General features: G+C 33.0%; 1 protein-coding gene and 1 long non-coding RNA gene across 2 annotated transcripts; one reads left to right on the forward strand and one right to left on the reverse strand.

Moving 5' to 3' along the window:
* Positions 1-32,623: 32,623 nt before the first annotated feature.
* LOC128237702 (calcitonin gene-related peptide type 1 receptor-like) lies at positions 32,624-48,424 on the forward strand. The gene is made up of 12 exons (XM_052953286.1): positions 32,624-33,007; positions 34,649-35,072; positions 36,002-36,099; positions 37,094-37,185; positions 39,239-39,392; positions 41,367-41,517; positions 41,933-41,993; positions 43,434-43,500; positions 43,937-44,019; positions 45,347-45,482; positions 46,314-46,355; positions 47,345-48,424. Exons 1-12 carry the CDS (start codon positions 32,963-32,965, stop codon positions 47,549-47,551), a joined length of 1,560 nt encoding a protein of 519 aa, XP_052809246.1. The 5' UTR covers positions 32,624-32,962; the 3' UTR covers positions 47,552-48,424.
* An 8,233-nt stretch (positions 48,425-56,657) lies between these two features.
* On the reverse strand, positions 56,658-59,503 carry LOC128228952 (uncharacterized). The gene is made up of 3 exons (XR_008260012.1): positions 59,433-59,503; positions 58,925-59,024; positions 56,658-56,704 (listed from the first exon to the last, which is right to left on the reverse strand). It is a non-coding gene; the product is annotated as an uncharacterized LOC128228952 (long non-coding RNA).
* Positions 59,504-66,467: the final 6,964 nt, after the last annotated feature.

Below are 66,467 nucleotides of genomic sequence, written 5' to 3' on the forward strand. Positions count from 1 at the left end.
GAACATACATGCATCATTTTACTTTTAGGACTAGATAATGGAAGCCTGCATGTGGACTGTATTCGTGCCCAGTACACAATTGCACCTCCCGCGTTTGATGAAGTAATTCCCTTGAAAACACCAAACTTGTATCGACACATCTCTGAACAGAACACATACTGAAAGGCAGAAATATGATATGCATGTACTTTGATCTCTTATCTTGAGATTTTTTATAGGCTTTGTTATAGTCGAACGTTTGTGATTGTTCGATAAAAATCGCTTTAGATTATCTTTGGGAAAAGCCGCCTCAAAGTGTAAAAATAATGGCACAATTGTTCGTAACGATTCGGTTAACTTTTATGTTTCTATTTTTGTAAAAAAATACAGATTATAAACGTATATAAGTTTAAAAGTATATGTGTTTGATATATAGAGGAAACATGCACTTCAGATTTGTTTAACAATCAAAAAGAGGAAGTCGGACGTGTTTGAATGCTTTAACATTCTCCTAAACCAATTAAATTAAACAGCTTTTGATAGATCAGTTTTCTTTGCACATTAGAAAACCAAACTGTATGTTTCTGTCAAGTAGATGAAAGGTAGCGGTAGCTTCCAAGGAGTAGCTCTGATGTAAAATAAAGAATTCACGATTTAAGATACATCAGTGGCAAAGATAGCATACAGTGCAAAATGTTTTGATACGAAATTCTCGAACGAGATTAAAAGAAAAAGTGAAACCACAGAAACAAGATTAAGTACGAAGTGAGTTTGTTTTTAAATGTATAAACTGTTTATAAGTTTTGCTTTTCAATTTCGTGCCATAAAATAACACAATCTTATGGCTAGGCCATCTGGTTTCAGTTCCAATAAAATGTGGGTTTGCCTTCTTCAAGCAAAGCATCAAAAAGGGAAGTTCCTTTTAATTTTACTCACTGCATTTTGTTTACGTTAAGCAAAATCGTTTGCTACTTAATTCTTTAATTAAATAGTACAAATTAAGTAAATCATATAATAACGTACATAAACGTTCTGTGAACATAAATATTCGGTTTGATATAGCAGTTACCAAAAACGATCATTTTTTTTAAATTTATGTTTACAGCGCTTAAGTTCATGAATAGTGGTAAAACATATGGATGTAATATAGCAAATAAAGGTATACTGCACTTTATGACATGTCTAGTGGTAATTCATAGGCATGCGACATGACAAATCAAATGTCAAATGGAAGGTAACAACTCTTTATTCCAAGTCGCAAGGTCACTTCAACAAGGCAACACTCTATTGCATGTCATATTAAAGGAGAAAAATTGGAACAAATTATTCCGATTGTAAATGAAATATAATTGTATAAAATACCTTGGGTTATGGCGCATTGACGCCAGATTATGCAATAATTATATTAGAGATGAATTGTGAGACAATTGGGAAACAAAATGAACATGTAATCGATGACCAGCATAGTGAGGTTCGCCCTGTGCGTGGATGCGTTGTATTTGTGAAAAAAGATGGACCCTGGATTCTCGTAAAAAGCGGAATGCTTCTTACGCAGAGCATTTATTACATTGCGGCGAATGACATGAAACGCATAATATGAATAGGCTATCAGGTTATGATAACAATGACAATCCATGAATTTGTAATATTAACGTTCATCGAATAACATTTAAAAATAAATCATACAACTTTAGTCAAAGAGCTATAATGATCCCTTTCTGTCTTTATGAAAGTCATTTAAGTGTACGTCAAGACGAATGTCTATCGCCGTTATTATTTTCATTGTATATTACCGATCTAGAGAAAGTATTATATCTAAAAGGGGCCAAAGGGGTCGACACAGGATTGTTAAAGGTCTTTGTACTCTTACATGCAGACAATTTTTGCTGCTTCAGCAGCAGAACTGCAAGTGAATATGAATATATTAAAATAATATTGTAACAAATGGAAACTTAAGGTTAATAAAAGCAAAACAAAGATACTGGTTTTGAGGAAAGGGGTACACTTCATAAAAATCTTCTTTTTTCTATCAGGGATCACTATTGGAGGTTGTAAACATGTTACATATTTAGATATAATCTTTAGCTCAGGGGGGTCACTTATGCTTTCTACTAAAACGTTATCTGGTCAAGCACATAAAGCAATGTTTTAATTAAGACTAATATAACACCTGAACATAAATTGGAACTTTTTGACAAACTTATTAGACCTATCCTATCATATGGTTCAGAAGTTTGGGGATTTTCAAAACGATTGGCAATTGAAAGGATATACACCCAATTCATGAAATATGTACTTTCGGTTAAAACAACAACACAAAATGACTTTGTATATGCAGAGACGGGCAGATTAGATACACTGTCGCAATGCATCATACATATTATTAAATACTGGTTTAAAGTTTTAAGTCTGCCGAATGATAAATATGTACGAACCATCTATAATGTTATGATTAATGATGTTGTAAAATATCCAAATAAAACAAACCGGGCAGTACATGTCACAAGGAGTTGGTGATATTTCAAGTTTTGTGTCATTTTGAAGCAAAGAATATGAGACGTTTATGTTCAAAATTTAAACATCACTGATTGTCAGAGTCCTCGAGAGACTTTATTTTATAAAAAAACATTTCTGATTTTGAATTAAAACCCTGTCTTATGTGTGTTTATGTACAGAAATTCAGAATTGTTTTAAGCCAGTTTAGATTATCGTCGCATCGGTTAAATATAGAAGTAGGGGAAATAATACAGTTTTGGAAAAAAACAACATTGCCTACATCGTAATGTCTTAGAAGACGAATTTCATTTTTTGGTTGAATGCAGCCTGTATACAAATATAATATCTAAATATATTCCTAGATATTATCGTACTAATCCAAATATCCTTAAAACAATAAAATTGCTCAATACAGATCATACTGATTTGTTAAAGTTTTTTTCTATTTTCTTGTATAAAGCATTTGCTCAGAGAAAGAATTTCATTACTTTACATGATACATGATTATTATATGGTTTATTACCAGCCGTAAAAGTTGTAAAATGATTTTTTCGTAATAATTCTTTTGATTAACATTATTTGCTACTATTTTTGCTACTGTAAAAAATCTCAACTTGTTAAAACATATATGAACCACCAAGCAAGTGTTAAATAATGGAAATTATCATTTACTATCATAGTCTACTTCATTGATGTATATATGTGTGATGTTATGTGTGGAAATAAACTTGTGTTCTGATCTGTTACGTTAAAACAATTAGCTCGCTGTTCATAAATGATTTATAATCATCGCCCTACAGAAGATGTATTGGCTGTAAGAGCGCATGAAACAGCTGTCTGATATCATTGACCTTATAAATGTTAGATTAAATCATGCTGGGAGATTATATTTAGTATATGAAATGAAAGACTTAGGGAATCAAAGCGGTTTCAATTTTTGAATTTTACCATTATATGAATAGGTTTTATGTAATACTGTAAAATAGGGTCACCTAAGTTTTGTTTTTGATATTATTATTATTATTATTATTATTAAAATTATTATTATTGTTATTAGTATTATTATTATTATTATTATTATTATTATTATTATTATTATTATTATCATTATTATCATTATTATTATTATTATTATTATTATTATTTACAAAATCAGCCTTAAATTAATGAGTTCATAACTTCTAGCTTCACCAAATCACAGAAAAAAAAGATTTATTTTCCATATGTTATTAGTTTTACAATAGGAATGTATTGTTATTAAATGTTCAGAAAAGAGACACAAAATTACAGATAAACAACGTCTGTTTATCATACTGCATTAAAGCGTACAAAATGGTTTGCTCCGAAGCAATAAATCAACCAAATTGTTTCCCATTTGTATGCAATTACAATAAATAAATGGATTCGCTGGGTGATTATGAATGGTTTTCAATCGTACCAGAATATAAACGCAGAGCAATAAACAAGTCCATGTCCTAAACACCAATATTTTTCTTACTTCCGATTCCATTGTGATACAGATCGCATATTTTGTAAACAAAATCATCTGGAATGTTTATTTATGCATACCGGACGTGTGTTTCCGGCCATGTGACCAGTGCTGAAAACCCCGTCTTACACCCCCATATAATATGAGTCACGCGCAACAACTCGTCACTTTGTTTTTCTTTTATTGTATGGTTTATGAAACTTAAAGTATGTCATTTTAATAAAGCGCCATCATATATATAAGCAAGACTTTTCATTCAAATTGAAAATAAATAATCCTAAAAACGCGATTTAAGAGGAACTATTTGACGTCAATGGTGACTTAAAATTATTGCGCTTTATGACCTACGTAAACAACGTCGCACGTGCCTTTTGGCGAAATGTTCAAGGTGCATTTCTTACGTCAATTTATTCCGCAAATTGATACTTTTAAATATGCCAGAAAACATATCAATCATTTTTCCGTGATCATTTTTTTGTGATAAAAAAACCCGACCCTCGGGCCCCGCCGGTAACACGGCAAGCCTTGTTACCGGATAACGCGCGTGCCATCAGGGCGGATTTCGCTATCCGTACCGGAAACACATGATATATATTTATTTTTCATTACGTTTAGTTTACGCTTAAAAGAAACACAATATAATTCAACGTCACAAACTCAAAGATCTGACCGAAGTTAGCACAATGTTACCGTAGTAAGCTATGTGTAAGATGTGAATTTTGACACAACATTTTGTAATTTTCCCAATTGTTGCGAATGTTGCACATATTGCAAATAAATGTCGTAAGTGTTGTGAGTTTCGCTTATGTCGTGATTGTGTGTAAATATAGCGAATGCATTGCATGTTATAAACGTCGCTGGTGCTGTGAAGGTCGCGAATGACATGAATGTCGTGAATAATGCATAATTACGCATGCAGTGAATGTATTAAAAGTCGCATATGTTGTGTTTATCTTTAATGTTATCGGGAAATATTGTGAAGGTTTGATGTCGTATTTGTTGGTGACTGCCGTGAATGTCGCGAACGTTGGGGGATACAAATGGAATGTCGCGAATGCTGCTCACACCTATTTTTGAATGTCGTATGCTCAGCTGCATATGCGGTAGAATCGGATGTATACACTCTACACCCGAGCTTTAATAGTCTAGCCCTGAAAACAAATCTGTCACATACCGTCCATCCTGACATCAGTAACAAAACTTCGCTAAATACAATTATGCCACCCTTTGTTGTGACGAATGCAAAAGCTGGCTTCTGTGTTGCAAAGTGTCACGCGAGTACTGTATTGAACAACTAAAGTCATGTGATTTTAACAACACGTGTTCACCCAAGTGGGATGGTTACGGTAGCTTAGACGCCAGTGGTGCTCCAGGTGTTACAAAACCAAATGTCCTGCCCGATCTTTTCGTTCCCAACAAGTGAGTAGGCAGAGATTCATGGTAAATATTGTACCAACCTTATTGTGCCTAATGATCAATAGCATAATACATATTAAACCACTATCATATCAATTTAGTTATAAATATATGGTTGAGGTTTTTGATAATTAAACAAGCAAAACACTTCGTTTTTTTACCTCAACCCACAATCAACTCAGATAACTTGAGTTATAATGAAATGGTTAAGTAAAAAATGGCTTTTATAATTATTATTTTTTAACTCAACCCGACTTAACTTTATGTTTCGCATAACATATTAAACATGTTTTTTAGCAAATGCAACGTATGCAAAGGCATGCATTTAGGTACATTAGTATTAAAAATAACAAAAACTATTATTGATAAATAAAAAACTCAGTTTCTTAGGATGTTTAAATAGTAGATACACTTTGACACGTTATTGAGGTATTCCAAAATGTTTGCTTTGTTGCTCGTATTTTGTAACCAATTTGGCTCTTTAGTCTTAATATGTTGGGCATATATCAAAAGTGGCATAAACGTAAAAAGGACTTACCCCCGTTTAACACCAGTCATTATTCGTTAATATACGAGTTACAACTAATAATTTAATGCTTAAATTACATACCTTATACATACATTTACTAGTCTCTTTTTAATAAGATAACTGATGATAAGATTTGTTTATTTTTCATTCATGTGAAACAGTTACATGATAGTCTTAACTGTTGGTGTTTTCCTCGAATAGATTTCCTTGGCTTAATGTCAAACCATTGACTTATTGTTGAGATTACATTTATAGTAACCGTATTGTTTCACGCCTGAGTAGTCGCTTTATATTATAGATTTGAAGATAAAGACAATTATTACACACTCAAAGACTTGATTGTTTTTATTCAGAAACGTGAAGTGTTTTCATATGCTGATTTGCAATGAACAATTTGCAAATATTTGAAATTGATAGATGAACATAACTGAATTGTCTAAATTGCAATTTAGTATAATTTGCCATACCACCGAATCTTACTTTTCGTTATCTGATACAATTAGTGATCGTCATATTGCATTTGTAATAATGACATTAAATTCACTAGGAATGTAACATTATTAACTTGATATAAACTATGTGTTTCCATTAAACCATCTGATGCATATTATAACTTATGTATGTTTACATATTTTATATACTTTTTTGTAAAGAAATGTTGACGGAAATATTAAAATATGAACTTTAGCAATTTATTTTCTGAAGAAAAAGTTTGAACCAAACCGAGATTATGTTTTCAACGTGAATATACATTATGCCTTCGAAGATTCTCTCTCATTAAGGTTTGAACCAAACCGAGATTATGTTTTTAACGTGAATATACATTATGCCTTCGAAGAATCTCTCTCATTAAACAATGCTATTAAAATGTAATGTAGTAATAGGCGTTAGATTGTTAACACGATTAAAGAGTTAGTACTGTACTGCATGAAGCATATAAGATGACGCAATATTACTTTATATTTATAATTTGGACTTTTTATTTCACACTACATAGGATATATTATTCCTTTTTAGGATCGGCACTCAAAAACCTCTCATTCTGACAGAAACAGGCTAAGACGTGGACCTTTTGGATTGGACTGGACAGACTTCACACTTTTTCTCAATGACCAGGTACATTAATTGTCTATCAAATACACACAGTCATATCATTTCGTCATCTTATAGCATACGGACTATTTTCTTAAATATCTTGGCAAAACACTAGAATCAATCAATCCCCGATTTCTTAAGAGGCGCATAGCTGATAAGTAAGACTACATTGACCAATCCCAATTTCGAGTAATTCATTGTAAAGAGAAAATATCAATAACCTCCAAGACCTCACATTTGCACCGAAGAGCAATACTTTTGTTTTTTTAAGGTTAACTTTTACTTTCCAAATTGTCCATAGAGTCACTGAAATCTGTAACAAATCTGGAATTCAGTATGTATTGGTTCCGGAATAATTGCATTGTCGGCATACAATACAATTAGATTTTAAAATAACTATTCAGATTATTGATCAGATATTCAGTGAAAAGTGTTCATCTGGACGAGTCCTACATTAAACGCAAAGGCTGCTGAAGAGTTTCCATTTAGTTGGAAAGTGTGTAAGAGTACATATTTCGTAAGACTCTAAAGATTTTCCAATTTTACTATTGGAAACAACTTGGAAAAATAACTCTAATTATAATCAGCTAAACTGTTAACGTTAAAAATCATAGAACCAACTTATTATTTTTGAACACTTTAATTATTCGGTAAAATAAATTTACTTTGTGGATAAAACATAATGTTAAAGTATAAACCAATAAAACTAAACTTAAAACAGTACAGTTTTCGCGTTAACTCTTTCTAATTGTGATATTTATACCCTTTATCTACAACATTTCAACGCCTGATAAGAGTTCGACGCCCTCGCCGATACCAGTCTGAGTATGTGTGCGGTAATTGACGTGTTGACATAAAACTTCTCAGTTACATAGTTTGAATAGTTTCTGTTTTTTTTTCTCTCAAAATAATGTCTTTTCGCAAGCGAATATTGATAAATGAATGAAATGAGAAGATGCTGCCACCGAGACTCTGATACTAACTATGCGATGGCATTCAGACATTAATTACACCGTTTTATGAAATATACTTAATTGTAAGAATCAAGAGTCTAGGGTCAACTGCGAATACTGAAGAATTACAAAACATAATCAACACAATGAGTGTTCAGTTTAATTGCTCATTACACATATAATTATTGTGGAGTAGATTGTTTGTAGCGCAACATTTGTTTAGTCCCTCGCAAGGTGTATGTTAGGTTTTGACATTTACTGTTCTAATCAGCGCTCTGTCTTAATGTTTGGCTGCTTATCCATGCACTTTTCACTGTTAAAGCTCCACATGCACAAAACACTGTAGCCAATTAAAAAAGTGTTGATTCATTACAAAACAGTATCTACTCATTTACTGGAATTCAGTTACTATTAAATCAAAAAAGATAGATTTTTAAGACTTCCCCGAAATGCTTAAGTCCAGTTAGAAAGTGAGACTTAAAATACATTCCGGAAACTGAACAATCTATGATAAGCACGTTAAGTTGCATGAAACTTAATTTTCTAAAGAAATGATGCTCTGAGTGTGGAGTACCATAGGGCCATATACGTAATGTGTCCCTTTCAAATTGCCTTTTTGTGTACAAATATAAAATGAATATAATTTTCTGCACTTTTGTTTTATTATGATGCAATGTAACAAAAGCTGAAAATTGAAAGTCAGTTTGAATAATGCGTGCTGTTACATAGTAACGTTAATGTGAAGTTTTGCAGTAAAAATGTGCACCATATGGTTATGGTTGCAAACCGAATTATTTTTCGGAGTTTTAACATTATCATCATGAAACATTTAGCATTGGTTTCCGAAACGCCACTTAATCAACATATGAAGAAAGCAAGGCATGTTTTATTTCTGAAATCGAGTAAGGCTTTAATTATTTTGTATGACGTGAAATGGCACGGATCTGAACGCGAGACCAACCGCCCTAGAGCCAGATTCGCGGTTATTATTAAGATGTATACACTCTGTCATATGCTTCGATAAAAGTGCAATACTGGCTAGTTTAAACTCACAGAGAATTTAGGCAGAAGTTTCTAATGGAAACTCTTAAACAATAGGCAAGAATACAAATGACAAACTCTTATTAAGAAGTGTAATGTGGTAGAGTCTTTAATAGCTGAATGGCAGAGAAAAGCTTTCAAGATTAATAAAAGGGAAATCAATTCGACAATTAAAATGGTGATAGAAAGCACCATGGAATATAGGAAAATAGATCATTGTGCTCTTGATTCTTGTTAACACACACCCGCCTTTAATAAAGATTCTTGTATCTTGCCTTTTCTACATTGAGGATCTCCTTACATTGGAATTTAAAGCAATTGCTCGTCCCTGGTTCTCCTTTGTAGAATAATGAGTACCATGTTAGCGATTTTGTTTTACAGAATGAAACAATGTTTCTGCAATGCATTTTGGGTGTTTGCACTTTTTAATCTACGTATCCGATATTGAAGTGAACGAATAAAAAACTATAGGGACGAGCCCAATGGTAAGGGATTCAAATATTAACCTTGTGTTGAAGCATGTAGTCAGGGACAAAACGACATTGAACGGGAGCCATCAACGAACGACGCAACGAACGTAAAATCCACCATGAGATGCCTTTTAACTTTAAAATGACATGTTTATGAAGGATTCTTTAGGTTTACATGACTAATTTAGACTAGATGATTAGTGATGATTTGTGTTAGAAACGTTGTTATCTAATGTAAGAAAGCATCATTCATGCGCGTCTTGATATTTGATTGTTATAATGAAAAACAATACTAGTTTGAAATCGAGAAAAATGTAAAATGATTGATTCGATGTGTTGTCGCAATCGATATATCTTTTTTTGCGATCTCTTTTATATCTTTGATCATACAATTTATTACTCTAATTATTGTTTTCATTCATTCGTTTGTGAAAATACTTCAACAATTTCATTGTTGTCTAACACATATAACAGTACAAATTGTATTGAAAACAGAAATAATTGATTTGTGTAACAGTTAATTTCTTTTGCGTTGCTATTTGGATTTGAAGCTAAAAAATATTATGTTTATATGTGTTCGTCAAGTCATAGTTTCGAGTATCTGCTACTGCAATAACTTTTACAATATCCAAAACAGAATATAACATAGCGTCCTCAAGGAAAAGGAAAGCGGCAGCTGTAATCACATTATATCTTAATAAATAATTTATTATATACGCAATACATGTGTTGTCTTGATCTAACCTGACCTCAGTTTTTCGAGTTTATCTGAAATTCTGATTCAACTGAGTACACTATTTAAATATTGGTCACAGTTTCTGGAACAATCTCAAGTATTTTTTCAGCTCCACAGTACATTATTTAACTCCAGGCCCAATTTCTTAAATATTCTCCAGTTATTACGCAGTTGAGTTTATTATTTAAATCTTGGCCCAAGTTTCGCGAACATTCTCAAGGTCTTACTCGTCGGAGTACACTTTTTAAATCCTAGTTCAGTTTCTCAAACATTATCAAGTTCTAAAACAGTTGAGTACATGATTTAAATCCTGGTCACGTTTCTCAAACATTATCAAGTTCTTACTCAGTTGAGTACATTATTTACATCCTGGTCTAGTTTCTCAAACATTCTCAATCTCTTACCTTAGTGGAATACATTATTTAAATCCTGACCCAGTTTCTCAAACATTCTCAAGTTCTTACTCGGTTGAGTACATACCTTAAATTATGGCTCAATTTCCCAAGTTCCTACTTGGTTGAGAACATTATTTAAATCTTGGCCCAGTTTCTCGGACATTTTCAAGTTCTTATTTGGTTGAGTACATTATTTAAAAAGTCTAAGTTTCTCGGATATTCTAATCAACCGAGTATACTGTTTAACTCCGGGGTCGTTTTCTGTTATGTTTTTATCCTTTTGGCTTGAATATATATTGATTTGCAATCTAACGCAGGTCAATAGAATAACTCGGAGTATTTAAGAATTTCGTTAGAAAATCTTGGTATGTATGCTGCAGAAAGAATCTCTTTTCCCAATACAATCCAACAATCTCCGAAATACAGCAGATCCCCTCTTTCTAACGTTCTCCAATGAGAAAAAATGCTGTGGAAAGACCAGTACTTAAACACTCTTTCTCTCATTTGAAAACATAGAAGTTGGTTAACAAGACGTGTGTCGTCATGACGATATGGATATACAAGAGACCCAATATATTAACGTCAGGCCAATCATGCGCTCTTCTTAAAGATGCACTCTTACTCCCAGATAAGATTAACCACAATTATCAATATTGTCTTAATATTCCAAAAAGGATGAATAAATGTCGAAAACAATGTTTTTTTTAAGAAGGATACCGAGTTGAAAGAAATGGGCATTCAACATGGTATTTCTACCTTATAATAGCCCACGGTTAATCTGTAAGCGTTCCCCAATAACTGGTTGTCCTGTTAGCACAGTGGTTAGCGCGCTCGCTTCTCAGCAAGGCGACCAGGGCTCTATTCCCGGCCTAGGTGCATGTGAGTTTGGTAAGTGGTCACCAAGCCGGACAAGAGGGTTTCTCCGGGCACTCCGGTTTCCTCCATAACACAAGACCGCACTCTCGCGCAACATCGTGCCAACGAAAGTGATTGATATAAGTTGAAATAGCTTGTTTCACAATCGTTGTAAAATTAAATTAGTTTGAACCAATCATTTAATAATTTTGCGCTTCCTGCTATTAAATACACGTTTACAATCTTGTTATCAGTAGTGAATATTTTCCATAAAATGAATGCATTATTAAGTAAGTAGTTAAAGGTTTATCAGTCAATATTGATATGTGTTATACATGTGTATGTATTGCTTTCGTATAAGAGTGTCACTTAAAGTTTTCCAAGCGGTGGTATACGCATATGTGATGACATTTCCCCCAAGCTTAAAGAACACAATAAAATCTAGGGCAAATGAAAGTCAGCAGGCAAATCCGAAAATTAAATGATTATGTGGATGACATCAGTTATTTACTGGTTCGAACTTTTCATTTGCTGTGGGAAGTAAGCAAAGTCCAGTGGGGCTCGGTCGCCCGAGTATGGGGGATGCTGTTATCGCTTGTATCCCAGAATATCGATGGCTGTATGACGTTCGCCCTGTTCTAGGGTTATCTTTTTGCCATTCGATGGACACTGGATTTCCATAAAGAGCGGGTAATACTTATGCAGAGCGTTCAGTAAATCGTGACGAATGACATAAGACGCATGTGATGATAAGGTTATTGTGTTATAATAATACAAAGCAATGCCAAGCTCTGAATTTGTAATTTTACGAAAATCAAAATTAACTTTTCTATGACATAAGTATCTATAAATACTGATAAATAAAACATTTTGATAATATGCTACGTTCACGATCTGGCCCTTTGTAACGGTGTGCACCAAGATGACTTCGCGTCTGTCGAAAAAGATTATGAATATCACCTTGTCAAGAGACTTCACAAAATGTATAAGAAAAACTACAGAAATAAGCTCAGTTGCCAAAAGTTTAAACATAATCTTCATTTAACGGCACAGGGTAAACGCCAAAAACAAAGAACAAACAAAATCACAAAATTAACAAAAAACATGGAACAACAGCACAAAACTCCACAAACAACACAGTGTATATATGCTATGTATAAAAAACTAGGTACGTTTACCAAGGATTGTTAGGTACCGCCATTGAACGGTCAGTAAAATGTAAATTAACTGGGGGTTTTAACCATTTTTCGTGCAAAAACCTCACGCAATCCTAGATAAAGTAAAAACCTAAAATGTAAATCTTGTCAAAGTATGCATTAACTTGAAGAAGCCAAATAATAAAACAAATAGTAATACTCTAATATGTAAACCCCAAGTCTTTCAATGATTAGTGATCCCAACTCTATCTGCAGACGAAGAAATACAATTCAGAGTACATAATGCAAAAAAATTGAAAGATACAATGCATTCAGAAAGATTGCCTTAAAAACAATAAAGGGTCATAATAAAAAAACATGATTGTTATAGAACTGGAAACAAATATAGCAAACAATATTCAAAGTAAGAGCGGCATGTATTAGCTAAACTTTTCTTCCAAATGATAACCTATGTAAAACATTTGAAAAAAGAGACGTCACGTGCCGGAGCATTCATAACCAGCTAAAGACGGTTTAAAGATAACTTGAATCTACAAAATCTTTATAAAATTATTATGTAAGGACGCTATATTCAATCTTTTAGATTGTATGAGGAATTCATCTCCCAAAACTAGAAGGCAAGTAGTCGTTGAAGTATTGCCATTATATCCACGCTTGAAATAAAATCCAAGCAAATTATTTAGTTTCTTTGCCCAACCAACTGCTGGAAACATTTTGAGTTTATGAATTTACTTTAAAATATCACATACAAATTGGGATGAGCAATAATAATAGCTATCAGCGATTTAAGACTACTATTGTACTTTGATATAATATTATAATGACCATTAACTAATTTTGAGAAAGTTTCCCGCAATTTATGATATATGAAACCATGTTCTAGAAGTTTTTGAGTCATAAGATTACTGCGAAAGCTAAAAGTTTGACATCTGTACATACTCTAGCGAGTCTAGTATGCCTTTTTTAGGTGGAGCTCCGGGCGTCTTCCAAACGTTTAACTGTCGCTTCAAAGTTATATAGCAAAGTTTCTAATGTGGTTATATTTCTATCCAACAGGGTCTGCTTCCACCCGCTTGAATCGGCACTTTTACCCGTCGCTCTTTTTTACTCATGTTATAATAATTTTGGGACCAATCAGCCACACACACGTGTGGCATTAATTTCGTCGGTAAGGATCCGAAGCACCGATCAGAAAATACATATGTTCTGAACTTCTATACGACTTCTTACGAACTTCTATTATGGACTTCTGACGCCGCGTTTTCTGCTTTTCCGTCTCCGTACTTAAACATCGCCAATGTCACTTGTAAATGTAAGTTTTTTAGACATTTTTAAAGCTCTCAGATTTTTTCAGTTGTTCAGTTGTCTGCCATAGGGTCATCCAAGTCTCGACACAAAATTGAATTACCGTTCGCAGCGATGCGTGGTCTTCTAATCTGGCCATTTTTTAGTTTTACGCAAATCACCTGGTCTGCACTTTAATTTAAATTTTCACTTATGACGTCATACTAATTGCAAATGACATTCACATGTTATTTAGCGGAAATCTTTGATATCCTGTTCAACTAAGTAATTCAATAATAAAATTAAAGTCGGAAAAAAACGTGCGCCGGTTAACAGTACTTTTTTAGGTTGTTTATTGATATTTATACTGCGTTAGTTATAGCTACATAAGCCATTACATATTCATAAATTTGATAACGGGTCAGGGTGGTCATTTACAAAAAAGACGCCTCAACGTCATGGCGACAACACATCAAATCGTCATTTACATACAGCCAGTAAAGTTCCTGCAATTATACCGGATATAATTTGATGTAGCAGACAACAACTTGTTTTCAACAGACGCATTTCTGAAATGAGATTGATGTTCTTATTTCTGAAAATAATACACATATAAATAAATACTAAATAATATGGATTAATAACACAGTTATAAAAGGCATACCTTCTACTATATTTTTTGTTACACCCGAGATATTGCAAGTTTAAAGTTTACACACATAGTAGCAGCTATGTTTCTGCTTCACTCACTGTTATACGTTCCCAGTCACAAAGTTTTCAATATCAAAACATTGCACACAACCCTTTTACATAACGTAGAAATAAATAAAGTTATTACAAATCAAGTTGTGATTGAACATTGAGTTGAAAATACTTGTTTTTTAAAGCAATGAAATAATAAGTTTATCTTTGAGGTGTTATCATTATAATGGTTAATATCCTGACATAGACATTTATACTAATATTTCACGCTATTGTTTTGCTTTATCTTTGCAAATCAACGAAATTTAATTTGCATGCAGCAAATATTGCATGCAATGAGTGTCATTATAAAGTACTACAGAATATTTATTGACAGAAATATCCGTAAAGGATAAAGGGGTAAAATATTGATGTAAACATGTAAACTATCTTAGTAAAATTACTATAATTGATTATCATGATTCTTTTTCTTGAACACAAACTTGCAAGCATTTGATATGAAACAACACAGTAAATTTAATTTTTAGCTCGTGCTCATTTTTTTAAGGAATATAATTAACATTTTAACGGATTAACCTTCTATAAACCTTATACCAACTATTGTACATGTACAGAAATTAAATTTAATACCGGTAGGTGGACGGCCGTACGGTATAAAACTGGAAATATAGAGACAAGTCGGAAGCAGTTCTTGTCAGTAATTGATAACAGGGAAGATTACAAGATGGAATACATCAAATAAATTCAGGATTTTATCGGACTTCAAATGTATAGTTTTATTATATTTCTTTTCAACCGTCAATGTAGTAGTTTTTCAATGCATTATGACACTCCTCTTTTAATGACAAGTACCGATTTTAAGGTACTTCGGTTTCGATTTGTTTCCATCCACGAAATCGTTTTTTAGAATGTAAATATATATTTTGTTTGCGGGATTTTCTCCGCCGACCATGCCCAAAACAATATCATTTGTAGTTTATTCATTCATTATGCATTATTTCAGGCTAAATAATACGTATAATTGCATTGCCTTACCCAGTATAGTCGCCACTCCACCTTCAATTTCCCCATATTTTGTTGTTGAAGAGGCACTCTCAACTATCATTTTGGATATAATGGAAGGGCTCTTAGCTGGAGATCCCCCCACTGTAACCTTCATATGCCTTTTGAAATCTTTATGGTCTTGTTTGCCTACTCGATGGATGTTAGCCCATTTTTTCTTACACTCACTGCCACTTTTCAGGGCAACTTCAGAACTTGAAACATCCTCAGCTATTTCTTCCCATATATTCTCGTTGTCTGCATTGCTGCTTCTGAGATACTTTGATTAATGTTAAAACTCTCTGTTTTTCTCTGAATTTCGAGTTTCAATATATATCTTCGGAACGCTTGACAGGCAATGGTGTAAAATATGTGTTGTTCAAGAAGACAGTATCAACACGTATTCAATTATTTTTTATTAGATTATTAAAATAATTCCTGTTTTTGGTACTGAACAATAACAAGTGAAATATATGTTTTACTTCGTTAAACCATATTAAATAAAACAAACTTACGGACAAATGACCGCCGTACTTTTTCGTTTGTGCTTAACGTACTGAGCTTACTGATCAAACTGTTAAAAACTACAAGAACTATACATTTCCATTTAAATCAACGGCACATTGATCTGTAAAACAACACTAGCAAATAACACGACTGCGTCAGACTTTGTCTGAGAAAGATAATAATTAGTGTCAATCTTGATGACAGAGAAAAGCTTTTAAGATTACAACACACGAGCATATTTGGTCATTTATTACCGATACGAAGAGCCGCCAGTAATGCCTGTTGTGCATTAAAGACTCCCGTGCTGAAAAGTATAAAGTCTTATATGCCACGCGTTTCATTTCGAATTGCAATTCCAATGCTTTGGAATTTCGATGAAATCTCTGCCTAGAACATCGTCTTTGGAGATTAAGTATAAGATTATCAGTTTACTATATTTATTTTTTCTTAATAATCTTTCAGTGTCTTATCAATGATATACATATCGTAATGTTTATGACAGTAGTTGATATTGGTATAGCATGGGTTATTATTATATGTTTACTCATTACTCGGACAAGATACTTTTACCTCATGAGCTTAGCTAAAAGGTTTAATTTTATTTAAAAGCTTTAAGCATCAGTCCTGAAAGTAATACGTAATAAGTATGTCTCGTAAGGACACTGATATTGTGCATCATTCTGTATCGTCTAGGTTGCTTTTAACCATGTCAATTTTAAACCAATGCATTGAATTGAACCAAACATTTAATCATGATATTTCATGAAAACGCAACCTCAATTTCGCAATACAAACAAATAAACCTTTCCTAATGTAAACATCCATAACAGAGTTATATGTCTATACATTATACTTATCAACATTTTATTCGTTTAACGGATATACAATCTATATTACTATATAATACATTATCATAGTACCTTTAGCAGGGGAAGCATTTACACGTTATAAATAAAACAAAATACGGAAGTCGATTTGTGCATGCGCTCAAGGTAATTTTGTGGTACGAATTTACAAACAACGCAAAGTATGTAGTACATAGTTTTCCCGTTTTCATGTTATGTTTACAAACTCATGATTACAAGGCATTTAAGAAATCATTTAAGTCGATTTTAAGCAGAGAGTGTTTGTTATGTAATTAAAAAATATTTTTAGAGATTTGGCTTAGACGGAGCAACCGGTAGTTATTCTGTAGATGGGATTGCATACATTTCAACTGATAATTGAGTTCAGAGAAATCAAAGCAATCAACATCTGTCATGATATCTGAAAAGCTGTTTTCTGCAAGAACATGTTTGAATGGTTTATGAAATATGGCATTACGGGATCAAACATTATTTAGTGTACATTCATGGCAAAAACAGCAAATGCGATATTATTCAATGGCACGATTGGCAAGGAACAAAGATAAACTGACACTTCACAAGAGACAGACAGCAAGGTGTGGTGCATTCGGGATTCATCCATAAATAAAACAAAACATGTTTAAACCGGGTTTGAACCCGTTTAGGTTATTTAAGTTGCCCTTAAGTGCGAATCACGCGTGACACCAACACGCAAGGTAATACATACGTCAGGTCATCTCCGCGATCAGTTTGGTACAATTCGGTCAACGTCGAACCTTATTTAAGGCAATATGGGAAGAGACCGTATCGCGGAATGATTCTAACGGAACGTCATCGTAAAGTTCGAAGTAATTGAGCAGTCGACAATCGCGCTAGTAGATAGCGTTTCGTGATATTAAGTGAATGAAGTAGATTACCAATGTTCACATTTATGTCTCAAAATTTGTAAACTATTGGTGCAAAATATTACAAATGCCTGAAAGAAGATTCCCTAGAAATTCATAAAGTATGATAAAAATAAATTAATGAATAGTTTAGGTAGGCGTAAATGAGCAAATTATATTACAGAAATATTGTTTACATATGGTTTGGGCTCTTCTAGGATTGTCCAGGATGTTGGAGATATAAACATATTTTGGTATCATTTTAAAACAAGAATGGCTGATTGTTGTAGACAAACATGGCTTGAAGATTTAAATAATTCCTCACGTTGTGATACTTATAACTGCTTAACGTATTTATTGAATACTGAAAGATGCCTAGATATCAGTTTACCTGTACGAAGTTCATTAGCTATATTTAGAACCTCTAGTCATAAGCTCCATATTGAAATTGGTCGATTTTTTAGTATTGATAGAGATGTAATCCAATCTCATTCAGCTCTGACTTTTATTTCGTGCACGAAGAAACGTTGACCAGATCGTTTAACCGGTAGTCGTGCATCTGGAACGTCTACAGCTTATGTCATTATTTCAGTGAATTCCCCAATTCAAATGGGTATATGACGTGTAACCGATAGTAAATGCTGCGAATAACTAACACCAAATTTCAATCTGATCACTGTTTTAAATAAAAGTGTGAATATTTCCTGATGCAACCGAATAAAAAGATGTATATTATTCAGTTTCTGCGAAACATCTGAATTCAGCGTTATTCGAAACATCATATTCCTTGATAACGATACAGTGATATACCCCAAATAAACGATATTTGCAACAAGTTAACAATGTAGATATATTCTTCATAGTCGCTTTGGTTTTGTTAATGGTCCCTAATATTCTGTGTGATTATTACATACACGAGGTAAAATTTGCACCAATTTAATTTGTGCGTCTGCTGTTCGGCCCAGTAAGACAATGTGGCGCCCAAACCTAGTGTCTTCATGTCAAATGGACATATTTCTAATGCGATATGTGCCACTGGTGTATCTACTGGTTTAGAACATTTTAATGGATTGATGAATTGGATTGAACAGAATCAAAATCTTTTGAAAGCAATACGTCGGTGTCTGTGTTTATGAAGTAATTTTCATTAACTGTTTAATTAAATTCTCTGAAACTGAACACGTTGTAAACCACTATTGAAATTCATACTAACTAGTTTAACTATTAAGATTCAAATGCTTACATATTCTTACATTAAACGGATGACAAGTGCTGAGTTTTACTGCTTTAAATACTGCTTAATTTTGTCAAATGTGTCTTGAAATAAAAACTACACAATCAAATAGTGTTGAATGGTTCATCTGATAGTTTGATTTAGTCAGACAAATTGAGTTTGCCATTTAAAGTAACTCCAATGTAAATGACCGATTAAAACGTTAAAGGTGTTTACAAAGTGTGATTGAAAGCATTTCGTATCATTTGAAATATATGATTATTATGACCTTGAGTTGAAAGAGAAATATCTACATCGTTTGCCTGCATTGAAGAACAATTATGTAAACTGTGAATGTATGATTTACAAAAACAAATGTTAAGTAGATTTTCCAGCGCGATAACACTGTGGTAGAGCGGAATGACCCAGGTTGAATTAATACCCGGCCGTGTCGTACAAACGCCAATTATAATCGAAAGACTGTGAGTCCTAAAAGTGCGCAAAGTATACAGAGCGAAAGAAGATTGTAAAAAAAGGAAAAAGAAATAAGGGTCAGTTAAGATTTTTGACGCTCAATATAGCTTTGATTCAGACAGGCATAACATAATCAAAACGTAACCTGAACAAACATGATACTTATCAGAGTAAACGATTAGGTCAGATATGCAAAAGTGGATATTAAACATGTCCAATATCAAATGATTTTACATTCAGAAATTGTTTGCATATCTAAGCCCTTTTAAAAAATAATTGCTTTCAATATGCATGTGAAAAACTCCAGAAACAAGCTCAGCAGCCAAAGGTTTAATCATAAACCCCGTTTATTGGCACAAGGAAAACACTAATGACAAAGAACAAAAACAAATCCCAAATAAGAGTTATCACAATAAATGATATTGTTTCAATATTCCAAAAAGAATGAATAAATGTCCAAAACTGTCATGGTTCTTATGAAGGATATCGAGTTTTATTTGAAAGAAATGAGCAGTATTTCTACCTAATGAGACTTAAATAAACCACAGTAAACTTTGAGCATTCACCAATCATTTTACATTTTCGCGCTTTTTGCTATGAAAACATGTTTACAATATTGTTATTAGTAATGAATATTTTCCATAAATGTACTTTTTAGTTTCGTTAGTAGGTAAAAGTTTTTTAGTCAAAATTGATGTTTGTTATACATCTGTGTGTATTGATTTGTGAATAGGAGTGTCACTTTTAAAGCATCCAGTTCAATAAACAATATAACCAAAAGAGAAGTACGCGAATTGGAAGTTTCACATATAGGGAGCACCAATCATTGTCGACCAAAACAAATAATTAAAGTCAATTGGTCAATTCGAATTTAGCACTAGTTGGGTTCGTCTATTGTTTATGGTCAATATTCCTACCAAATGTCTGTCCTACGTGTGACGATTGTATGTTATGTTGTCTTGGATGTATAAAACAGAAATATTTTGATTTCGGAAAGGTCACTCCGAAAGTGACGGTTGACCCACTGACGTCAAAATTAATAGAGGTCATTAAATAGGCATCACCTTGAACCACACTGATATAACTGTTAACACCAATGGACGCTCGCACAAAAAAAAAATACACCAAGGCCTGGACACAATAAATTCGTTTCTAATCAAGATCATAGTTAACTATCAAAGGTGATTTTAATGTCAATTGGAATAAAATAATTAAAGGTCGTCTTTTGTCATCCCATTATCAGTAGTATAAACCACTGGTCAAACAAAGGCGATTTTAATAAAATAAAAAATGTATTCTTATATTCATGACCAGTGGTATATAAACACTGGTCAAACAAAGTTTAAAAGTTATTGATTTGAAGAAAGCGTCTGCCATACCAAAAGCGTCTGCGAAAAAAGTCCACGCATATATCAATATTTGATTCCTGAGATAAATCTATTGCATTTAAATATTGGCTTACAACATCTTCAATCACCTTGACTTTCATGAACCCTATTGGGAAAATCGACTGGCCGCAGAAGGCACAAAAATGTCTCCATCCTCTGAAAATCCTCGATACTATTATATCCACTTTAACTGTTGGTTTGAAAATGTTCATAATCATTGAAGCCGCAGTATTGACATATACTTAAATCGAAATATTCGTAGTAGACACGAATCTAGGCCGTTTTGTTGGGAAATAATCTGCAATTCAAAACTGTATTGGTGTGTTATAAACAATGTCATCACTAAGAACTTACGCGCCCAATCTCGTATTATAATATGCAATATATCTACACAGTTAAACAAACTATATCGCGGTGTATCTTAACTTTGGCGATATAATCATTAAAGGCACAGTGTTCTTTTTTGATCGACAGACATAAGATAAACGCCCCGGGCAAATAATATCATCCATAGATTGTAGATTTGGCCATATGCTTGAATGGTACTCGCCCTTGAATTGTTAACTTTTTCATCTTCCTTCTGAAAGATTGTTTGAATTTCGAACAGTACATACGGAAAACATATCCAATGTGTACATCGCAAGCTGCGATTTGTGACTTCAAATTGTTATGATTCTGTGGCATTCTTTATTCTTTCCTGAAACAAGTTTTCGGCCTAGGTTACTACGAGATTCGGTTAAAACGTGCTCTATCACAAACGTTTAAGATGCTATTTCCACGAAGGCGTTCCGCAACACAAGCATTTGCCATGTGCATTCGTTGAAGATTGATGTTTCCAAGAGCTCCTTTCAGACATTTTATGAAAAAAATCATAAAATATCCCGAAATTCTGGTTGGGTTCATCTTCCATTCCGACTTTTTTTTAATTATACAAACTTCAATGTTTCTTTGCGTTTATCATAAATTGAAACGTTTAGCTCTTTACTTGAGCGCAATTGCAAGTAAACAAAATTAAACGATATTTTCTAAAGTATATGCATAGTAAACAATATATATTTTGAATGATTATAAAAAATAAATTAAAACATCTTTTTTCGGTTCTCTCAGAATGTTTTTGTTTGTTTTGCTCAGAGTAAATAGAAGCAAGTGTTGAGAAGGACTTCAGGAAAACACTTCTCTTACTACTTCCTTTGTATGGTTATAAATTTTATTATGTCCTTTTCTTAAAAATGTACAGTTTGAACTCGGAATAAGGTGATTCTATGATTCTATATTTAAATCTGTGGTTTATCTATGTAATTCAATGATGTCTGGTATGTATCAAATAGTTGAGCAGAACCCACACGTACATCAATGAGTCTTAGTAATTATATTAGTTGCATTTTGTTTGTAGCATGTCATGTATCTATATGCATTCCCATCATTAAGTTTATATCGATCCCCTTTAACCGTAAAAACATATCAATTGCAATTTATTTTCGAATTAAATATTAAATTACCGATTTCACCTGTTAAAAGTAAAACAAGTTGCAGACGTTGTTCCGTAATTCCTCATAGGACATTAATGATAGTGTTAAGAATAATGATATTTATCATGGCACGTTTATATCAGAATTCAATACAGGTTAGTGTGGTGGTTTATTACGGCATAGTGATATAAAATACTACTGATTGGTTTTATGATAAAATGCAGAACCCTCTTCCGAATACTAGGATAATAATGGTGAGGAGCAAATGTTCACTTGAACTAATTGGAAACAATGGTCATAAAGAACACTTAGATATCAGTAAATTGTGTGCACCCCCCCCCCCCCCCCCCCACACACACACTTTATTGTCAGTTCGTTTTGTAAGAAAGACAGAGCTGCGGGAAAATCTAAACAAAATGACTTTAAAGTGTTCATGTATTTCCAGTGCATCCCAATAAATCTCCCACATCTAAGAATTTATTGAAAAGTGGAACGCATGTCATTCCATATTTAAAATGATAAACGAGGCGTTTGTTCATCCATTTTATAAAGTCTGCACATTATTGATAATATTGCAACTTAATTAATAAAATGACAACGGAGACACTGGCACACTAGAAAGGCCATGACAACCTTTGTCTAAACGTGTAATTCAATACCCATGGAGAGAAACTTTATAGGCTATGCTTTCGTTTGTAATCCGATTAAATAAACTACATGTATATGTAAATTTTGTGCAGTTTGACTTATGATACCAATCTGCTGGAATAGAAATGTATTAACAAACAAAAGCTTGGAAATTTGGTTCTGAAAACGAAATTTATGCATAATTGTCAATGAGGCACTTTGTAGGAATAAGTGAGTTAGTAACTACTATTATTAGCTAATATGGATCAAACAAATCATATCAGAGCTCTCACGATGCCATCTACATCAACATTGGTATAACTGTAAGATTATCAGATAGCTTATCGTTTTTTTATTTATTTAACCAATTTGTTATTTCCTTAACACACATGTTTCGCCGGCATTAGAATGTGCCAACGCATTTTATCTAGATCCATGCATTTACACTTGCACTCATTCTAGAACAAAACGACACTCGTGGCACATACTAACAGTAGTTTTTATTCTTTCTCATTGATTGATTTTACGCGTTCGGAAAAGTATGTTTTAATTTACTTTTGTTTCAAATGTTTCTTTCTATCAGCGTATTCAAATATATTCTCAATTAATAATATTTGCTGAATGGAGGTATCGCAACGCAAAACGTCTTTTAATGGGCCTTAATCAAATCCATATTGCTCCCAATAAGTTTTTTGGTGGGCAATTAAGCTCGGCAGCGGTAGTAAATTATTCATGAATGATACTAGCTTTCGACCGAACTACGCGGAAATTATGAGCTAACGAGAAACACTTTGTTTCAGTCAATTTTGCGCGAGAGACAGAACGTCGGAAATGTGTTTCAAGATTTAATTTAGATAAACTCGGTACACGAATCTGATGACACAAACATTTTATTTTATGCTGAATACAACAAATAACCACTAAACAAATATTTTGTATAAGACTTTAAAGTTAATGAAGTTGTCATTTTTATGGAAAATACCACATGTCTGGTTCAATTGAATGCATTGTTTACGACAGGACATGGTCTTAAAGATCTAATACGATACACAAGGGTAAATAATATTTTTGACTATACGAGAACGATAGAATCCACTTTAGGAATGACGCATGAGGCTTTTCCATATAATGAAACCATTTAATAGCCAAGCTCATGAAATAGAAAATATTTGGCAAGAGTAGTAGAGCAACAGTCAGGATTAGTAAAGAGATAACAATGGTGCCATTATATACCACTATTGACCAATTCTTTCATGAACATTACAATATGTATAATATGGGTAAGACACTTGATTAAAACTAAGACAAATCAATATAGAAAACGGACAAATTGGTAACAAATTTACTAGCATTGTTTAATCTTAAAAGCTTTTCTCTGTCATCAGGTTTGACACTTCTCATTGGGTTTTTTTTCAGAAAAAAGTTTGTCATGTTCTTTTTATTTGCTAGTGTGGTTGTACAGTTCGTGATCCCGATTTCTTAAATGGAAAAGTATTGTTAAATTATTTGTAATTTTCGATAAGGCCTAAAAATAATTGTTTGTTTAGGGTAACATCCCCAAATCTTTTTGGTTGGGTCGGTCGGGATGTATAAAATGCTAATTGTTTTTCAAATACTAGGTAAAAGTCGTGAAGTCATTTTCGTGCAAATGAGACTTTCTTGCAAAAACACTTTCATCTATTGCGGTTGTTTAGATATGGAACTTTGTTTTGTCAAATATTGATGTCAGACAGTAAGATTTTATTAACAATTTCATGTTTATTGGGAAAATACAAACTAGAAATATACTTGTTGGATAGTTAAATGACTTTAATACCGATATATTAAACCAATCCAGTATAATACAAATATTATTGTTTCTAAATTGACAATTAAGTTGAGACACCGTCAAAAATACATAGTATTGATATAAATTGAAAAGCTCAGTTTGGAGAGGCTTAGAAAATATATGTAGCCAATCAGGGTTTCGAACTCACAACCTTCCGTATCGAAGGTTTATAGTTCGATTCCTGGCTAGGCTATACATTTTTTAACCCAATCGTACATGATAAACTCCCAAGCACCGGACTTAGATATGTTCACAATATTCCAAATGATGTCTGTCATAAACCTCTCCACGTATATATTCAAAAGTCATCGACATTTTGTATAATAATGATAACTGAGGAGATAATTCTAGGCCGTCGTAAGGATTGCTCCTAGACTGGAATATTACTCTTATTAGTGATAGGGAAACGTTCTCATCTCAATTTCGTACACTCTACTCTCACCGGTTGTGATGCTGTAGGAAGCGAAACCTCGCATCGAAAATTGTACTAATGTACGCAAACCTTACCCAAACCCAAACGCTTGAAAATAGTTAAGGAAATTAACTTGATTTTTTTAAAACGTATTTTTGTTCGAAGTATTATGAACCGTTCAAGAGATTAACATGTTAAGTCATCGGAAATTCGATATCAATAAAAAACAAACGTCGGGCTTTTTACAATTTTTTACAAAAGCATAAAGGGGGCCAATCTTGCGAGTGTCTCAAACGAATGTCTAGTGAAATCTCCTGACGAATCTGAAAATTCTAGATCTTTCCAGACCTTTTATACTACCTCTGAGATAGGCAACACAAATACTTGGGTTTTATAGACAACACTTAGCACCTAGACATTCCAAAACGGACAACTGGGGTGTAGCTAGGCTCTGGCGCGCTTTTGTTATTCACTCAAATCACAAATGCATAGGAATCTATCTAGGTAAGTGCATGCTTTACTTTCAACAAACTTATCATATACCGGGGAAATAGTAGGCATATTGCCTAAAAATTGAAATCTATAACACTGTAAAAACCATGAATTTTTATTTAAAGGATACATTGTTTTATGAGATTTATACACACGAGTAAATATGCGCATTTGGTACTGATAAAAACAACAACAAATAAATTATGTTGTGCATAAAAATCCTCCGTGCTTGGGAAAACATAGAATAATGCTTCACAGTTAAACAATTATTTTATTTCAATGGATAGAATGACACTGTGTTAGCTTCTACATTCGGAAATTTTGAGTAAATCCATCAATTTTGGATAACTTATATATACATGCAAATAACATTACTTGAGCGATTATTCGCATTTAGAAGCTTTAGTCCACCTTACAGCATATTGAGAAACAAATGGTTCGCTTTAATCAAATGAGTACTTCTCTTCTAATATCTAAATTTATCTACTTTTTCGTAAACATTCTGGTGATTGAACACTTTGTGGCATTTGTCCTCGAGAGCGATATCTAACTATATTGTTAGCTTTCGACTGTACTGCGCGGATCTAATGTGCTTACGAGAGATTCATAAACAACAGTTGATTGTCTGTGAAAGACAGAGTGGTGAAAATGTGTTTTAAGATAAGATCTTGTGACATATGAATATTGAGTGTTTGTCTTTGGTCTGACACTCAATTTTTAACGGATGATTTTATGGACTAAAATCAAATGTAAGGTCAATTCAATTCGTTGATACAGTCGATACAAAGTGAAACGCTTTATAATTTGCTTAAAAACCGACAGTATTACTTTTAGGATTTATTCGCATGAAGCTTGTCGATTAAAAAATAACACCTGTTAGGAAGACTCATTTAAAACAAAAAGAAATATATAAGCCTGATAACAGAGCAATAGAAATGAGTAGTTAACAGATACAAATGACGCCATGAAATACCAATATAGACCAATTACTGTCATGAACATTACGATATGTATGATATTGATACAACTGAAACAAGTTAATGTAGAAACCTGACTATCCTGCGGCTAACTCAGGTACAATAAACTAGACTTTTAATCAATTAGCATTCTATTTGCTAATTAGAATCGAACAAAAAGTATTAAAATTTCCTTCAAAAACCAAAACAATGAAAAACAAATATAACATGAAACGCATGGCATATACTTCGTAAAAGTTTATTGTACGAATGTCATTAATGCACAACATGTATTAATGCCATTTTCATCAGTTTTAAATGGTCTAATATACATTTTTGTGTATTAATCAAAAAGCTTTTCTATGTCATCAAGGACACTAGGCAATATCTCTGTCAGACAAAGTGTATCATGGTCTTGTTAGACTTGTGGAAAGTGGAAATGATTTTATTAAACATAATCTCATCCATACAGATATTAATGTCTTGTGTCATTTTTATTCTAATTCAAAGGTTATAGGTTATTTGTCTAGAATCTTATATCAGTAACAAAACCGCCACGGGTTATCCCTTAGTTTAATAATTGATTGTCCTGACTACGGGTCAACATGTAGTTCAATTCATGATATTTATTGCTACGGGTCAACCAGTAGATCAATTCACGATGTTTTTGGTTGTCTATTGTATCAAAATTAAGTACACAGATTAGAATCAAAATGCTATCAAATAATTTGATTCAAAGAAATGGGACCCTATAAACAATACTAAACGTTTTAAGTAAAAACATGTTTACAATTTGGCCTGCTTTTGTTAATATGCAAGCCTAGATTAAGAAAAGGCTGAGGGGCATAACCTTTCGGGTTCACCCAAGAATGTGATTTAACAAATACAAATAAATGACACACATTTCAACGATCATTTCATCCTGTAGAGTATCGCAGTGTATGTCATTGTGTAACTAAGATCAGTTCATTTACACTTTCTTATCGATAGTGTTAAAAATGTATTCCTTTATCAGGGAACTTTCGAACCGGCTTAAGCAGCTTCTTTTTTCAAAAATGGTTAAGGCTTATTAAAAAATCCCGATGGACCGCAATATAAATAACTACGATGTGGACGAAATACAGAATGCCGTTTTAAATCCACTACATCATACCGCCCTGCTGAAAACTATTTATCATCATCGTTATAAAACTATGTTGTGGAAATTGCTCAGTTTTTTTTCTAAGACACGAATTTTTAAAAGCTTTATTGCGATGATATAATTTAAACGACGAGGGGTTGTTACTCGATCCGATCTTACAATGATTTGAATTAATTAGCATAATCAATTTTGTGCTTTCATATATTGCTACTCAGCGTCTGCAGCCTTTCAGCTCTTATTAATGGAAACAAAATACTCAGATTTAAAACAGAAAATGACTGAAATCTTCTCAGGGGATAATGCGAGTAGGTACAAAGCGACACTGAATAGGAAAGTTTTGGTACTGAGTCAGGGCCGACAGTCGGATGCAGCACACCTTGTTTTTCTCAAACCTAAATAGGGTTTTGGGTACTTGCATGACGACATAAAGGAAGGAAATTTTGATTCACAAACTTCCCATCCAACAGGGTCCGGATCTCTCTCGTTCGTGTCAATGTCCGAGTGATTTGAGCCACAAAATCTTTGTTTGACCTGAAACGGTTTCAAAACCCATTGTTCAGGGTACGCGATGAAACCAGTATATACTATATACACACACAAGCATTTCAATTTGAAGGTCATATATCTGAGCATGCACGCAACAAATTAGACCTGGTCTGCTCCCGTTCGCGTCATGGGATGAGTGTTTGCTGCACCATAGATTGGATGGACTTGAAATCGGCTTTAAAAAATCATATTTGGATGTACTTATTGTTCCCAACATAGGCACGAAATAGGCATTGTGTAGGGCACAATACTACGCATGCGCAAGTAATATCGATCGGGCCGATTCAGTTAATATCACGACACGAGTGTCTCGAATACAACACCGTTATACTTTAAACCGGTTTCAAATTGTGTTTTTCACGCACTTGATTCTACTTCTAAAACTGAAAGCTTTCGCCGGTCTGACTTACCTCAAATGTATTTAAACATTGTTACACTTGTTGCGTATGTATACGTAAGGGCATGGACAACTTTTTTATTTTAGCCTAAGTATTCATGACACATATTCTGCATTCTGGTATTCGCACAGAAAATAGACCAGAAACATGGAACAACAGCGCAAAACTCCACAAACAACACAGTACATATATTATATATAAAACAACTAAATGTAGGTGGGTTTATCAAGGATTGTTAGGTACCGCAATGGAACAGTCGGTAAAATGTACTTATGCGTTTACACTGTGCAATGAACTAGGGTTTATGTTTATACATTCGGTTACTGAGCTTGTTTCTGTAGTTTTTTTTCATATATGAATTGAAATAATAGTTAAACAAATGTCCTTTGAAATTACAGGGACAAACAAGCTAATGCGTATTGATTAATGGAATAATTCACAAAGGCCACACTACACACAACTAATCAAAAAGAGACTCACACAAAAATATACAGAGTTGATATATAAACAGGACATATCTCAAAGTTTCAGTTTGTATTAAAACAAGCAATTGTTTCTCTGAAACAGAATTGCCGCATAATGATAACCGCTGTGTGTCAAGATCAGGGTTTAGCAATTCATCATCATTAAGATGCGACCCTAGTAATTATATAGTAAAGTCTCTCAGTTGCCGCAAAAAAATCTTTGGACGCGTTGGATAGCTAGCTCGCTGTTTTAGATGATATATGGAAACCACAGGCATCCACATTTGACATACTTTCACAAGTTATTTGAAATCTTTACTCAACATTGAAATAAATAGATAGATAAATAGGTGGCCTTTAGGTGTTAATTCTGAATAAGTGTACGGGATTATATTACATATTCAAACTACCACATCAAACATACTTTATAAGGATTGGACCAATTAAAAGTTCTGATATAACAAATGGACATACCGGTTAGTACATATAGGGTTACCTGTCACATTTCTATTTTTGATGCAGATTTAATGGAAATTCATGACTAGTTATCGTCTATTATACACTTTAAAGAGCATGTTAACATACAATTTCGAGATGCTAAACTAATATTACAATTTTCACCATCAAAAATATCACATTGTTTCATGTCCCAGTACGTCTAAAAGTTCAATAATTAAGAGAAAAAATAAAAGCGGTTCATTGCTATGATATAGAGTCTCATATAATATCTGACAAAACCACGAGGTCCACATGCTTATTTATTACATGTAAACATAACTGTATGGGAATGTCCAACGGTAAGACTAACTTGACCACTTGACCACTGACTCATTTTATGCTTAAGAGGTAAAATATAGCCGTAGCCTAGCTCTTTGTAAACAATACATGACAGTTGCCTGTTTCTTCCTATAAAGAAGCCACCGTAATTTATTTAAAAGTATTAGAGAAATACTGAACAGTTTCAAATATAATTTCACATGAAAAAAAAACTCCTGTTTCTTAAATAATGTGATGTAATCATTTTCGAATGGAGGAATTTCAATGTTGTGTAGTGAAAGATCACCGATTAAATATGTAAATACTTATTGTCTTTAGTTATTATCTCCCTTTGCTTCAGATTAAAATATGATTTATCTTTCAATTTAGACATGTGCTCATATCTCCGAAAAAGACATTTATCATTTATCGTAAAATATTCCAGTTTCATCGTGTATATAAAGCAACTCCTATTTGACCCATATCCTACAGAATGACTATTAAAATAAAAGCTGTCCTATTTTCGTTAACCAGTTTATCGCGATCCAATCATAATGGTAAGTTTATATAAAAAGTTATATTTTGTTTAATGATATTTGTTAATATATAGACATAAAAGAGTAAGGCAAATGTAATTGAGATTTCTTATCTAGCTCAAAATACATACGTTCTACAAGCTGTTTTCAACCCTATCATGTTATCGTTGCATACACGCTTATATTGTTTAACTATTTAAACCATGAACTGAGAAGGACGTAAGGGTTAAACTTCGAGAGACCAAGATGCAGAATTATATACCATCCCGCTTATTATTTTCAAAATGTAGAATGGTTCCAAACGCAATGTTATGTACAAATGAAACATGTGTACTAAACGCTCTTAATTTATTTTTAATTGTCCGATTTCATTATTATATTGTAAGTGCAATGAATATAAAGTAACTTTGTGTTTTTTAACGTTTGAAAATCTTCTAGAAGTATGTGTAGGTAATGTTGCAGCAGTACTTAAAACGTCTTGTTTTACCTAATATAATCTCACAAATTATTTCGTCTAAGGTGATTGCGTTAATATTTTTTACTATTTACATAAAACTCGCATTTTCATAAGAGTAAGATGATTGATTGATTCGATGTGCTGTTTCCGTGCTGCCGAGGCGACTAATATCTTGTTCGTTATCTTGTTTATGTATGTTACGATAAGATTTATTACCCTAGTAACATCTTGATTAATTCGTGAAAGTAACTCTGCAGTTCGGAAGAAACTGTATTTAATAGAAACATAATTTGCGAGCGTGCGTGCATGCGTGCGTGCGTGTATATGTGCGTACGTGTGTGTATGCCTCTGTGTGTGAGTGTGTGCGCGCGTGTGTGTGTATGTGTGTGCGTTTATGTGTGCGTGCGTGCGTGCTTGTGTGCGTGCGTGTGCGTGTGCTTGTGCGCGTGTGCATGCGTATTTGTGTGTGTTTGTGTGTGTTTGTGTGCGTGTGCGTGTGTGTGTTTGTGTGTGTGTGTGCGTGCGTATGCGTGTGCGTGTGCGTTTAGTGTGTTGTCGTCATCATGTTATATTAATAAAAGAGTGTGAAAGTGTGCGGTCGTGATCTCTAATGCGGTTTTAATCCCGACCTCAGCTTTCAGTGAACAATAGTTCAAGGTAGTTCAACTTTGCATGCTGTAGATTACATATCATTTTGTTTTTAGAAACTGATGGTTTTAAAAGGTTCTTTTGTGACTAAGGGGAATTTGGGGATGATCCTCCTTAGTTTATATTAAAATGTTAATGCTCATCGTAAAAAGCTTCCGGAAATACCTTTTTATATTTGTATTTAAGTCCCATTTAGACATTAAAGGGACATCGGTTTTTCTGCGACAGCCTTTAATTATTCAGTAAAGAATTTGTTTCTTGAATGTGTTCGGCGTCTTTAAAAGCACAAAACAGAATACAAATTGAAATCATTATTTAAGTGGTATCAACTTAGATAATATCCGTTTGTGTTAAGTATACGAGCGCCATTTGACGTCTAGTTATGAGTTAGTGATGGCATATTTATCGCAGTATCATTCCATAGACTCTATTAACTGTAGAGCATGTTCTTTTGATTTAGTGTTGAGGAAGCCTATTGGACGTTGGATATTTGTAGTGAGGTACCGTTGTGTCTGTAGTAGATGTATATTTGTTGTAAAGTGCGGCACATTTATCTTAGTGTTATCCTTTTGGACTTTACTAACTAGGACAAGTCCTTTTTGATGTATAGTATAATATATAACACCTATAACATATAACACATATGGTACGTTAGAGATGATATTTGAGCTTAGTATAAGAAGAAAGTCTTGTTTAAAAAGATGGCCCGTTTCTCGCAGTCACTGAGACTCAACTAAACGTGGTTCATGTTCCATTTCTTTATGGTTTATTATGGCATTTCAAAGATTTGTTTTGTAATTAATTCGTCTCTCTGGTATATGAGAAATGTCTGGCTGTAAGTGGCGGCACAAATAGTGCAGTGTTATCACTTAGACTCAAATAACTGCTCACACGCGAAGGCGATATTCATACCAACTCCCTTCTGGTGAGAGAGTGTCCTAGTATTGGTCTTTCTTTAGCATTTTATTCCTCGATGGATAGCGCGAGGAAGGGATAATATTTCTACAAATTTTAAAATCGGGATATAAAAGGCGGTTTACAAGGATCGTAATTATTTCCGCGTTATTATTTTGACTTGAGTTTTATTGCAAATACATTTATATCATTTTGAGCAGTTTTAGGTTATTCTTGGATACATACAAAAAGTGAAATGTGCTTGATTTCTGAGGATGGAAATATTAAGACTATAAATTAAATAGTATATTTATCTGTGTGTTCTTACGCGGATTGCGATTCCTTGTTCATTGGCGTTTTATCTACTGAATGGATTACCGAAAAGAAATATGTATTCTTCAGCTATTACAATATCATTTCTTTTGATTTTAACGGTAAATGAATTTTGATTTTTAGACAAAGATACTTATTGCAAACAACTGATGCCGATATTATTAGCATTTCTAGCGTCGTACGAATGATAACTTCGAAATTTATTTGTAAATAAATATAAAATTAAAATACCCATTCTTATAATGATTCTTAAATAGAACTAATTTATATTCAATTAATGTTTTAAAAGCTAGGTAAAGTAAAACCTAAAAATATATTATCTCTTACAAATGAGTTATTTTCCTATGTAAGAGTTTTCTTTCTGAATACGTATAATGCTAGGGAAAAAAGGGCAAATTAAGATGTTTTACAAAGACGGCTCCTCTATGTTTTATAAAAAACAATCTGGTTATATTGTGTAATAATAAAAACGATCATATCTGAATCTGGTTATTCCATTTATTGCCTTTACCCTTCGCTACAAGAACATTTCTTATACAGAAAAATTATTCAAATAAGTATACCACCGCATGTTTGAACGAATTTAAAGACAGTACTTATCTTAAAAGCATCATTCTAATTAATTGATTGATAAAAGCTCATCACTGGTTTTCTTTCAGATACCAATGGCGGGCATCAACCCACAATCCGCGGCCCCTAACATTTTTAAGCGATATACTATTTCTTTTAAATGGACGTTTGGGGTAATTTCATTCATGTACTAAAAAGGGTTTTCTGGCATTTTAACCGAAACCGATAATAGAAGAGATCGATAACAATGGTGCACTTTCATATAAACATGGTTTGTGTTTCCGCGGAATCACTTTTCTTAAATTATCTAAAACGTTACAAAACTCGTAATTGAGTTTAAGCAAGATTGATGATTATTTCTATTGCGAACGTTGTTATAGTTTCATACAAGACAAGTAGGATGTCATTGACATGATTAGAAAGTAAACTAATATAAAATCTGAATATGCTTCCAAGCCACATTTAAGTAGCTTAAAATATGACAGGCCTATGATAACAAATTTGTCACATAAAATACATTAAATACTGTGCTTTATTTTGGAATACATATTTCAACATCTTTTCTGACATTTTCCTAAATTTTCTCTTTCTTATTTTTTACGCTTACACATTGAATCAATAATAATGTCACTAGCTTATCACTTTAATATAAATATGGCTTGAAGGGTATCATAAAATGTATATATTGCTTTCCTCAACCCTACATTTTATATACTACATCTTAACTCTGCCGGTTCTTGCTTTCCAGTAAACAAAAATGCACAAGCTGGTTTTTTTATATGCAAAGACGATTCATTCGTCAAAGTTGTTTATTACTGGGTTTCTGGAAAATGTTACAGCAAGATATGAAGCCAAACTTCCTCTTTTTGATTTATCAACAAATCTTATGTGCTTTTCATTTTCTTTATAAATAAACTATTTGTTTCCTTCATTATTTACATCATTAACATTTGTTTAACATAAAACAGATATGAAAACAAATTGTTTCGAAAAATGATCCATCATTTGAGGCGGTTTCTGTCGGAGATAATACATCGCGCTTGTTATTGAAATGTCCAACTTTCGACTAATACGAACTTTATTAAAACATAGACATACAATGCCCATCATTTTCCTTTCTTTATTTCGAATAAAGATGAAGATAAAATGAATATCATTTTCTTTCCTTTCAGCATGTATTATGCTCTCAGACATGTCGAAGCAAGTTTGGTGTTTTCATTAAAAACGATTTCAACGTACACGCCTGCGGATGGTGTTACTATTTCCTGTTTCCTGAGCACGCATACTCTCCACACGCGCGCTCCCATAGTTTAGCCCTGAAAACAAATGAATCATATACCGTCCAGCCTGATATCAACAACAAAACCTCAATAAATACAATTTGTGCAACCCTTTCAAGTGACGAATGTGAAAGATGGCTACTGTGTTGCAAGGTGTCACGCGATTGCTGCATGCGACAACTTAAGTCACGTGATAATAACGATACCTCCACGTGTCCATCTACGTGGGATGGTTACGGCTGTTGGGACGCCGCTGCTCCAGGTGTTACCAGCCAAATTGCCTGCCCAACCTTTCTGCACTATTCCGTTCCAACAAGTGAGTAAACATTGATTGTAGAAGCATACTGTTCCTTTTATAAAAGACACACTTTGATAGGTCAAAACATATTTTATCGCATTTTCGTATAACAACTTGACCATTGTTGTATAATAATATAGATATTCTATGTTTACCTCCTATGTCTTATAATTCAAGCCCATGAATAAATATGGTATTCTCCTTAAATCAGTCGTTATAGAAAAGGTCGCATCCCAGTATAACCCAAGTCCTTGTTCTTCATCTTCGTATAATCAAAGTCCTTGTTCTTCATCTCAGTATAGCACAAGTCCTTGTTCTACATCTCAGTTTAACACAAGTCCTAGTTTTGCGTCTCAATATAACACAAGTCCTTGCACATTTCATTGTAGTATGTATCCAAGAATGATCTCAGTATGTCAATGTTCTTGTTCAACAACTCAGTATAAAACAAACATATCACCAACAAGACAACACGTATTATGGTTTATAGTGGTACATGCATTTGTGTAGGAAGGCAGATTGTTTTTTTCAAATTGATATAGCATATGCCTTTAATTCATTTACAATCTGTATGCATATACTAAGTAACACGTTTTTACATTATTTTATTTCATTTAAATGACAATGCTGAAGGCAACATGTCATTCATTATTGTAAATGTAAAGTTTCAATCCAATTGATATTTTCTTCCCAGGGACTACCAGAATATACTTTACTGCGTTTTTTAGGCCCTGTTCATCATTAACTCTTGCAATATGCCTATTAATACCCTCCACACCAGTTTGAGCAGACATACATGATTCGAATGCTTAATATTTATTACAAACATAAAATTTGGATCATACAATTGAAATAAACATATACACAAGTGCATGCAAAAAAACAAAAAAATAAACAGACGACATTGGATCAAATCAGACTACATAGTATATATCGCTCTTTGGCAGGGTCAGCCATCAAAACCTGTCAGTCCGATGGCACGTGGTTGAAACGTGGACCTCATGGATTGGACTGGACAGACTACACACCTTGTCTCAGTTACCAGGTACGTACATTGTTCCTACATACTCACATAGCACTTTATTAAAAAATACCCTACCGACTATGCTTATAATTTAGAAACAAATAATTGGCCATAAACCATTATCGATCATCGCTTTTAATCATAGAGGTCATTTTGATTAATCATCGAATTCATAGCCGTAACTGAATCATGAAGGAAGTATTGAATAGTACTGTTTAATGTGTGATAATTCGTTTATGTTAAAATAATGTTTGTTAAATGACGAATATCATCTGAATGCAAAATATCTGAATGAAGAGTCGGACTCGCTCCGACTAATCTATACTGGCGATTCACAGTCATACCTTTAGGCTTGTTTTAAGTTACTTTACGAATTCTTTAATGGCAGCCTAAACACTGAAAGGCAACAATAAACATGACAAACACTTCCTAAGAAATATAACGTTTTAGTGTCTTCTACAGAAGAAGTAATATAAAGCTGATTGAAAGAAAAAAGCTTTCAGCTTTTTATATAAGACGAATACTCTGTTACATTTTATGATAATAGAAAACGCCAGTTAATGCCTTTTCTGTTTTCATGGGAATATACAGCATTGGAGTTCACTCACTCCTCTGTCTGCTTCTTATATGTCGATTAAGTTTTGGAATGGTTTGTACCCATAAAACTTTTGTTTAACGTAAAGAAAGACAATTTGCACTTTTGAATCTGACCTATACTAAAGGCCACCATGATTGTTAATTGTGAATAAGTTTTGCAATGGTTTGTTCCAATTTAGCCAATTTTGTTTAACAGTGTGAAAGAAAATAATCAAAAAATTACCTATACAATACTAGAGGCCACCATCAGATGTGTTTTCGAGGTCCCACGATATATACGATGTAGATTAGTTTGAGGAATATGTGATTAAATTAGGGGATGCACTAAGTGTCGTGTCTGCCACTTGTGTATCTTATCTTTATACGGCATGTGACTGCTTACTGGGGATATTATTATGTTTATGCTATTTGTTTGCAGGACTTGAAAGTGTCCATCTACATCGGTGTAGGGTGCCAGATTGCCAGTTTATTATGTTTGGTTCCTTCAGTTATCATATTTTGTAGTTACAAGTAAGAGGTTAAGTGTGTTGTGTATGTCTTATATGTTTCTAGTCTTCAACATCCATGCATGGCATATTGTTTCAAACATATTTGATACAAATGTGTATTGGTACAATTGGTATAAAGTAGAAACTTGTTATGACAACATGGGTGACTTTTATTAGGATTACTTTAAATTATTATTTGTTTTGTTTTTTTATAAACGGGAGTCCTCATTTCAACATCGAAACATTTCATTCTTTCAAACGAATGGTAGATTTAAAGTTTTGCAAACTACATTCACTTCAGAATGCCCTTTAAATGATCTTTTTATTACAATTTTATGTAGAACATTTCAATCAATGAACTCATTATTAATGTAATGTATTGTAAAACGATTACATTGGTATTGATCTAAGATCACCCCCGTTCACCCAATATATATGCAAAAAGCTACAGAAACATGCTCAGTAGCAAAAAGTTTAAACATAAACCCGGTTAAGTGGCAATGGGCAACGCCAAAGACATAGAACACAAATTCACAAACAAGAAACATAGAACAGCACACAACTCTACAAACAGCACAGTGCATAAATACTATATAAATATATTCAAAAAATTGGCACGTTTATCAAGAATTGTTAGGTACCGCCTTTGTGCACAAACCTCACTCTTATCCCAACAATTCTTAATAAAGATAAAACGCAAAAGATAAATCAAGACGGAATTTGATCATATTCACAACATTTATTCAAATACTTTACTCAAACTGGTGGAAACTAGATAATCATGTCTAAGAAGTAATAATCAAAAAGGCCAAAGCGTTTCCAACAGCAATTATTAAATACAGATAATAAAATCACGTGTATGAGACAAATATTGTTACATATCTGATAGCTTATTTTAAAAGAAAGATTCATATGAGGATGTTCGCGATTTAACGGACGTTAATATAAATAAATATACGTTATTAAAAATAAAACAGGTTTTATGCCCGTTTATCACAAAAGTTGCAAAGTCTTTTTAACGCAAGTAATGTTATATTTTAGCATAATTACTCACTCAATTTCGCATCTCGCTTGAAGTAGTGTTGAGTGATTGTCGATGACAACTAAAAACATTTTAAGATTCGTTCACTTGCTTAGGATAAATGTTCTGGTGAGTTTATATCATTGCACTGAATAGTTCATCGCCAATTTTGCGAGAGATGTATTTCGTTCATTAATGAATGAATTTAAGTTACGAGAGACACTTAAATGTATGTTAAGGCAGAGCGGCGGAAATGTAGCTTTGGATGAGATCGACCTGATCATCTGGTTGAGAAATTTTGGCCTGAATCGTTCAGACTAATTACATATCGTTTTTCTTTTAATCGTTCAGGGTATTTTCTGAAGACAAAACGGCTTCATCATACAAAAAAGAATGTGTTAAAATTATATTAAATGTATTTTTTTATATATATACTTTGCATATAGTGTTCAGTTTTAACGTGGTTTTCATTTGAATGCGTTTAAATTTCTATTTCTTATTTTCACCCATGAGCATGGCAGATAATCTCAAACTTTATTATTCGCTTATCAATTTCCTTTCCAAAAAAACACATTTATTTGTTATTTTACAAAATCAAGGTTTCACTGGAGTAGTCTCCCTTGTTTTCAATACAGAAAATAAAAATAAAAAATTACGCGCCAGCTATTTAATATGTGAAAATAAAGCGATAAAATTAAATCAAATTTAAAATGAAAACGAAAAGAATGGATTAAAAGGCAAAAATGGAATATAATGAAAGAACGCTTTTCTCGTGACCAGCATCACGTCTCGTTCGGTGATTAAACACGTATACACACCGAATTCGACTTGATACAGGGCGTCAGAAAAGCGCCCTATCAGATTATAGCCTATATATCGTGCCAGTCTCTTAAATTTTCCAAATGAAAGATACAACAATACAATAGTTGCATTAGTGTATATTTGTCTGAGACGCGTTGTGTTTGCAGTGTAAATAATACGTAAGATAAGTCCTATTTTAGAACAAAACTATATTGTTAACAATGCTTATTTTTAACAAATGTTTTCTTCCCAGATCACTGATCCGACAGCATCGTATTCGTCTCCATGTGAACTTCTTCATCAGTTTCATCAGCAGTGGCATTCTAACCGTTATCTGGAACCTTGCCATAACACACGACAAGATCACCAGCACCAATGTTTCCAGTACACACCTCTACAAGAACTCGGTGTGTAAACATCAGTTCCTAAATATATTATTTTAACAAATAACTTTGATAATGCAACTGGTTTTTCGGCCAAACACTTTTTGTGAAATGTTTATTTTTTACATGCATGACATACAATCAATGCTACCCACACACACTTTACAATACAACATGAACATATTGCAAAGATATACAAATATCGTTCATGAAACACTTAAAAGGGAAAACAGGAAATCTCAGCATTGCTTTCTTTTTAATGGTACATAAAATATGAAGACAATTTACAGCGAATACAAAACAATTTGTATATTAAAACGTGGATATTGTGCTAGCACTGTCAGTTGATTTGTACACGGTTAACGAGATTTTAAAATCATACGTGGTCCAATATTAACCAGGAAAGACATATACTGAATAAAAGTATAAGCCTATACGGTACTAGCGTTTTATAGTCAACATCTGTTTTGCCCAGAGCACTTAATATCATACAACTATACAAATGATAGTGTTAGATTTGTTTTTAGCTATGAGAATAATCTTTAACTCTGTTTAATTAATTTTAACAATTGTTCATGAGGACCAATATGTTGCCATGGCTGTCAGAAAAAATAGAAGTACCTTAAGAAAAAATCTTGAAAAAAACAACAACACAGCAAACAACAATAACATAATTGTAGATGTATTTAATTAAATTCCAAAACATTTTTCAATGACATTTTGTTTCACCCAAATGCACGAAGAAGAAGACAATCAGTCAAAAACTAGACGTTTGAAAAGGAAAAAAATACTACATGTATTCACATTGCTTAAGTTTCTTACGAGTACATATATCAGCGGTAGGTGCGAACACATGTCCGTGTGAAAGGAGCGAGCGTGCCTTATTATTAAACAAAAACAAGTTCATCCATTACATACGTGTTTATTTATGTTGAAGTGCTTATGTAAACTAATCGTCCGCCTAGCTGCGCTGGGTTTTGAATGCAAGATTGCAGTAATAAGCAGTACCCCAAACGCTGCTATAATCTTTTTATTGGAAAAATGATTTTTGGATACCAAAAATGTTTAACTGTTTGAATGTGCTTTCGGTTTGGTGTTGTATTTTGTGATTTCAAGTTTTGATCATTTTGCATTAAAGACAATGTTTTTCTCTCTTTTTTCTGGTCAGTACATATCTGATCCGTACTCATATTTAGAACAAACCAATTATTTGTAGATGTAACGAATTTAAAAGATATGTTTATTTTTCGAGGTACATTTCGAAAATGAACTGTATAAATATGTAAACAAATTAAATTGCTTTTAATCGAAATCTTTTTAGAATTATTTTTTTTCTGCAACCCACCTGTTTACTCAATTTACAAGTAGTTTGTTAATAAAATGGCATATATTCGAGCGTATTCAGACGCTTGTTGCAAAAATGAAATTCTTTGACATATTTGATTGTTTAGCTGTTGGTAATGTATTTCATAATAAGTATCATAACTTATATACCGATAACATTTCAGAAACATTGAAATTTAATGCTAATTTAATGACGAACCTTGACACTTTTTCTATATTAAATGATTAATGTGCCAGTTGTGTTCGCGTTAATTTTAAAAATTAATTGATGGCGTTTAAGACTCAAAATGAGAAACAAAATAGTTCAAATCTATCAAAACTCAATATGTATTTTTGTTTGTGCAAATAAATATTACCTGCTAGGTGTAACAAATACAATAAAATGAAATAAAGACTTGCACCTTTGAGTCTCGAGTCATAAGCTCAGAAGTGATTATGGGCATAGGGTCTTGAATATAAGTTCATCTCAGGGATGTAAAAATGAAATCGTAACATATATAATACGATTATGTGTGGCACTTACAAAGACTCTGGTATTCAACATGATAATGTTTCGGAAACCAAGACATCTTATACCATTTTTATATATCACCAACTATCATTACCAGAGAGCCCTTTGTTCAACATGAGCACCTGTTCTCCTTTTTATTTCAGGTTGAATGCCGATTGTTGTCCATTTTAAAGATATATTTCACGAGCACCAATTACATTTGGATGTTCTGTGAAGGACTCTACCTCTATCGCCTAATCGTCAATGCGTTTTCTCCACCAAAGAGACTGGCGCTATTTTATATCCTTGGATGGGGTAAGCCTTCTGTTAATGCCAAAATTTGAGACAAATGAGCTGTTGTGTTAACAAATTTATGTTGCAATAATTAACATTTCTTTATGTGTGACATGTATTCCTTTGTTATTGTTTTTAAATAGTGGGTGCATTTAGGTATTGCTAAATGAGTGTCGATTTATTTAATTTAATTCAGACAATTAGTAATAATCTTAAAAATGTATAGACAACGACATTGGCAATATGGTGCAAATGAAGATGTATCCCAAACAGGTGCAGTGGAGACGTTAATGTTCCACAGAGAGTTCACATAGGTAGAAACATTTCGTCCGGATATATTTTCACCTGTGCTCTTGTGTTTTTTAAACATGGGAACATAACATCAAAACACATGTATCATGTGAAAGGAAATGTTACAAACATTGATCATTTTCAGGAACACCCATGTTGTATTCAATTGCATACGCTATCGTGCGCATAGTGGAAGCAAATGAAAGGTAATTCATATATCATTTCGATAGTACCTGAAAACGTCTAGATACAAGATAACTGTTTTGTGTGAGACATTTAAAGAGTTTCTCCTGTAAAATACGCATCATGTTTTTCCTCAATGCAAACCATCTCCTCATTGAAATATGTGTTAGTGTCGATACATAAAGATGGTCAATATCTGTTCATTATCGTATTAGATGCATACTACCCAAAATTAAAATAAATTATACAATACTTTGATTGAACAGTCCTGAAAAAACCAAGACTCATGATTTGTTGTTCCGGCGGGTCTCTTCTCTAGAATGTATTCCGATGCGAAAAGTCACTAGGCACAAGATAAAACATATTACCTGAACAAATAAACTATGTTTAACACTGTATTTAAGCAAAAAGGTTTTGATATAAATAGTATACAAAATGATTACTACAATGTACTTCAATTATTATCTTCCCACATGGTACATACGATATCTGCAGCTGTCTTTTCACTGATCAATTATAAGGGAAGCAATATAAGATCAATATATATATCAAGTATAAAGATGGAGTATCACAGGAAACCTTGGTCATTATGCAGTATCCAGACTGGACTGGATAATCAGTTTTCCAAAACAAGGTCTTAAAACGTTCTAAGGAGAAAGAGGAACATAGTGATAAGGAAGTAACATGTTAAAAAAAGATCTAAAAATTAATCATATGTTGTTTTTATAATAATTATACAAGCAAAGTTTCAATCAAGTTTGAATTTATCAAATGTTCCTAGAATAAACATTTTTCAAAGGTTAGAACAATCATTTTATGCGCAAATTAATCTCTAGAAGCATATAACTTGCGTTGTTTGATACTGATTATAAAATTAAAACAAATGCAAATAAGAACAATTCTTAGATAACGATTTCAATTTTCGTTAACATCGTGCTGTTTAATAGACACCAATAACTGCTCCAATCCAAACATAAAATATTCCTCAAAGAAACAAATTAAGCTACTCTGATATTTCAACATTGCTCATTCCATTTAAACTCTGAAATGTCATACAAATAATGATGATTGAATTTCAAAAGAAAAAATATACAGAAATTTCCATGCGTGATTTTAAATCTTCAATTAATTAAAAAAAGGTTTATTGAATGATTTCTAATGTCAGACAAAAATGCAAAAATGATAATGGATATCAAAGAGGTATGCCAGCAGAAAGATGCATTATCTTGTTTGATGGCAGATGGATTATATACGTCAAACGAAGAGATACACAACAACATGGAAGGGTCTGCGTTCGCGGATAACTTTACTGGGAGAGGGATAGTTTATTACACTCTACGTTTTCCAAAATGGCTAGAGGAAATCAAATTTTAGTTCTAGTATATATACCTGCCCTTTTATTAAATTAAAGTAAACATTGAATGAAGTATTTTGTTATGAGCTATTGATATTTTCAATTTCAGCTGTTGGTCCATAAGCCTCGGGGATAAGGAGTGGATAATATATGCCCCAAATCTGTTCTGTCTTCTGGTATGTATGGCTTCAGTTTGTCTCTTTGATAAGTGTTTACACTGGAACACATATACTGTTGCTTTTAAATGTTTAACAACACACTAAGATATATTGTTCTTATTTTATACACTAGATAAAGGTCGACTAGCTTCTTGGTTTATTTGTTACCAAGCGTATCCATTGTTTATTAGTTTATAATTTGTATTACCGTTTCTGTTGCACCCTTTCATTCATAAACGAGCAAAACACTTTGATGAACATGTGATATTAATGTAATGATGTGGTAACAAATAGTAATAGCTTTGTAATATACACAATATTATCTGTGAAAATCTTTTTTCCTTAACGTTTCTTTTACCAAACTAAATCCTAATTATTAAGACTTATATATTCTACTAGTTTGCTCTTTGCCATAAGCATACATGCACAATACAACCAAATATTCTATTTTTAGGTGAATGTTTACTTTCTATGTAGCATTCTTAGAATATTGCTGACACAACTCCAGGTGCACCCAAACGAACCAAGCAATTTCAGGTAATAATTACTTTGTCTGATCTTGTTGAGTTCTATAAAAATATAATATAAACTTTCCTGCTTGTACTTTTTAACAATATTGAAGTACGACATATACATTGTAATAATGTTGTCTGGCATTGTTGTTGTCTGCGTTGAAATACTCCTGAACATATACATTTTGTAACATAATACGTTTATTAACGTTATATTTAAGAGATAATGAGTTTTAATTAAATGGATATGTGTCTACATACTGTATGTTTAGTAATGTAGGGCATTTTTGATTGTCATTTGAATATGGAAGTGGTTGACAGCCGACCTGGTTCAAATGTACAGTTATTCATAAATGGTCATGTTAATTACTAAATCGTGTATGCTTTGGGTTGTAAAGCTGTCATCTTCATAGTATTTAACAGAGAGGATTTTGGATGTAAAGACAGAGGGGCTAGAGAGGGGCTAGAGAAGGCAAGGAAAGCGGCCCTGGGTCCTTAATGGACGGCAGTTAGGCTGTGGGATTACCTTAAATGTCATGCTGTATTTAGAAATGATTATTATACTTAGAAAGAACGTTGAACAATAAAGAATTAACATTCGAACGGTTGTTGTTTAATAGCTTAAAGACTTCCAACAGGTCAAGTGAACAGTAGCATTACGCTACAATTTTATCCAATATACCCATGACACTGAACCAATGTTAACGGGAATTATTATCTTGACATCGTCCCATAACTGTGTCATTCACGACTGCAACATAGTTTGGCCTCTTGAGTTGTCATAGTTTGTTTCGGTAAAGTTTAGAATACATGTAGCCATTCCGCAGTGTTTATTGGCATTTTTAATAATATTTTCAAAAGTTCCTTTCCGCAACACAGTGGTATATGATCAATTACCTTTGTATACATTTTTTGTTTGTTAAATGCATGTTTATAACAAATCAAGCATTCATTAATGAGATCCCGGTGCTGAATATATTTTACAATAGTACTTTACAAGCCTTCTAGCAAGACAATACATAACATTTACTAATACTCCTATTGAGGAAACCGATGACTTGCGATTGGGCATGTTTACGATGCGTATCTCAAATCGTGGATCACATCAAAACATAATTACGATGTCTACTGTATGAATGCAAACCAATTTTACATGCGAGGGCATGTTTAGGATCATTAGTGGACCATTTGGATGCGATAAAATAGTTCTTGCACTCAGCCATTCTTTGCCATCTGCCAGGGGAGACCATCTATTTTCCGCAGTATCTGACAACTTTTCCTTTCGTACCTTTTCTCTAGGGAGCCATGTTTTGTATTTATGTTGTTTTACATGAACTTTGTTTTTCTCACAGGAAAGCATTAAAGGCAACCTTTGTTTTGATACCTCTGTTTGGAGTCCAACTGACGGTCACAGTGTACCGAACCCCACATCATCTACCAGGCGCTGTGTATTATGAGAGGTTCTCCGACATTCTTACAAACTCACAGGTAACATTTGTATATTGTATATCGAGCAATCATTACGAAAGGACATACTCTTTACACATGTGTGTTAATTTATCACCGGGCCCCTATTTTTCGAATGTTCTCGAAGCTTAACAAGCTTAGGAAGATTATTAAAATAAGCCATTTTTCCTAATTAATCTGGATTTTACAAAATAAATTTAATTTTATTTTGATTATCATGAAGTTGATTTCATTATGAGTAAAAAAGTTCTTAAGAATGAAAAAAAAATACACAAATCATACAAAAACAAAAAAAAACGTGATCATAGCTCAATAATGTTATAAGGAGATAAGATTTTCTAAAAATTGGGGCCGGATAAATAAAAACATCAAACGCTTCAACGTTGTACATTATAACAGGATCCAGCGTACACGGAGTAATTGACAACATATCTGTTATCATTTGGGGGTTAAAATACACCATTATTCATAGTTCAAAACTTTAGACAACTTATATATATATGATTTCAACCATATCGAATCGGACAACAAGTGTTTACAATTCGCTGCCAATTTATTTTCCCTAAGAGCCACTTGTAACAAATATCAGACCAAAGTATCTCTGCCGTCTAGTAATTTGTGTTTAATGAACTGTTCACTCGCTCACTCATTCTTGACACTATCTTAATTCGAAGTATTTTTGGCAGCCTTATTTGACTGTTGGATAATGGTGCTTCTTATTGGCATGACATTAATTAGAGGCGTTTGATAAACATAAGAATGTAATAAGAGGCTTCTTAACGTTAAGGAATATTGGATAAGTGTTTAGTTTCTTGATGAAATTATACTAATGATGTCTTTATTTAATTGCAGGGCATTTTCGTTGCAATTATCTTCTGTTTATGTAACGGAGAGGTGAGTATATGTTCCTCACTTACAGTCTTATTTTTATTATTATTGACATGCTCAGAAGATTTAAGTTGGACTGTTGTTTAAGTTTTTAGGTGGATTGACATGCTTAAAATTCCCTACCCGATTATTTGCACAAAGCTATATTATTGATACACTTGTCCTTTTAAATCCCATTTCTATAGCTACATGCGACAAATCAGGCAATACTGTTAAATTTAAACAAAGTTCCTAGAATATACGTCAGGTGTTCCTCCTTGTAAATACAATAGGGCGATACGACAGCAACAATAATTCAGTTACTATTTACTTCATTAAGTTGTTTCCATATCATTTAAGTATACTCATATAATACAGTTATTTTCATACTATTTAATTATTCTTATTTGTTTCAGTGATTCTAATATTATTTAGTTTTTCCCATTTCATTCAGTAATTATCATATTATTTACTTATGCTCATATCATTCTGTTGTCTTCATATCATATAATTATTCTCATATAATTCTCATGTGAAATAGTTGTTTTTTATACCATTATCATTTAATTCAGTTTTTCTAACATCGTTCACGTGTTATTTAGTTACTGTCATATCATTTACAAAATCTGATATTGTATTGTTGTTCTTATATTCATAGTGTTGTTATCAGGTGCTCTGTTTTCATAGCATTTAGTTTTTCTCATATCAATTGGTGGTTCTCCTATTTTTCTTTGTTTTCCATATCATACATTGGTTTTCATATCAATCAGCTTGCTAATATGATTTTATTCTCCTAATATCATTCAGTTGTTATTAAATCAGTTTTTTGCATATCATTAAGTTGTTTTCATACTACTTGATTGTTTTATATCATTTAGTTGATTTCATACTAGAACTCAATTATATTGAGTTATTATCTAAACAGTTGATTTGACATACTTTAGTTCTTATATTATTCAGTTGTTTTCATGCCTCTAGTTTCGTATTATTAAGATGTTCTCAAACTTTTATTCCAGGTTATATCGTTGCTAAGGCATTCATGGCAACAACGACGAAACAATTTAAAACAAGATTTTAAGAAAGCGAACTCTGCCACCAGCCTCCAAGTTTATAACACAGTTACGTCCCGTACTCATTACAACGCCACTGACAAATCATCGCCAAGCAGAAGTCTGATTTCGTGCATGAAAACGGAAAATTTTGAAGAGGCTACAAATTTATAATAAATATATAAGCCTGTGTTGGATATAAACTAATCAGGTTCATATGACGTTTTAATTAAGGAATAAGAAGCTATCAACTATGGACTTTGGATGGCAAGTTTAGAATAGGTAGCTTTATTTTTGCGATAACTTACATAGTGTTTATGGTTTTGCATGTACAGCTTAACTATCTAAAATGCTGCTTTCCAAGTTAAATAAAAATCCGCCAACCTGATATAATTTGCATCCATTTATTTTATATGACCAAGAATTGTGTTTTTCTTTAAAAGTCATTTTCACTTAAATATTGCATTCATTATTAGGCTTCTTCATATTCAAATTGACTGTACTACTAATTTTGAGTGTCGTGTAAACCTTGGATATCATTTAAAGAAAATGTTTGCCACCGTTGCCTAGTGGGTATGGCGTCTGAGTACGAAGTGGGACAGGGGGCTTCTTCTGATAAAGCCGGTTGTAGACCCAACAGATAAATACATGAATTAGTACCAATTGCCTTGTTTTCAGACGTCTGACATATAAGAAAGGAATCTTTAGTACGGGTGTTCATCAATGGGTCTCAACAGTTTCTGATGGAAATTTCTTTAATGTAGTCTAGATTCATATTTTCATAGAAATATGGACGTAAATATGAAGCATACTTTTCATTCTTTAAAGGGTAAAATTATTATTAGAATAAAATACTTAATTGTCCGAACTATCATGATGCTTTCAACTGTTAAAAGAGATTGCCATTATCATTTATTGGACAATTTTAAGTGGAAATGTTTTTATATGGAGTAAAAAAAGAAAAATCATACAAAAATATCTTTCAGTGTACGGTACATCGTCATTATTGAATCTGGAGTTTGTAAATAAACTACAACACAAACATATAGCTGTACAAAATGTTATATAATTATTTTGACAACATAGAAAAATAAAATACTATGTATTGAAGTATTGTGTAGTTTATTCTATTGTGACATATTTTAAAACAAGAATCGATTTATAATGATATTACTAAAAGGTACAAATGAATGGCAAAAATATACATTTTGCTCCCGGTGTTGTAAAGTACAGTACCCTCAGCTATTGCGCTATATGTTTTTCAATATATGTTTTTTTGCCAGTTACGTGTGCAAATGGGCAGATTAAAAATGTTATTTCCAAAGCAACTCGCTTTTCAATACCAAATAATATTTCAATCACATATTGCTCAAAAACCGAGTGTAGTGAACAACTTTCCCCTTTGACTAAATGAGCGAGTGAGGCTTTTAATCAGGAAATAAATCGCACATTATAAGCATGTTTTGATAATAAATTATGGCACTAAAACAGTTACAAAATGGAAACTACAGGGAAACACCAGTCCAGTAGCCAATTCCGTACTGAAGGATCTGTCCAAAAGTAAACTAGGCGCAGCATTATGGCCCTCTTTGCCTTATACATATTTAACAAGATACAACAAGTGTACAAAACACAGAGTGACGACACATGCATAAACATATATGTATGAATGCATTTTGGGGTTGCATCTATGCACGCTCAGCGACGAGGAACTCGGTCGGGTAAAATGACGTGTTTGAGTACTCGAACTCACACGTGTCACATCACATTGTCTAAGATCAAGCAAGAAAAACCATACAACTAACATAAACACATTGAAACAGGTTGTATATTAAATAAGCTGGTTCGGTCAATGTTTTGACTACATAACTGACTGGGGGATTAAAATAGTATGTAATAACACGACATCACACTGTCTTAGTATTTAGCAATAATTGAAGACCTGAAAGTATATGCAAAATCGGAGCCAAAAGTGAAGAATAACGTTTTACAATGAAAAACTGTAAAATAAATTAATAACCTAGCTTCAAGAACGACCACCTGATACAGACAAACCCTGCAAACAAATGAATCCAGTTGAAGCAGCAGTGCCGTACAAAAACATCTATCCGTGATGGCTCGCCAAAGGAGATTAAAGTTTTAATGTTTATTCATTGTCATAATGACTATCACTGCATAAAGCAGGAGGTCATAACATTAACAAGAAACATATTTATACATATAAATAGTATCCGGGCTAAACGTTGCCTTGAAACCGTGTCAATAACAATATTTTGTTTTCTGTATCTTCATGCAAAGGCACAAATTCAATAAAACGATTTGTCGCTGTTATCATTATAATTACCTCTGTTGATAAACATCAGCAGTTAAAGGTTTTTAATTCACCTCAAAAGGTTCAATTCGACAAACACCATGCGGCGCTAGAAATCTTTCGATTAATAGTTCTACTTGAGGCGATGCGGCAAATACCATGCGCTAAAATATTCGGGTAAGTGGTCTTTTATTCTACTCGGGCCGTTGCATAAGCCAAATACAATGCGTTAAAAATCTATCGGTTAATATCCCATTCTATTAATGACATTTCATGCGAACAATGTTATGTGCTAGATATATTCCGGATAATACCATCCATTTCTATTGGAGACATTTCATGTGACAAATACCATGCGCTAGATATATTCCTGTTAATTCGTTTCCCTCAACTGGATATGGGTCATGCAGCAAAAACGTTGGCTAGAAATCTTCCGGTGAATAATTATTTTACTTTAGACGTTTTATGCAACAAATACCATGCTCTTGAATTATTCATGTTTAAACACTTTTTCACTTAATACGAAATGGTGTGTACTGTATGTTAATAACACAAAATTTAAGTGTTCTCTAAAAGGGAAAATCATTTTATCAGCTAAAACCGATTATTTTGGACATAGATTCACAAGATACTGGACATTCAAAATAACGTTGGGACATTGGGTGAATGTTGAGGTGTTTAATGTAAGAAAGATGTGAGTTTATATTTCCTATGTGAATCGAAGCACTTCAGCAAACAACCCTAATGTGTTATTTATACAGTTGGGTTATAAATTCTGAATGCGTAAAGCCTCTTTCTAGGGAAACTATCAACGAGAATATGAATTGCATTGGCGTTAATGTCTTGAAAATTTATTGTCTTGCGCCCTGCCGGTTGTATTATTGAAGAGTTTTCATGCAAATTCAGCTAACCAATTTATTAAATTGAATTTAACAGGCAATGAGAAAATACCAATGATTTGGCTGATTTATTGTTAAGAGACCTACCATTTGAAGACTATGTAACAACATATAAAAATTGTTTCCTGTCTTTATTCAATCAAATATCATTTTAAAACATAAACTGCATATTGAATCAATAGTTACAATTGAACGTTTGAACTCAGTTAAAGAACACTTACACAACTGACTTATTTAAATATTCAATCCTATCATTGACCATAGATGTGTTGGATTGTTTTCAAAAAAGATCAATTATGTTATTTGATTTAATTTCGCTCAAATGTAATTGTTAAATAACATTTATCACAAAAAGGAGATTAAGTTACGCAAATATGACCTATTTGATCCAACTCCTAATTATTCTTATACATTGGTGAATCTTGAGTTCATTTGTTGGACTGTTTTTCGACACTGAACATCCAGATTTATTATAAAAGATGTGTCCTTATATACAATCTACAGCAATTAATCAATAATATGACCCATTGATTTCTTTGTATTGAGACAAGATATGGATTTTACGAAAAATTCTACACATATGTGATTTTTTTATTTGCTTCATACACCAGGCATTGCATAAAGTAAAATTACAGCACTGAACACGTTAGATATGCTCTACTTATGTTGAAGGTCATCAATTAGCTCCGTTTACACAGCTACATGTATGTTCTGGAAGAGCGAATGTCCAGAAACCAAACATACACTCGAGGATGGAAAAAACCAGGACCCAATATCAAGACAATTCTTAAGTCATTTCTCAACTTCAAGCTCAGCTCAAATCTAAGCATTAAGCATGAATGATTCAAACTTACTTATGTTTAATTGTTTGACATAATTGGTCAATATTTGCAAGAATATTTATACTAGATATCAACATGAATCTGAGTAGTAATGCTTACAAAGTATACATTTTCTATGAAATATTGACCAATTTTTTATCAAAATAATCTATGAAATGATGTACTTTAGAAATGAGTAAAGCATATACATTTTTATCAAACTGTCTGGATGTGTGATAAAATGAGCGGAGATTGTGATTGAGCATCACTTTGTTATTTTTGGGGCAGTCTAAGATTTGCCTTTACTGAGAAAAAGTTAATGTTATAATAGATAAAAATATTGTATTGGTGTTAATGAAACAAAAAACAAAGGCTGAAGAACAAAGATTTAACAATGTACAAAGCGGTCGTTTTGGATTTAGTTTCAAATCGGAAATAGTGCAATTAAAGTACTTCAGCATTGTCGTTGTCATTGAAACAGTTCATTGAGAGTGATGATAATTGAAACATGGTGTCAACCCTTTAGTTTTGCACTTTGTGAATTTTTATATGAACTGACTCATATCCTATGCAACCTTGCCTATTATTTTCAATTGTCTATATATAAATTCACCGTTCATGAAAACTATCATTGATGGATCATTGGTGCTATAATCATTTTTAATGAATGTGGTTTGATACATGTTTGGCAGGACCAGTATTGCTTTGGTTTAAACAATCTTTAACAAACCGCAAAATGAAAAGGGAAAACGCAACTTTCCCTTTTCAGCATGGTAACATTTTTATTCAACAGAAACCCTTTGTAATGTCCTCAAAGCATTTCTGTAGGATTAGAAATATCTTTGGGAATATTACCAAACACTTCATAGTATAGTATTGAAGAGTTATAGTGTGGTTTTCAACATTTCTGGTAATATTCCCAAAAGTATCCATAGTATGCCAAGTTTTTATGGGAATATTACCAATTTGATCTTGAAAATTTGGTAACATTACCAAAACATTTTTTGAAAATATTTCCAAACACTTTGTAGTATAGTATTGAAAGTTGTGGTGGGGGTTTCAACATTTGCGGGAACATTCCCAAAATAATCTATACTATGCCGAGAGATTTTCTAAAATATTCTTCAACTATGAAAAGTCACAAATATTTGGTAATATTCCCAAAAAAATGTTGAACATTTTCTGCTAGGATTCTGAATATAATGTCCAGGTTTTCTGGGAATATTACCAATTTGATCTTGAAAATTTGGTAACTTTACCAAAACATTTTGAAAATAATTCCAAACACTTTGTACTATAGTATTGAAAGTTGTGGTGGGAGTTTCAACAATTGTGGGAACATTCCCAACTTCAACATTTGTGGGAACATTCAAAAATTATCAATACTATGCCGAGAGATTTTCTAAAATATTCTTCAACGATGAAAAGTCACAAATATTTGGTAATATTCCCCAAAATAGGTGATGAACATTTTCTGCTATTATTCTGAGTATAATGTTCAGGTTTTCTGGGAATATTTCCAATTTGATCTTGAAAAGTTGGTAACATTACCAAAACATTTTGAAAATATTTCCAAACACTTTGTAATATAGTATCGAAGAGTTATGGTGTGGTTTTCAACATTTCTGGTAATATTCCCAAAAGTATCCATAGTATGTTGAGAGGTTTTCTAAAATTAATAAAAAAATAGGGGTTGTCACAAATATTTGGTAATTTTTCTGAATTATGAACATTTTCGGCTAACATTTTAAAATTCGTCTTGAAAATAATGTCCAGGTTTTCTGGGAATATTAAGTTAATCTTGAAATTTCTGGTAACATTACCAAAACCTTTCGGGAATATTACCAAACATTTCAAAGTATAGTATTTAAAGTTATAGTGGGGGTTTTAACATTTTTGGGAACATTTCCAAAACTATCGATATTATGCCGAGAAATTTTCAAAAATATTCTTCAACTATGAAAAGTCACAAATATTTGGTAATATTCCCAAAATAAATGATGAACATTTTCTGCTAGGATTCTGAATAAAATGTCCAGGTTTTCTGGGAATATTACCAATTTGATCGTGATATTTGGTAACATTACCAAAATTATTTGAGAATATTACCAGATGAACTGAAACAAACTAATTCAACAAAAAGCCTTTGAAAACTCCACAAATAGTTTATTTAGGACCAAACAGTTCATAGTATAGTATTGAAAACTGGGGCTTTTCAACATTTTTGAGAACATTCCCAAAATAATCCATATTATGCCGAGAGATTTTCTATATCATTCTTAAACTAGAACTGTCACAAATATTTGGTAATATTCCCAAAATGAATTACGAACATTTTCCGTTATCGTTCTCAAATTAATCCTGAATACAATTATATTATCTTGAAATATTTGGAAACATTACCAAAACGTTTTTGGGCATATCAAAAGATGAATTGAAATAAAATAATCCAAAAGAAAAAGCTCCACGTGGGCTGCTGTAGGACATGAAACATTCTGGAAATATTACCAAAATCTTCATTGCATAGTATTAAAATTAACAGCAGGTTTTTCAGCAGGTTTGTAATATTCCCAGAATAATTTAAAGTATGACTAAAATTGTTCCAAACATTTCTAAAACATGCAATATTCGCAAATGTTTGGTAATATTTCCAATAAAAATATAAACATTTTATAACAAGAGATGTTTGTCAAACATTAATCCCCACCACCCCCTGAGCGCCATGTTGTCAGGATTATTTGAACAATCGAAATATGCATGGACTTAAATGACAGCTGATTGGTCATTGCCATTGGATGACTTTAAGGCAGTTTAAAGATTATGACCATTCAAAGTGTGAGGATAGTAGACATAGTGTTCAATCGTGTTCAGATGATAACAGATATTTGCAGATAAAATGTGTCCTCTTAGAAGGGAATAAGTAAATACGACAACATTTTAATGGTGAATATGAGTTATGACCATGACGTTTGACTCTAATAAGTGTTGATTGATAGAAAGACATAGATTACATATTCCTGGTTGTTTAAACCTACTATAATGTTATTTCAGTATTACAGGTATGTCTCTTGCAAGTTTACAATTTGACAATAATTATTTTAAATACAAGTGTGGACTTTCGCATATTATGATTTTAAAAAAAAAAACACAGAAAAGAACAGAACAGACGTTTATAAGTCATATACATCAGAACATCGTCTAAACACATACACTTAGGTTTTTTGATATCAAATGCTTGTACATGGTTAGTGCTATGGTTGAAGACACAAATATGTTGACGTAAAGGCAGCAGTATCAGAGGATGAACTAAATTAATAATAATAATAATAATAATAATTATTAGAAATAACATTACGAATACATACTGATTCTTTAACATAATCGCAGAGCTTAACCAGCTCACATTTATTGACAGAGGTAAATATATTTCTGGGAATATTACCAACTAAATCTTGAAAGGTTTGGTAACATAACCAAAACAATTCGGGGATGTTACCAGATGAAGTGAAATACAAATATGATTATTTGACAAACATACAAACACCCAACAGACAAATAGAACTTAAGATGCAAAACTAGACATGCTGGTTTTACGACTCTTGCTAATTTACTGCCGGAGATACGTGTGACAAAATGTTTTGTGACAGCTGAATGAACCGACGAACATACAGACAAGTGAAATCTATTTGCCTCTCAGACTGGGGCATTTAAATGAATAGCAGTATTGAAAATTTTTCGGTTATAACACATACAGTTTTAAAAAATTATTCACAACGTGAATGACAAACAACTAAGTGTATGTTATGAACTGTACATTTAAAGTATGCTTAAATAAAAAAAGTCATCGAGAACATGATTAACATAATTGGTGAATGTTCCATCAGTAAACATGGAGCAGGTTCAATACTTTTTTATTGTTCTATGTTTCTTTCCATATCATTAAAATAAACCTAAAGTATCTGCTTAAAGTTATCTATTCAAGAAAATAATAATACTTCTATCATTCGTTCTCGTCATTTACAAGACATTTTCTTGATAGGAATACTTTATAGTATATGATAAACAACCTATAGCAAACATTTAAAAGTGGATTTATATTTCCTACAAGGATGTCACTATATCAGACTCTGAGTCAGCTTATGCTGGACACAAATGTTGTTGTAAGAAGGGGTATTTCATACAAACTAATTATGAAAAGAAAGTTGAAAAAAAATATAATAAACACAGAGTAGATGAGCCAAAGCATGATGGCCTTCGAACTGTTATCAAGTGACAATAAAGGATATAAATGTAATATTTCATGAATACCAAAGACGGCTCTTTCTCAAATATGTCAGGCTTTATGCACAGAGCAGTGGATAAATAAAAAAACTCCATCACAGAAATCACAGAAAGAACTTTAGTAATGAGTTATGTAGGGTAAGAGCTTAGCATACTGGAATGGCTCTCGAGATACCAAGACTAGATTCCCGACTTCGCCATTGACCGATTCTCTCTGTTCAAAAAATGAAACTTGAATTATTTACTTACTAAAATAAAATAGGCTTTAAGGCAAAGCAAAAGTAAATAAAAAATAACTCAATCATAAAATGTACAAATATTTACAAAATGTAAACACAATGTAAGCTTACTGAAATACAAAAACAAGGTTTAAAAGATATGTACAGGCACACTGTTATCTGATATTTATGATCATACCAAATATATGAGGTTTTAGATGTCTGAAGCTTGTTTGGAACAATACGAAGCTACGGACTGATTTATAAGTTGAATCTGAATTTCCGATAATTGTATTACGTCGTCTTTCTTACATCCTTCGAATTTTGCAATTAAAAATCGACGATTAATTTTCATTTTGTCCAAGGGATTCAAAATCACGCTCTGTTTATTTTTTACGTTGAGAGAACTTGTTAGTTTTCCGACTGGCCGACGGGCAAAGGTCATCATGTTTCCCTCCATTTCTCCAATTTACACACTCTGGTTTGTATATTCCACAACTGCCACCTGAAGACGAACCAAACATATAAGTATTTCCTAGATTTTATAGATGTGGTGTATTCTTAAAATTACAGTGTATACTACATATTGCCATTACAGCCAAAATCCAATTAATGATCATTTTAAGTTCAGTATATTTGTTATATATATGCTATAATGTCTTATACTTTAATAGACAAATGGTTTGTTATATAATGTTTCATACTTTAATAGACAAATGGCTTTATATTTCTGTATTTATACTTGAACATACCGTCATATGGTCTGCTACTTCGGCTAAAGTTTCAGTTTCTGCTGTCTGGAAATATATTTTTGAATCCTGCTGTACTAAAATAACGATTAACTTTATGAAAAGCATATAACAAACAGAGGTGGGGAAACCATAATAAAAATATGCTGGACGGAGGCGGGATTCGAATCCGCAACAGCGTGATTTTAAAGTATATGGTCTAACCACAGGACCGGGGCTCTAAAGCAATTGCAAAAGTATACTTTGCTCTTAAGTATGTATGATTTTTTTGCACTATTTCTTCGGTTGCCAAATTCATGAATATGGCTGAGTATTATATTGCATATTGTTATTATTTTGCATACAACATGAATGTGATATGCAATACATGTATGCCACTTGCCAAGTTTTCATTTGAATACTGGTAGGAAAGTTTCAGTTCATTACTAAAATCATTTATTATGCTCAGTTATAATTGTTACATAAAATAAGATTTTGCCAGTTATCTTTGGTAAAGAAATCATGGAAAATAAACATTAATAATTTAGCATGTATAAGTTGTTTTTCTTAAATTCAATTACTATTTTCATACAATCTTTACAACTACTGAACTATAACTTTAACTTAATTTTGCGGTTGACAATTTCTTTTTTTTCGTTGGAAGTGTTTAGCTAATTCGATTACGTATCAACGTCATTATTAGTATCCTACATGGCCGAGAGCGTAAGAAAGGTTCATTACCAACCTGTGCGTCGGGTGTTTTGTGGAAACGAGGTTTACTCGAGGTTTACTGAGTTTTTACAGAACACCCTGAGCGAGTGTTGGGACGAACCTTTCTTATACGGGCGGCTATGGTATATGCTTTTTCTCCCATCTCAGTTTAACAAAATGAGGTAAAAATGTATTTTTTACTGGAACTCTTTATGACAATAAAAAAGTACAGTTGAACACCGTTAATTGAAAATCATAGGGACCCAAAAATATTTCGGGATAACGATATTTCGGATTAACAACTTTCATAAAATTGACAGCGTTCGCGAATAATAGATGACGTGATATACTAAGTCGTGAAGATTGCAATTTCGGTTACACGTTACCAATATGATACATTCGGTTTGAGTGATATTTCGTATACAAAAATATTTGTTGATTTATTATGTACTAAATGACAAATAATTCTTTTTTTTTTACTTCTTTATTAAAACATAAAACGTTTAAAACAAATTGACAGCACATGTATGCATTCGGAACATAGTACGGATTATTCGGTAGCGGGTTAAGTGAGCAATGCGTTTTTTCGATTGATATTCATGTTGTGTTAACCAGAAATTATATACACACTACATCACCTAAATGAATTTCTAATTTTCTGACATCGATGATTGTAAAATACGCGTGCTCAATTTCATTCATTAACAAGCGCTAATTGTGCTCCATTGTCACCCCAAGCCCATGCCCTAGTGTAATTGAAGTATGGTGTGAAAAACTATGACATGATAAGGTTCGAAATAAGAATTGATAAATAGGTGTGAAATACCAAATCGGGCCCGTAATTTTTACTTGGGAATAGCGATTAATTCGGACTAGCGATTTCGGGTTAAGGATTAAAAATTTAGTTAAACAAAGTAGGAGTAAAATCGGGACCAAAAAAAAACAACAAAAAAAACAGCGATCAATTCGGATAAACGGTGTTCGGAATAGCAGTGTTCAACTGTATTTCATACGGGTCTTTGTTTTATCTTTGCCAGAGGGCAAGACACTAATTTCCTGCATGGCCAAATTTTTGGATCTACTTATCTGAGGTAGGAGAAAAGTATGTCTATCAAATATTATCAGTCATATGTAATAAATGAATTCAGCCTAGTTTTAAGTTGTATTTCTGCAGACAAACAAACCTTATCGAATCTGGCATTGTTTGCTGGTGTAACAATATTTTACCAAAATGCAAATTAGTAATAAGAACTACATGAGTTATGAATGTTGACCCTTTGGTTTACTATGATTTATAATATACGTGTCAATCATCTTACACATATATCAACTTTAACACGTTTTCATGATGTAAGCTCATCGTTCTTAAACAGACGTGCTAAAACAAATGCAAGGAATATGGTCATAATAGGTACCCCATTTACTTCTAGGTTGATAAGATGCGGCATTTATGTATGTGGTTAGAGGCTGTGGAGTTTGTTATTTAAGTTGAAGCTATAAACATGCACATATACATAATAATCATGAGAAATAACGAGCTTCATTGAATATAATTTATTTCCATGTAAAAAACGGTACCTTTGGTAGGGAAGCCCTTGCCCTTGCTGCTGTCTGTTCTGCCATTTTCACTCTTGAGCATTAGACTATCATTCTCTGCATACATTCTGTTTTGGTTTGCCTGAAATATATGTTCATGCAAAATTTGCCATATTTTTCTAAATCGACATATCGACAAGGAAATATTGAATAAACATTTTAATAGTGCAAAACATAATACTCTCTGAAAATGTGTATAGGCGTATATTCACAGAGAATTTATGTTCATTTTATGAATAATATTTATAGATAAGCATGTGTGCTTTCCTTTTTTATGTTCTTTATAAGGTTGTTCATATATAATGAAATACTTGTTACAAAATAGAGGGCCTATGCTTATTTATTTACACTACATTATAAGTTGAACACCGACAAGGTCTCTTAACAGAAATGGAAATATTACGATACAATAAAAAGACATGTCAATAATTAATCAAAATAGTTTAAAACATTTACCATTTTAAGCATTTAAGATTTAACGGCATATTACCTGCATATCTGCAATCTGCCTGTCTTTATTTACCAGTTTTTCTTTCAAATTCTGAATATCCCCTTGTAACTGAAAAATAAACAATTACAATTAAACCCTTATAATATTCAACAACATAATAATGTATGGAATTTCACATTTATCTCATGTAGTCTTCACGCGTGTGAAAAGAAATTGCTTGTTATATTTGTATTTACAACTTATTGTGTGTGATTTTCCCAGCAAATTAAAAACATTTAAAACATTACTATATTGGCAATCCGGGTACTATACCTCATTTATTTGCCGCGTTTTAGCGATGCACTTCTTTTCGAGGTGATTGATATCGGGATATATGTTGCATCTCGCATCCCTGAAATACAACAAAGTATGGCAGCTCGTAGTGATAATCTGGGCAAAGAGATTGTTCACAGGTGTGCCTAAAATATTATCATTCCTTGTAACACCATTTAAGAATCCTCAAACCACGGATAATAATTTAGTTGTATACATCTAAATACAAAGAAATGGATGTTTGACATGGATTCATAGCAAACGCTACAGACGATCCATTTCAAAATCATGAAATATTTAAATAAATTGAAATAGTGATGACTAAAGAACAACTAGACAAATATAACATTAAAAAACTTCAGAAAAGATCCCTAGTTGCGCTAATTAAATAAACAGAACAACAACAGGAAGTCCAATTATGTAAAAAAATATTGCCAAAAATGCTGCATTACAAAAATACAAATTATTTGGTATTTGCCCGGCTTCCATGTGTCACCTTAAAAAGTCGTGATTAGGAAAGTGCAACTGTCACTTTTTTATACGTATATGAGCCAGAGTCACTAAGCGTAACAGAAATGTAAACCACCTTGTGTCGTAATGCACCTGGGAGTAAGGCTTAGGTTACTTTTACTATAAAAATGTTTTACTAATAAATAGTTAGATGACAATTTTACCTTGAAATCTAACCATTTCAAGAACAGGGATCTGCTTTGCCTGAATCCTGGCTTCGTACCTGAAATAAACTGTTCTAACTTGCATTGAATGCTTTCATCATCTTCAAAGGAAACCTGTTTTGTGGAAAATTGTGAGAGATATTAATTTAAACAAGATAAATATAATCATCGCAACTAGTGCTTGTGAAAAGTTTTATATGATATTATTATTATAATTATTATATTTAAAAAGGCGTTTATAAACTTTGCTAGGAAAATATGCGTGGCAAAACTTAGTTGCAAATTGCTCATATCAACTCATATAATACTTGATAAATGTTTAATTATAGCATTGCAATTTGTTGATAGAAAGATGATAATAAAAACTAATGTTGTTTGAAAAGCCAAACATAAATTATATGTTTTCAATTAGTAAAATGTGTAAGGAATGCAAATGTGGAACTTAGCGAAAATTGTTTGACAAAGGTATTTTTTACACTGTTTCATGAAGGCAGCAACTGTTTTAAAACTGTGCATCCGCTTTTACAAAGGGTTAAAGGCAATAACACCATAATAATCATATCTTTTTACAAATAAACAAAACTATAGTAGTATTTACCTTAATGCAACCAATGCTGCCACAATGAACATGCTTGATTACTCTTCCATTGAATTTTTGTTCTATAGTTTGGAAAATATGACCATCAATACTCCATTTCATTGAAAAATCCATTTTACATGCATGCGCTTGCTCAGTGAACTTAGGAATGGAGAGGGCAGTGCGTATGCAAAATAAGACTTTCCCCTGCTAGCCACTGACACTGACGCGATGCAAGTTTGTTCAGCATAATGATGTATAACTAATTCTTGTGATCAGTTTGATAAGCATGGCATTGGGGTAATTTAAGATCTAGCACTCTGGTGGCTGGATAGTAAATGCCAAAATTTAATTGCCATTTACATCCCAGGGGCTTTGTGTCAAAGCCAACTGATTATAGTGCATTAAGTTCCTCGATTAAGAAATGTTTTACCAATTTATATCATGGTGTAGTTAACTTGTGTGAAATATAAAGAATTCTTTAAGGATAACAATGTCTGTTTAACCGTAAACCATTTAAACTTTCTGATATGATGACGTCTTCGAAAAGGTGTATTTGTGTATAACTCATGAGAGTTGAGCTAATCGTGTTTAAATTAAATAAATCAAATCAATCATCAATATTCCAAGTAAAACATATTTTTATCAATTTCATTAAAATTAAACATGATGCAAATATACTTCAAAATACTTAAATAGCGTTCGTATTCTCTCTCATTGTTCGTAATCAATTAATATATGAAGTTTTATTGAGTCGCTCAAAATTTTGTAATTTCACTCACACAAAAATCGAAATGGACAGATTGCCGGGGAGACGGCTATTATTATCTAACCAGTTTTCTATTCTCAGTAATATGTGCTTGTACATTGTTGACGGCAAGTCAACCAGAACTTGACTGTACAAAGAGACGCATTTTTCAATCCTCAGACTGCAACTGAGTAGCATTTATCTGATGGAACGAAGTGAATGATTAAATAATTTAGGTGTTTATTATAGGTGTTATTGAGATTGCTAATTCAGTTAGCAAGTCATCCATCCTCCATAAATCCCCCAACTTTGGTCAATCCTGCAGTAAGAACAAACAGCGGTCTGCATAGGACTGTAGTAATTATTTCAACTATCATAATTTTACTACTATATACCAGCATGGATAATCAAATCAGCCAGTCACTAGTTTAACAGCGTAATAAACTATGAAAGAGCAGGTTTGGTGGGAACTGACCCCTACTAACAAATGTTAGACTCTTTCTTGGAAATTGATAACTGTAGTATAAAAGGATGGTTTCTTTTAATGCATGTTAATTTTCTTTCATTATTTTGTCTGCTGTTATCACCGCGTTTTCATCATCGTACTGTTGTGTTTTCATCATCGTACTGTCTTGTATTTATCATCGTACTGTCGTGTAATCATTATTGCACTATAGTGTTTTTATCATCGTACTATCGCGTTTTTATTGAAGTACAATTGTATTTCCATCATCGCACTGTCATGAAGTCATCATCGTATTGTCGTGTTATAATCATTGTTCTATTGTCTTCCGGTGCGCATGAGCATAGAAGATTTCCCCTCCAAGTGCTAACATGTTGGTTTCAGGGGTGCGTGTCTTTGAAATATATCTTCAACCGAAGATCATTATCTTCATCACCATCATCATCATTATCATCATCATCATCATCATCATCATCATCATCATCATCATCATCAACATCAACATCAAAAACAACATCAACTACGCATTATAACCTCGTTAGCACCATTCACGTCATCATTGCATCATGATTTGCATAAATGTCGTTGTTGCCTAATTGCTACTATAAATATCATTATCTTAGTTGTGGTCATCACATAATCATTGTTGTCATGTTGCGTCGTGATATGGTTATCATTATCTTAGTTGACGTCATCGTCGTCGCATTGTGATTTGTATTATTGTAAAAATTGTCGCCAATGTGGCATTATCGTAACTATCATAATCAACATTCTCATAATCACAATACGCATAATCATCATCATCATCATCATCATCATCATCATCATCATGTTGCACATTTTCACTTACTTTACATAGCATTCAATGTACCCAAAATAATAGTTCAGTTATCATAGATTTGATGTTCAATAATCATCATATTTACACCAAGTTTGCTACGGAGGGTCGGTTTCCCGGAAAAAAACTTTTAGGTTGTGCTTGTGGAATATTATTTCAGATAATTTTGTTCTAAAAATACAACGTATAAGACTGACATATTCGAGTTTCTATGGTTGCCTTGGTTCTCAAACACGTTAAATCCCGAATGGAATAGTTGTATTACAGAATAGCAGCATGAGCAAGCAAATAGTCAGAAAAGAGATCGCAAGAGTAGTAATAGTAGTGGAAGTTGAAGTTGTTGTTGTTGTTGTAGTAGTAACAGTATCAGTAGCAGCAGCAGCAGCAACAGCAGGTAGTAGTAGTAGTAGTAGTAGTAGTAGTAGTAGTAGTAGTAGTAGTAGTAGTAGTAGTAGTAGTAGTAGTAGTAGTAGTAGTAGTAGTAGCAGATCCAATAGCAGGAAGTGTTGTAGAAGTATTATTATTCATAAAAAGACAGGTGCTTTTATAAAGTAAATATGACGTTACGTCATTTTACTTCAGACTGTGCCATTTGCTTTAGGGCTGTGCTATCATTAGTTTTTTTTCAAACGACCGATGAGTTTACGAGACGTTTCTTATACATCTGTATTATTTTCATAAAGTTTGACGCAATTATGAATGGAGATTTACAATGATGGTGATCGTATCCGATATTTTTTTCACATGAAGGGCAAATTATTTTATGTGCATGCGCACCGTAAGGCGATAGTATGATGGTAAAAACATGACAGAATGATGGTGAAAACGCGACAGTACGATTATTAAAACAAAACAATCAATGATGTAAATCCCACATACCCATGATGGAAACATGATAGTAAGAAAGTGAAAACATGACAGTACAATGACAAAAACATATGAGTACGATGACAAAAAAGGCAGTAGTGCCATGCTGAAAACATGACATTCCGATGTTGAAAACATGACAGTACTATGGTGAAAACATGACAGTACATGACATTACCATGGTGGAAACATGACAGTACGATTGTGAAAACATGACATTACCATGACAAAAACCTGACAGTACATTAGTGAAACATGACAGTACGATGGCAAAAAAAGGCAACAGTACCATGGTGAAAACATGACATTACGATAGTGAAAACAAGACAGTACGATGGAATAAACATGACATAACCGTGATGAAAACTTGACAGTACGATGGTGAAAACAAGACAGAATGATGGCGAAAAGGCGCAGTCCCATGATGAAGAAAATACATTACGATGGTGAAACATAAAAAACAGGATGGTGAAAACATGACAGTACAATTGTGAAAACATGACAGTAAAATGATGAAAAGGAGACAGTATGATGGTGAAAAAAGACAGTACGATGACGAAAAGGCGACAGTCCTATGTAGAAAACATGACAGTACGATAAAACATGACAGTACGATGGTGAAAACATGACAGTACGATGGAGAAAACATGACAGTACCATGATGTAAACATGATAGTACAATTGTGAAAACATGTAGTTACCATGACAAAAACATGACAGTGCGTTAGTGAAAACATGACAGTAAGATGGCGAAAAAGGTAATAGTACCATGGTGAAAACATGGCATTACGATAGTAAAAATATGATAGTACGATGGCATAAACATGACATAACCATGGTGAAAACATGACAGAATGTTGGTGAAAATTTGACAGTACGATGGCGAAAACAATACGTTACGATGATGAAAACAATGACAGTACGATGGTGAAAACTTGATAGTATAGTGGTGAAAACGCGACAGTACGATGGTGAAAACATGACGGTACGATGATGAAAACAATGACAGTACGATAGCGAAAAAATGACATTACAATGGTAAAAACGCGACAGTACTATGGTGAAAACAAGACAGACTGATTGGGAAAAGGCGCAGTCCCATGATGAAGAAAATACATTACGATGGTGAAACATAAAAGCAGGATGGTGAAAACATGACTGTACAATTGTGAAAACATGACAGTAAAATGGTGAAAAGGCGACAGTATGATGGTGAAAAAAGACAGTACGATGGCGAAAAGGCGACAGTTCTATGAAGAAAACATGACAGTACGATAAAACATGACAGTACGATGGTGAAAACATGACAGTACGATGGTGAAAACATGACAGTACCATGATGGAACATGACAGTTCAATTGTGAAAACATGTAATTACCATGACAAAAACCTGACAGTGCGTTAGTGAAAACATGACAGTAAGATGGCAAAAAAGGTAACAGTACCATGGTGAAAACATGGCATTACGATAGTGAAAATATGACAGTACGATGGCATAAACATGACATAACCATGGTGAAAACATGACAGAACGTTGGTGAAAACATGACAATACGATGGCGAAAACATGACGGTACGATGATGAAAACAATGACAGTACGATGGTGAAAACTTGACAGTATAGTGGTGAAAACGCGACAGTACGATGGTGAAAACATGACGGTACGATGATGAAAACAATGACAGTACGATAGCGAAAAAATGACATTACAATGGTAAAAACGCGACAGTACTATGGTGAAAACAAGACAGAATGATTGGGAAAAGGCGCAGTCCCATGATGAAGAAAATACATTACGATGGTGAAACATTAAAGCAGGATGGTGAAAACATGACTGTACAATTGTGAAAACATGACAGTAACATGGTGAAAAGGCGACAGTATGATGATGAAAAGGCGACAGTCCTATGTAGAAAACATGACAGTACGATAAAACATGACAGTACGATGGTGAAAACATGACAGTACGATGGTGAAAACATGACAGTACCATGATGGAAACATGACAGTACAATTGTGAAAACATGTAGTTACCATGACAAAAACCTGACAGTGCGTTAGTGAAAACATGAAAGTAAGATGGCAAAACAGGTAACAGTACCATGGTGAAACAAGCATAACGATAGTGAAAATATGACAGTACGATGGCATAAACATGACATAACCATGGTGAAAACATGACAGAACGTTGGGGAAAACATGACAGTACGATAGCGTAAACATTACGGTACGATGATGAAAAAAATGACAGTATAGTGGTAAAAACATGACAGTATAGTGGTGAAAACGCGACAGTACGATGGTGAAAACATGACGGTACGATGATGAAAACATTGACAGTACGATGGCGAAAATATGACATTACAATGGTAAAAACGCGACAGTACTATGGTGAAAACCAGACGGAATGATTGCGAAAAGGCGACAGTCCCATGATGAAAAAAAAAATACATTACGATGGTGAAACATAAAAGCAGGATGGTGAAAACCTGACAGTATGATGGTGTAAACATGACAGTAAAATGATTAAAAGGCGACAGTATGATGGTGAAAACAAGACAGTACGATGGCGAAAAGGCGATAGTCCCATGTAG

This window comes from Mya arenaria, chromosome 1, assembly GCF_026914265.1.
Source record: "Mya arenaria isolate MELC-2E11 chromosome 1, ASM2691426v1".
Taxonomy (NCBI): Eukaryota; Metazoa; Mollusca; class Bivalvia; order Myida; family Myidae; genus Mya; species Mya arenaria.

Excerpts from the sequence above, each read along its gene's own strand:
- LOC128237702 (XM_052953286.1), top strand. The coding sequence starts at position 32,963 with ATGTATTCTTCAGCTATTACAATATCATTTCTTTTGATTTTAACG. Across the intron at positions 35,073-36,001 it reads GCACTATTCCGTTCCAACAA|GGTCAGCCATCAAAACCTGT; the intron begins GTGAGTAAACAT and ends GCTCTTTGGCAG. Across the intron at positions 44,020-45,346 it reads AACGAACCAAGCAATTTCAG|GAAAGCATTAAAGGCAACCT; the intron begins GTAATAATTACT and ends TTTTTCTCACAG.